General features: G+C 35.5%; 1 long non-coding RNA gene across 1 annotated transcript; it reads left to right on the top strand.

The window, feature by feature from the left end:
- The first annotated feature begins 39,468 nt into the window (after window positions 1-39,468).
- On the top strand, window positions 39,469-49,921 carry LOC117098886. The gene is made up of 2 exons (XR_004443635.1): window positions 39,469-39,538; window positions 49,848-49,921. It is a non-coding gene; the product is annotated as an uncharacterized LOC117098886 (long non-coding RNA).
- The last annotated feature ends 22,168 nt before the right edge of the window (window positions 49,922-72,089 follow it).

Genomic DNA, 72,089 nt, shown 5'->3' with positions numbered 1-72,089 from the left:
TAACCCCAGAGTTGCTTGGTTTCAACAAGAATCTCTGTCTGCAAATCAATGGAAACACAATATTAATTTGTAATCCTACCAAACGCCAGTAAATTATTGGGTTACAAATCACTACAGAGATCGCTCATTTCCCTTTATTTCTATTTTCCTCTGAGGACCACACAGAGGAGTTCATTACTAAGTCACTGTTATTTACAGTGATGTCAAGACATTTTATGGCATAATAAATATAGCCTAGAATTCCATTTAGAGGAACATTTTACTTCTAAATACATAAATGTTTTTTAATTATTTCATTATAATTCTAATTAACTAAACACTACCTAAAATTTAGGTAATTGGATATATGAAGTATAAACTTGGAGTTATAAAGCCCTTGGAGTTTACATAAAACCAATCTTATGAAAATTGATTAAAAGCTGACAAACTACTACCAGAAGAAATAAACTTAATTTACTCAACAAACTAGGAATAAAGATGAAAGAAAAATCAACAAAATTATATTTATGATATTGCTGTATAGAGTCATTTTAAGCCTATCACAGATGTGAAATGAACACATTGTGGCCCACAAAAATAATATGCTACTTACTTTTAGAGTCAAAGTCTTCACGTTTCTTCTGGTAGTAACCTCAAACCTAGAAAAAGCAGAGAAAATACATAATAGAGATAATTTGGTAGGCACCTTGCCATGTACGAATTCAATTCATACAATGAAAGAGATAATTGGATCTCTCTCCTTTTCTTTCTCTTTCTGTCTCTCTCCCCCTTTTTCTCTCTCTGTATCTCTCTTTCATCATGAGTTAATTTGTATGAATTTAATTTGTACATGGCAAGGTGCCTGTCAGCTTACCTCTTCTGTGTACTTTCTCTGCTTTTTCTACGTTTGAGAAGAAATGTGAAGACGTTGAATCTAAAAGTAAGAGCATATTATTTTTATGGGTCACAAAGCATTTAATTTATATCCAGTCATAGATTTAAAATGACTCAATATGGCAATGTAATAAAAGTATAATTTTGTTGATTTTTCTTTCATCTTTATGCCTAGTTTGTTGAGCAAATTAAGTTTATTTCTTCTGGTTGTAATTTGTCAGATTTAATCAATTTTCCTAAGATTGGTTTTATATAAACTCCAAGGGCTTTATAATTTTTTTGGAGGGGAAGGTTAAAAAGGGTATTTTCAACTGCACCCCCTCAAGACTTCAAAAATCCTACTAATAAAAATAAAAAGTAAGTTAAAATGTCATTATTTCTTTTTCAACAAATAGTCTCAATTTACAATGTGGTTATGTCCCAATAAATGCATAATAAGTCAAAAATATCATGTTAAAATGCATTTAATATCTCCATAAACTCATCATAAAGTAGAAAATGTAATGTCAAACCATCTTTTGCTTTCAACAGCTTTTCACAGCATCTTAACCAAGAATAGATTCTATCTCAAGAAACTACCTTTTTGCTCATCCAAAAGAAGCAACTCCTCATTCTTTAAAGTTTGATCATGAGATTGCAGCAATTTAGTCACATCTACAGGTTCCAGTTTCCATTCTAGCACTCTTCTTCTTCTGCCACGTGTGTAGTTATTTCTTCCATTAAGTACTGAACATCTCAAAACCTTACAAATTGTACTTTTTAAGTAATAAGACTTGAAAACAGTAATAACTCCTTGATCCTTGAGCTGCTGAATGGATATTGTGTTAGCAGAAATGAAAACAATATTAAGCTTCTTGTACATTTCCCTCAGACTTCTTGGGTGACCCACTACATTGCCCATGAGAAGTAATATTTTGAAAGGAATCTTTTTTTTTTTTTTTGTGAGAGCAGGTCTCAACAGAGACCTTAAAATATTTAGTAAATCATGCTGTAAAAGATGTGCTGTCATCAGGCTTTGTTGTTCCATTTATACAGCACAGGTGGAGCACATTTGGTATGATTCTCAAAGATCCTCGGATTTTCAGAATGGAAAATAAGCATTGGCTTCAACTGAAAGTCACCAACGGCATTAGCCCCTAACAAGACAGTCTCCCTGTCCTTTGAAACCTTAAATCAAGGCATTGACTTCTCCTCTCTATCAGTGAAAGTCCTAGATGGAGTTTTCATTAAATGGAAGGCTGTTTTGTTTCTATTGAAAATCTATTGTCTAGTGTAACTACTTTTCATAAATTGTCTTAGGCAGATCTGGCTAATTTCTGCAGCCTCTACATTAGCTCTTGCTGCTTGCTTCACCTTTTACTTCTATGTTATGGCAATGGCTTCTTTTCCTCAACCTTATGAACCAACCTCTGCTAGTCTTCACCTTTTCTTCTGCAGCTTCCTTACCTCTCTCAAGTTTCATAGAACTGAAGAGAGTTGGGGCCTTACTCTGGATTAGGCTTTGGTTTTAAGGAACCATTTTGACTGGTTTGATCTTCCATCCAAACCATGAAAACTTCCTTTGTTTCGGCATTAAGGGTATTCACACTCTTTTTTTTTATTTGAGATGGAGTCTCGCTCTGTCACCCAGGCTGGAGTGCGGTGGCACCATCTCGGCTCACTGCAAGCTCCGCCTCCCGGGTTCATGCCATTCTCCTGCCTCAGCCTCCCAAGTAGCTGGGACTACAGACGCCCGCCACCATGCCCGGCTAATTTTTGTATATTTAGTAGAGATGGGGTTTCACCATGTTAGCCAGGATGGTCTCGATCTCCTGACCTCGTGATCCGCCTGTCTCGGCCTCCTAGGGTATTCACACTCTTATTATTTGTTGACGAAAGTACCACTTTTAATTTTCTTCAAGAATGTTTTCTTTGCATTGAAAAACTGGCAAACTGTTTGGTGTGATAGGCATAGTTTTCAGCCTAAATTGGTCTTCCTTAATAGGCTTAATCATTTTTAGTGTTTTATTTAAAGTGAGAGATGTGCAACTCTTTCTTTCACTTAAAAACTAGATGAAATAAACAAATAATTGAACACATAGAGGTTATTGCAGGATTATTTATTGGCCTATTTTCAATATTGTTTTGTCTCATGTAAAAGGCCCTAGGAGAGGGAGAGAGATAGAGGAATGACTAGTGGATGGAGCAATCAGAACACAAACAACCTTTAGAGATTTTTTGATTTTTTTTATAAGGTCACAGTTCGAGGGCCCCAAAACAACTCCAACACTATGTATAATAATAATAATGAAAAAGTTCAAAATATTGCAAGAATTACCAAAATGTGACAGAGATACAATGTGAGCTCCTGCTGTTGGAAAAATGGTACTGATAGACTTGCTCACTGAGGGGTTGCCATGAACCTTCCACTTATAAAAGAGGCAATACCTGCAAAGCACGATAAAGCAATCCCCAAAAAACAAGGTGTGCCTGGACATCACTAGCAGAACTGATTTCAAGGAATGTGACGAGTCCTTAAAGAAGAAAAAAAATGACATTATATAAATATGTAGATCTACACAAAAGAATGAGAGCCAGGAATGATGAGAAATCATTTGTAAGGTCAACACACGAGAATTCAGTTAGCATTCAATATATTTAAGAAGTAATTGGTTGCTAAAATAAAGATGAAAACAATGTAATATAGGATTTATAACATATACAATAATAAAGTATATGATAACAATTGTATGAATGTCTGAAAGGAAAGAAAGGAGGTATACCATTTGAAAGCTTCTTTATCTTATATGATTTGTGAAATGGTATAGTACAAATTGATAGTAGACTGTAATGAGTCAGGTATGCACACTGTAAACCCTAAAGCAAACCCTAAAAGAAAAAAAATAGTTACACCTAGTTCACTTAAAAGATAAAATAGAATAATTAAAAATTGCTTAAGCCAAAGAAGTTAGAAAACAAAGAAAGATGAACCAAGAAAAGGTGCACATTGAATGGTACACTTTAAATGGATGAATTACATGGTATGTGAATTGCCTCCCACTCTATAAATTTGTTTCAGATAAAGAAAGACAAAAATTATTAATAAGACATATGATCTACCCTTCCTTTGTGAAAATGGCTTCTGTGCCAGTAGCTTTGACTGAACAGAAACATCCAACATTGTGTTACTTATCTTTCATGGATCTTTTCAATCATATTCACACACCTGGCTCCTGGCTATCATTGGATACACCATAGGATTATGAAAGATAAAAAATATAATAAAAATCAGAGAACTTGTTGTAGCTTAAATTGTGTCTGCTAAAAATTAACATGTTGAATACTGAGGGTTAGTACTCAACATATAAATTTGACTATATTTGAACACAGGGTCTTTAACATATAATTAAGTTAAAGTAAGGTCATTAGATTGGTTCCTAAATCAATATTACTGGTGTCTCTATAAGAAGAGGAGATTAGGACATAGATTCACACAGAGGGTATACCATATGAAAACACTGGGAGGAGGAAACAGCCATCTGTAAGCTAAGGAGAGAGGTCAGGAACAGATCCTTCCCTCCCAACCCTCAGGAGACAAAACCTTGTCAAGACCTTCATCTTACACTTCAAGCCTCCAGAACTGAGACAACAAATTTCATGTGTTTAAGCCACCCATCCTGTCATACTGTGTTAATGTAGCCCTAACAACTAACATCGAGTCCTTGAAGTTAAAAGAGAAAGCAGTGTTTGAAAAGCACCGGAGTTGCTTGCTGTCTATGCCAATGGCTTCTGTGTTGTATAGAAAAGAAGTGTGTCTGTTATTGTTGGTACAACCTGGAACGGAAGTAATAAATCTGGAATGAGTACCAAAAAACAAACAAAACAGTAACAACACAACTAGGAAAAATAGGAAACAAGCACAAAATGATTAAAAACATCTATATCAAGGATCACATTAAATATAAATGTTCTAAATGTATTATTAAAGTATTATTAATCGTAATGGTAAAACCTCAATTACTTTTGCACCAACCTAATAAAATGCAAAGCTGGCAGGGCGCAGTGGCTCACACCTGTAATCCCAGCACTTTGAGAGATTGAGGTAGGTGGATCACTTGAGGCCAGGAGTTTAAGACCAGTATGGCCAGTATGGTGAAACTCCGTCTCTACTAAAAAGTACCCACCCCTCCCAAACCGGACTTGGTGGCTCACGCCTGTAATCCCCACATTTTGGGAGGCTGAGACAGGCTGATTACCTGAGGTCAGGAGTTCAAGACCAGCCTGGCCAACATAGTGAAACTCTGTCTCTACTAAAAGTACAAAAATTAGTCGGGTGTGGTAGCGGGCATCTTTAATCCCAGCTACTCAGGAGGCTGAGGCAGGAGAATCACTTGACACAAGAGGCAGAGGGTGCAGTGAGCCGAGATCGCACCACTGCACTCCAGCCTGTTAACAAGAGCGAAACTCCATCTAAAACAAAACAAAAAACAGAAACAACAACAAAAATTTACCCCCGCCCCAAAAAAAAATTAGCCGGACGTGGTGCACTCTAGCCTGAGCGACAGAGTGAGACCATGTCTGCAAAACAAACACGAAAAACACTAAAGAACAACATCAAAAAGCTTGCCACATGAGAGAAGTTCAAGGCTTAACTGTATGCTATGAAATATGCATTCAAACATGAAGATGCACATAAGATAGAAGAACATGATGAAAAACAATATGAGATGCTACCACTAATTCAAAAACCTAGAGGGGCTATAGTAGCATCAATTAACAGAGCTAGCAGAGCAAATAATATTAGTATTAAAGAAAGTCATTCATAATGATAAAATGTCAATTCATCAGAGACCCGCCAATCTTATAAGCCTATGCATCAAATGGTAAAGCTTCAAAAATATATAAAGCAAAAACAGATACAGTTAAATGGAGAAAAGTACAATTTCACAATTTATAGTTGACGATTTCAATACCTATCTCTCAATAATTGATAGAATAAGAGAACAGAAAGTAAGTAAAATTATAGAAGATTTGAATATCATTGCCAAGCAGTGTGATCTTATTGACATTATAGAAACTATACCCGGCGATATGAAAATATACATTCTTTTCTGTGCAAACAGACCTTACACAATGATAGACAAATTCAGGGCCATAAAGCAGTCTCAATCCATTTGAAAGTATTTACTCCAGATATAGTATGCTCACTGCTGACAAGATAATTAAATTAGAAATCAATTACAAAAAGAACTGTGGGTAATCACCAAATATTTGGTAACAGATTAACACACTTCTAAATAACATTGTTTTAAGAAGAAAACAAAAAATAACTAGAAAGTTGTTTAAACTGACAGGAATTGAAATCAAAATCTCTTAAATATTGTGGGATGCTGATGAAACAGAGTTTTGTGGAGGGAGTTATAGCATTAAACAACTACATTAGAAAAGAAGAAAAGCCTCAGATCATTGACTTTGATTTCTGGCTAATGTAAGTAGGATAGAAATAGTAAAATAAACTCAAAATAAATTAAAAAATAAGAAAATAATAAAGACTAAAGTAAGTGAATTGAAGTAAAAAGCAATAGATATAAATCAGTGAAATCAAAAGCTTGTTCTTTGAGAACAATCAACAAAATTAATACACCTAAATTTTCTTCTCTTAGGAAAAAAGTAGGATGCAATTTACCTTATAAGAAATTACATAAATGATGTTTCTATAGATGCTACAAATATTAAAAGAATAAAGGAATTTATTAATGACTTTGTAAGTGACATGAAAAAGACAAATTTCTTGAAAAATATACCCTGCCCAGTTTGAACTAAGAATAAATAGACAACCCAATAGCCCCACATTTAATGGAATTACATACATAGTTATGAATTATCCCTCAACACAGTACCTTAATTATGAATTTTACCTCAAACTTACTAGAAAGTAGTAACACCAATTATACACAATCTCTTCCAGAAAAATTAAAAGGAATACTTTCAAACTCATTTTATTAGACCAGTATTACCAAAACAAGACAAAGACATTACAAGAAAATAAAACCACAAATATTCATCTTGACTGTAAATGCAAGTTTTCATAAAAGCCAATTAAAAATCATAAAATAGTTTCCTTTACAAATGGAACTGTTGTGAAAGCAAAAGGATAAGGCACACATGAAAAAAAAGATATTTGCAAATATTTATCTAAAGAAAGACTTGTGTCTAAAATATGTAAAGAGCTGTCCCTGTTCCACGATTAGAGGACATCCAACCTAAACTTTAAAAGTGCTCTTAAAAATGCTTATTATCATTAGGCATTAGAGAAATGCTAATTAAAATCACAATGAGATACCAATTCATACTCATTAGAGTGGCAATAATAAAAAGAAACAGAAAAAAATGTTGGCAAGAATGTAGATACATGAGAAACCTCATACGTCACTGATAGAAGTAAAAAAGGGTGTAGCCCCTTTGGAAATCAATTTTCTTTAAAAGTTGAACATATATTTGCCATACAACTCAGCAACTCTGCTACTAGGTATGTCCCTGAGAGAAATGAAGACATATGATTACACAAAGAGTTGTATGCATGAGTAGCCATAAGATCATTATTCATAGAACCAGATATCCCATCTGAAATGGAAATAACACAAATGTCCATCAACTGGCAAATGGATAAACTGAATATAATATATCCATGCAATGGAATCACACTCAGCAACAAAAGTGAATTATTGCTATATGCTAGAATATAAACAGACCTCAAAAACATTATGCTAATCAAGGCTAGAAAAACTTTGACGTCAAAGACCAGCTAACACATAGTTTAGGCTTTGCAAGTATTATACAATCTTTACCTATATTTTTTCTCTTCTTTTCTTCAATCTTTAAAAATGTGAAAATTATTCTTAGCTTATAAGCCATGGGCTGTATTTGGCCCATAGCCTGTAGTCTATTATTCCTGTGCTAAGTGAAAGAAGTCAGGTTTAAAGACACACAAAGTTCAAAGGAGTATCTATAGTGTATGCTGTCATCTGAATGTTCATATCCTCCCAAAAGTTTTATGTTGAAATTGAATCCCCAATATGATAGTATTAAGAAGTGGGGCCTTTACGAGCTAATCGTAAATGGAATTAGTGCCCTTATAAAAGAGGCCCAAGAAAGGCTCTTTACCCTTTCCACCATGTGAGGAACTCTAAGCAATATGTTTCTGATGCATATAAGCCACCTAATTTACAACATTTTTTGTTGTAAGCACGAGGAGACTAAGCGTGTTCTCTTTTTTGGTAAGAAAAAGCTGATAAAAGAAATACACAGGTAGATGCTCATTTGTACAAAAGGACACCGAGGAAGGGTGAGTCAGAACCCAATAAGATTAAGTTTCCAATAAGAAGTTTATGGAAACAGGTGAAAAAGGATAGAGGAGGGACACTTATTTAAGTAGACCTTTTTATAAATTTCAACTCTGTATAAATGGCAATACTTATTGCACACACACACACAAACAAGCACAAATAAAATCAACAGTGAAGATGAGGGAAAAAAAGAGTGGAAAACAAACACAAACAGATAAATCCTACTGTATTCAAAATGAATAATGAATAACATAAATAAACTGAGAAGAAGAAATAAGGCACCTACTTTCTGAAAACAGTGTGTTGACTGTACACTCTTAGGCGAAAGACAAAATAAACTATAAACAAATATGCAACATTCTGTAAATCTGAAGTGAGTTCCAAAAAGAAGTGTAAAATAATGGAGTACTTATAAATGTTTTAAATAGTATTTTAAAGTTAACTGCCATCATTTCTCTCAAAAATTAAAAACGAAGTGGAAATGTCATAATGGGGTAATCAGCAGATTAAATTATTTGTAACCCACACAATTTCTCTGGGGTACAAATAATGAGGTACAAGTAATGGCGTACAGACTGAGGACAGGCAGCGCTTGGTTTTCTGTGATAGTGTGAGAAAGGTATAATTATTGATATGTTAAATAATACAAAGTTCTCATTTAAAATTGTAATTTCTTTTATTTTCTTTCTACTAAACAGCTCTCTGTCAAGTATTTTGGAGTCAAACAAGGTTGCAGTTTGGTTACAAATTGCAGATTTGTGGTAAGTCAAACCTGGAAGTGAAACTTGCTGTTCTACTGATTAGGACTTGACCCCTAGATAATTTACATTAAATTTTAGATCCTCATCTTCCCTTCTGTAAATTAATATGAACAATCTTCTAGGAAGGAAGCTATAAACATTGAGTTACGTAATTAATTTTAAGCACCAAGAATAAATCACAGTACATGACAGGCCTTTGGGAAGTAAAACTATTTTCATTGCTTGTATTAGTAAGCAGGTGAGCAGACTACCTTGCTTCCTTGTGTAGCTACTAATCTATGTTAGTAAAATACAAAAACAGCAAGTGACAAAACTAAAACATTACATTAAATTAACTGTAAGGTTCAGAAGAAGGAATAAAGATTCTATCTCCCTGCCTTTTTATAAGTTCCCTCTTGTGTCTGCCTCAAGGGAAAATAAAAAACAACACATACACAGACACACACACACACACACACACACAAAAGAAAAAAACAAAACAAAACAAAACAAAAAAACAGCATTTAGAATTAAAAAAAAAAATCTGGGTAGTATGGATACTAAAATGTGAGATGACTAGTGTCTTTTAGTGAAAAATCTGTTCTACAACTTGCAAAGAAAGCAATGTCATGGGATGAAGTAATGAACTTCCTTTAAAGCCAACAAATGATAAATTGCCATACGAGCTTAATTTTAGTTACAGCATTGGGTTTAATCATGTTGGGAACCAAAGAATCCCAAATGCATAAAATTTTCCTTAACTAAAATGAAACTGCACCATCAAGTGTGAATGCTGTGCACACAAAAATGTGCAAACTGGAATATTTACGAGACTCCATTTGCAAATGACACTTACAATGTGATTGCTGGCAAAATGACTAAATATGGAATTAAAACAGAGGCCAAGTAGACATTTTACTGTAATGGGAACTTGGGAAGGTTTTGAGAAATGTGGGCTCTTTCCAGGCCAGGGAAATGAGAGGGAAATGCCATTTTGGAATAAGAGGGACATTGTAGTCAAGAATTTATCTGACTCATTTTTTCACCTTTGAAATTGTGAGTTTGTAATTGAGATCTCAATTCCTTCCTTTCTGATAGTCTATTCTATATAAAGATAAGAAAATAACTTCAAATTATATAACACAATGCATAAAATAAATCAAAATGCTTTAAATCATATTTAAACTAAAATTGCCAGAAATGGCAGATAACCAATGAGTGACAGTATAAATGCCACTGTCCACCAGATCATTCTCAATAGCACATAATGTGATCACATTGAAATACAGAAAAGGATGTTAAAAAGATGTATTCTTAGATGAGAGCAGTTGTCTCCATGAGGTAGAATTATTCGTGATACTTTATCTTTTTCTTATTTTGATTCTCTGTGTTTTCTTAATTTTATTGTACAACGAGATAAGTAGATTTATCCTTCACAAAAATCTATAACTTTTGGAATATATGACACTTATGACAATGACACTTGTAAGGTGTTTTAACAATCACTTAAGCAATCTATGTGGAAAAGCTACTGCAGTTCAGCATTAAGTATAGATATGTAATATAATCAGTTTCTTTTCTCCTCCTTGAGGCTAATTCTACTTTGACTTCCCTCAAGGCTTGCAATTTAGTGTTATAATACTATCAGTTTCCATAACGTTACCCTTACAAAATCCTGTCTGAGTTTCAAAATGTGCATTCTCTAGGATTCTCCAATCCAGCGTCTTGGTGTTCTTTGTAAGTTGGAATCTAGGTCTGTATTTGCCCTGATAAACGATGTTCTCGTGCATTATACCACTTTTAACAAGTACCGGGCCGGGTGAGGTGGCTCACGCCTGTAATCCCAGCACTTTTGGAGGCCGAGGCAGGGGGATCATGAGGTCAGGCGATTGAAACCATCGTGGCTAACATGGAGAAATCCGTGTCTACTAAAAATACAAAAAATTAGCCGGGCAAGGTGGCGGGTGCCTGTAGTCCCAGCTACTCGGGAGGCTGAGGCAGGAGAATGGCGGGACCCCGGGAGGCGGAGCTTACAGGGAGCCAAGATGGCGCCACTGCACTCCAGCCTGGGCGACAGAGCGAGACTCTGTCTCAAAAAATAAATAAACAATAAAAAAAAAAGTACTAGAGTCACAAGAAAATGACCTGTTTTAATTCTTCTTTATTGTTTCATAGTGTGCAGAATGTTAAACTAATAATTTAACCCCAGAAATAACTTACACACAAAGTAAACGCCTTAAGAAAAAAAGAAAAAAAGAGTCCAGGTACTATTTGTCAGTATGCACTTAATATCACCAAAGTACTAGCTTAAGGAGTTGATGCTTATTTCTGTAGGTACAGCAATATAAATATCCGAAATCCCTGCAGTGGCTCTGTGGTGACTCCTGACAAATGATAAATTGCTACAAGAGTCTAGAATTACTGGACAGTCTATTCCTGGGACCAAGGAAGGTAGAGAAGTGGTTTCCTATCTTTCATTTACCTGCCACCTTCACCACTCTCTAGTAATTTTTATAAAATTATAATAAGCTTATTTATAAAATAAACCTACCCTTTTGCAGTCTAAAAAATTACTTTAAAAATAATTGTTCTCTTCATTAACCTCACACCTTTAGGACCAAGTCACATCGTATGTTACCTATTTTCTATTTTGCTGTGTATTGTCTTTAATAGATCCCCATGAGTTGTCCAAAAATATCTGTATTTATATTAGTTAGCACCTTGCTGTCAGCATTCATGATTCCCTTGCAAAGACTGCCCATGTGACTGAGATCTGTGCAATGAAAGGGCAGAAGGGGTGGTGCCACTTGCAAGCCTGTCCTTCACCTCTTACTTAACTCTTCTGTGCAGTCTTCCCTAGTACATTTGTCACTGGAGGCCAAAGGATGCAGTGAAGGACTGGGAGCCCCAGGGAAGAAGCAGAGCCTAGGGAGTGGAGGACCTTCCCTGGTTGCTGTCCACCTGCATCCCACTGAGATGCATGTGAGAACCTCTGCTGTGTAATTCACTGAGATTTGAGAGTTTTTTGTTACAGCAGTTAGCCTATTCTACAAATACGTCTTTTGCCAGTTGCAGTATAAAAGCAAACAGGGCTGTTACTGCTTTAACTAATGTGCTTATGACATGCAGTACCATAAACTAGAAGCTCATGTGTCAACTTGCACTTTTAATGGTACTACGGGCAACAAGCTGCTATAATCAAATTTGAGCTATTACGTTTCTGACTCCATTTACATAATATGAACCACATGGGGTGGAGAGGTTATATCTGGAGCAGGGGAAGATGATTAGATTTTTTAAACAAATTGCACATAGAAAGTATAATCAGGATTGGATTGGTTCACAGAACAAGAAAGTCTTTTCTGTTATATTTTGTCCTTAGAGAGCTGAAGAAACCAGAAGTTCACTGCCTGTGTTTCTTTCAGTCCCCTGTGCCAGTGAATTCTTTTTGTTTCCTAATATGCTCATAAGATTTCATAATATATTATGATTTTTCATTTAAAATGCATGCCTATTTTAGAAAATACATTACTTATGGTAATTTTCACTGTACTCTAAAGAGCAATAGAAGAAATAAACTATTTTAAATGAATATGTAATCTGGAATGTATCTCATTTTTAAAGCTACCTGGTATTTGCTTGTCTTGTGTTTAGTGAGTGTTGCCTAAAGGGATTTTGTCCTATACACAAGGTGTGTTCACACATGTTCACATATGCATATGCATCAATAATCATCAAATAGCAATCCTGATTCTCATGTTGCTGACTTAGTACTGAGGAAGTGTTTCTCTGGAAACTTTTGTACCACTTTCTCTTATTTTAATGAAAACCAATAACATCAACAAGAGTAAAAAATCCAAAGGTAGCCCCTTGGAGCAAAGTAAACCTGTGAAATGTGTCGCCATTCCTCACAAATCCTCTGTGTATCACCTTTCACAAAAAGGAATAATTAAATTTTGTAGGATAAGTCTCCAGTTTGCCCTTTATATCTTTACTTTGCAACATTTCACTATTTATCATTCTCAACTATAGTCAATAAGGAAGCATTTTTATTAACCTCTGCCAGATTGATTCCCTTTGTCGTTTTCAGGATTCAAAATCTATCAAACTATATGTACCACACATTTTGGAGCAGTGACCATTTCGGAGAGAGGACCGTCCTGTGGGGGTGCCAATTGGGGCAAGCTGGCTCTGAATTGAGGATGAGGTATCAGAAATATTTCTGCCCGTATTCAAGCCCCAAGGTTTTTTAGTTCCACTTATACTTAGGAAGTAGAAACTATAAGAGAAGATCACTGCCACTCCAAAAGGGGGCAAAATTGTTGTTTTGGATAAAACGGAGAAGAGCTAAATTCACAAGGTGTACGATTACGAATGGTGATAAACCACTCCAAAGACAGACATGTTGTGTAAAATTGTTTCACTTTTGGCAGTTTGTTGGTGGGAGAGTTGGCAACCATAAAATCAAAAATTAGAAAAAAATTAAATGAAGTTTTAATTAATTCTTAAAGGCCAAGTGCAGGTCAGAATAAAATATTATGATCCCTGGGAGCTTGTGAGTACAGGAGAGGCTGCACTCTGCTCAGCACTGCTTTCCATGAGCTTCTACCAGGGGATCATCCGAAAGATGGGGGAAGGTCAAGGTCGGATATCCAAGAGACAAAAATGAGTAACAATATAACTTGAGCAACTGGATGATATTCTTGAGCAACTAGACCTGATCAAGATTTTTAGAGCACTCCGCACAACCGCTGCAGAATACACATGGTTTTCAAGTGCACAAGAAGTTTTCACCATGATTAATGACATTTAGGGGCAGAAAACAAATCTTAAATACATTTTAAATAGTTAAAATATTACAAAGGGTATTATCTGACCACAAAACATGAAACTATAAATTAAGGGTAGAATAATATTTTGAAGCTTCCCAAATATTAAAAAAGACATTTCTGAATCCATGATTCATGAAAAATGAACAAAAATTGAGAAAATAGTTTGCACTGAATATAGATGAAATCATAGTGTATTTAAATATGTTAACTATAGCTCGTGATGCTTAGATGTCTACAGATTTAAAGGCCTCTAGAAGCGAAATAAATTATCAATCAATTATGTAAACTTAAACATCAAGAAGTTAATAAAAATCAAATTAAATAGAAAGTGATCACAAGCATGGTAGATAGAATAATAAAACTAACCCTGATGGTATATGTCATTATATAACCCACTTCCCCTTGTGTGTAAACTGGACATTTAACTTGTTTCTAACTCATAGATTATAGCAAAGGTGATGGAATACAACTCCTGTGGTTATATTACCTTATATGGCAACAGTGAAATATTTTGCAGATATAATTAAGACCCAGGAGTCAGCTGGGCTGCTCTGATTGTCCTGAAACATAGAAACAGTGACAAAATAATAAACATACGTTGTTTTCTGCTGCTACATTTGTTAGAAAACGTCATAACAATGGAGGAAATAAATGAAACCAAATATTTAAAGATAATGATAATTCTATTAAAAATATCCAGAAAATTGAGGATAAAATGCTTCCAAACTTACTTTGCAGAGTTACCCTGATTACATAATATGACAAAGATCTTACAAGAAAAGAAAACACACACAGTTTATCCATGAAACTAAATACAAATATTTTTGAAATATATTTGTAGAGTGAATTCCTGTGTGTGTGTGTGTGTGTGTGTGTGTGTGTGTGTGTGTGACTTCATGAGCAATAGTAGTTTATCAGGGAAATATAAGGTATGTTTGAAAGGTAAAATTCATGTAATTTTTTCATATCAATAAGTCAAAAAATAAAAACTCCATTATCTTCTCAATACATGCAGAAAAGTCACCTGAAAAAAATTCAACACACTTTTATGACAATTCTCAGCAACTAAGAATAAAGGGCCCTGGCACTGGGGCTTTTCAGGAGGTTGGAGGGAGGGAGAACATGAGGACAAATAGCTAATGCATGTGAGGCTTAATACCTAGGGGATGGGTTGACAGATGCAGCAAGCCACCATGGCACATGTTTACCTGTGTAACAAACCTGCATGTCCTGCACATGTATCCTAGAACTTAAAATAAAATAAAAGTAAATTTTAAAAAATAGTAGAGGAAATATCAACTCCACATAATAAAGATCATATACAAACAGCACACAGTTAACATTGTACCCAGAGGTGAAAAAGTGAAAGCATTTTCACCAAGATCAGGGTCGAGGCAAGAGTGTCAACTTTTACTACTTTTACTCAACATAGTGTGGAAGTTCTAGTCAGAGCAAGAAGCCGATAAGGCAGATGAAATAAATAAAAGACATCCAAATCAAAAAAGAGGTAGTAAAATTGTTCCTGTTTACAAATGACCTGATATTTTATACAGAAAACCCTAAGGACACACACACACACACACACATATACACACACACACTTGTTAGAACTAATAAGCATATTTAGTAAAGTGCCAGAATATAATATCAACATACAAAATCAATTGAATTTCTGTACATTAGTAACAGAGTATCTGAAGAGAAAAGAAAAATAAATCTTACAGTAGAGTCAAAAACAGTAAAATACTTAGGAATAAACTTAACTAAAGACGTGAAAGATTTGTACACTGAAAACTACAAAAAATTAATAAATAAGGAAGACACAAACAAAGGCAAAGAAATTCTGCATTCAAAATGGGAAGACTTAATTTTGTTAAAATGCTCATGACACCCAAAACAGTCTACAGATTCAATACAATGCCTTTTAAAATCTTTTTGTCCTTTTTTTTTTTTTTACAAAATGGATTTTCTTTTACAAAAATGGAAATAAATTCTAAAATGTATACAGAACCACAACAGACTCTTGAATAGCTAAAACAATCTTCAAAATGAAGAACAAAGCTGGAGGCATCATATTCTCTGATCTTAAAATACATGTAAAAGCTACATTAATTAAACAGTGTGATACTGAATAAAGGTAGACCGATAGCCCAATGGAACCGAATAGAAAGCCTAGAAATAAATCCTCACATACATAGTCAAATTATCTTTGTCAGGCAAGATGAAAATATGCAATGGACAAAGGATATGTTTTTAACAAATGGTATCTGGAAAATCAGATTTCTACATGCAAAGGAATGAAACTGAACCCTATACCATACTGAAAAATCAACTCAAAATTGATTAGAGGCCTAAGTGTAAGACCTGCAACTCTAAAACTTCTAGAAGAAAACATAGGAAAATATCATGATATTGGTCTGGACAATGTCATGAAAATGATACCAAAAGTATAGGTGACAAAAGCAAAAACAGAAACACACTACCTGTGTCCTTAAAGGATATCAAAAGGCTTCTACACAGCAAAGAATATAAGCAACAGAGTAAGAAGTACCTTACAGAATAGAAAAAATACATACATTATTTGCAAAACATAGGCTGTAAGGGGTTAGCTTCCAAATTATATTAGGAATATCTACAACCAAAGAGCAAAAATCACCCTAATAACTCAACTTAGTAGTGGGCTAAAGACTTCAATAGATATTCCTCCAAGAAGTCATATAAATAAATAGCCTACAGGTATATTGAAAAATGCTCAATGACACTAATCATCAGGGAAGTGCAAATTAAACCACAATGAAATATCATCACCTCGCACCTGCCAAAATGGCTATTATCAAAAACAAAACAAAACAAAACAAAAGGTAATAAGTGTTTGCAAGGGTGTAGAGAGATTGGAATCCTTGCCTTTTGTTGGTGGGAATGCAATAGGTGCAGCTACTCTGCAAAACACCATGGCGTTTTCTTAAAATAAAAACAGAACTACCATATGATCTAGCAATCCCAAATCTGGATACTTATCTAAAAACAATTTAAATTTGGACTTTAAAGGATATAGTAGCATTCTTATATTCATCACAGCATCCTTCACAATAGCTAAGATGTGAAAATTATGTAAATTTTCATGGACAAATGAATGGATAAAGAAAATGTGATACACACACATGTATACACACATAAGCATACAATGCGATATTGTTCAGACTTAAAATAGAAGGAAGTTCTAGAATGTGTAGCAACATGGATGAGCCTGGAGAACATTATGCTAAGTAAAATAAGCCAGTCACAGAAGTTTAAATAGTGCATTATTCCACATATATGAGGTTTTTAAAATAGTCAAACTCATAGAAGAAAAGAATAAGGTGGTGGTTTCTAAAGGCTAGGGAAGGGACAAGGAGGGGTTGCCAATCATTGGGTATAAAATTTCAGTTATGCAAGTTATACAAGTCTAGACATCAACTGTATAGTACTGTGCCTACAGATAAAATATTGTAGTGTATTCTTAAGAAGATAGTTCTCACATTAATTATTCTTACTAAAATAAAATAAAATATCAATAAAGGAAGAAATACAAGCGCCATACAACTCTATAACCAAAGGAATAAATATATAAATGCTCTGCTGTGGAAAACAAATAAAATCCCAAAACATACACAAAGCACTAGTGAGTGTCATATTCCCATGGCAGATTGGAAAGGATGTAGAAATGGAGGAGGAGATATTTCCATTTTAGCAACATATGAAACTTCAAACTTCAGATTTGGTATCCCTGATGTGGCCCTCCTAAGCTCAGCTTCTTCCTCTTAAGTAGTACTGAGATATGTTCACCCTCAAAGTTCACTCATTCCCCAAGAGAAGTTTGGTGTCTGTGACTGAAATAATGTATCTTGGGCCAGGCGCAGTATCTCACACTTGTAATCCCAGCACTTTGGGAGGCCAAGAAGGGCAGATTACCTGAGGTCAGGAGTTTGTAACCAGCCTAGCCAACATGGTGAAACCCCATCTCTACTAAAAATACAAAAAATTAGCCAGGCATGGTGGTGGGCGCCTGTAGTCCAAGCTATTCAGGAGGCTGAGGCTGGAGAATCACTTGAAACCAGGAGGCGAAGGTTGCAATGAGCGGAGATTGTGCCATTGCGGGGTGACAAGAGTGAAACTCTGTCTAAAAAAAAAAAAAAGGAAATAAAATATATTGGGAGTCTCTTGGAGAGGGACTACTAGCAAAAAAATCATTAATGTTTTGGATTCTGACCAGGGCAAATATTGTCTTACATTTATTCACACTGATAGCATGCTGTGTCTTTGTGGGATCTCAGAAAAACTAGTTAACTTTGCTTTAGGGAATGTCTGAGTTGAGACAAATATATCAGGGATGGCTTCCAATGAAATGATTAACTAGGTCCATTTAGTATAATTTAAAAAGGCAAGAGAAAGGATTGAAAGGCATTTCTGCAGTAAAGAGCATAGTAAAAAGCTCTTGAAATGTGAACTCTCATGGCCTGTGAATGTTGGTGGAATATTGAATGTGTCTAAGAGGAACCTGGGTGGTAATGGGAGATGAGGATGAAAATTTTGAAGCAGATCACGGAGGGTCCAGATTTATGGGAAAACCCAGAGTATTGAGTCTTTCCCTGAAAATAACAGAGGACCATTTAAGATATTTTAGGTTGGTAGGTGATTTGGCCACTTCAGTTTTTCAAAGTAAAATCATTTCACAGTGCTAGTGCTAAATTCTGGTTTTAGATGGGAAATAGCCATAGCAGTGTTCAAATTCATTTGCAAGTGCTGTTCTCTTGGGCCACAAAGTTCATTTCTAACCTGATAATTCATGTTCATCTCCAGCTTTGCCAGTAGTGTGAGTTTTAAAACTGTGTTTTAACACATGCTGAAAAGACATAGGCAATGTACGTAATGACATGATTCCAAATAGTGTCCATGAAAGTATTGTGTGAATCTGTGGGGAAGTGTGCAGTTTAGTAGTGTTTTGTATATTCACATATTTATGAAACAGATTTCCAGAACTTTACCATCTTGCAAAACTGAGTCTATATCCCCTTAACAGCTCCCATGTTCCTCCTCTCTCCCTCTACCTCCTCCCTCTACCCCTAGTAATAACCATTCTACTTTGTGTTTCTATGAATTTGAGATCTTTAGATAACTCCTATAAGTGGAATTACATAGTGTTTATCCTTTTGTGACTAGCTTATTTCTCTAAATAATTTTTAATATTCTACTAATTTGTTCTACTAATTTTTAGTAATATCAGAAACCTTGTTCTACTTGATTTTAGGCATTCCAACAAAAGAGATTGGTTTGACTTCAGATTAAAAAAAGTTTTAACCTCAATATTTGATAATGATGTGTTTATTCAGAATAGTTTAGTTATAACTTTTTGAGTAACAAGCTTTAAAAATAAAGGTAATATGAAATATTTCAATGATATTTTTCTCATAGATTTAGTAGCTTAACAATTAATTCAACAAATATTTAATGAGTTCCTGCTATATTAAAAGCACTGCTCTATGCTCTGGGGATACAGCTCTGAACTTTAGAAATAAATGTTTACTTTTATTGAGTTTACATTACAGAGGAGTGAGATAATAAGACAAGAAAGAGTTGACAGATAAAAACAAATCTTCAGGCAATAATAGGTGCTATGAAGTACTATGAAGATATGATGGTAAATCTGAGCTATACATTAAATGCAGGAGCTACCCCAGAAAAAGAAAGGGAGGAGCTTCCCTTTTCCTGGGAGCGTGAAGCACTGACATAGAACCTATGTGGCCCAGAAGTACCAAACATGAATTTATCTGAGAACACCAGTAATAATATATTCATGTTAACTTTAAAAGTCACAAGATGCCAGACGCGGTGGCTCACGCCTGTAATCCCAGCACTTTGGGAGGCCGAGGCGGGCGGGTCAAAAGGTCTGGAGATGGAGACCATCCTGGCTAACACGGTGAAACCCTGTCTCTACTAAAAATACAAGAAACTAGCCGGGCATGGTGGCGGGCGCCTGTAGTCCCAGCTACTCGGGAGGCTGAGGCAGGAGAATGGCGGGAACCTGGGAGTGAGAGCATGTGGTAAGCTGAGATTGTGCCACTGCACTCCAGCCTGGGCGATAGAGACTCTGTCTAAAAAAAAAAAAAAAAAAAAAAAAAAAAGTCATAAAATCTATAAGTTTAGAAAACATACTTCATTTCTTATAAAGGGTTACAGCCTGCAAGACGGTCAGTCTGACAGACTGGGAAGCACAGCCTCCAGCAAAGACCAGAGACAGGCACTTTGAAGGAGGCGATTGCGGTAGAAGCTTTATGCTGAATGGCTTGGTTATACATATACATATTCACATTCATCAATATGCATATTCAGGAGGCTGCTGAAAGAGCTATGAATATTAATGAAGATAGGCCAGACACACGTGCATTGAACAAACGTGCATGTAACATGTCCATGTTCACTTTGGGGTGGAGCCTTAACATGTAAGTGTATCACAATTAGGCCCTTTAAAACACCTTTGATCATTCTTGTAATAGGAATACTATGCAGCCATAAAAAAGAATGAGTTCACGTCCTTTGCAGGGACATGGATGAAGCTGGAAACCATCATTCTCAGCAAACTAACACATAAACAGAAAACCAAACACCGTATGTTCTCACTCATAAGTGGGAGTCTTTTCAGCATGTGTTAAAACACAGTTTTAAAACTTATATCAATACACTTTGATAAGTGTATCACAATTAGGCCCTTTAAAACACCTTTGATCATTCTGGGAGAAGAATGGCCACCTTGCCTGCTGTAACCCATCATAAGATATAAAGTCTATTTTCTAAAGTTATAGGTCTTGTGACTTTAAAATGTAATACATGTAAATGAAGGCACTTAAGTCACTCAGCCAGAACCAGTCCATGACTGGTGGTTTTCTAATCAGGAGAAAGTTACTGAGATTAGTATTGTCCCATCAAAGATATAGTTACAGAATATGGAATTGGTGCTGGGGATCAGTTACTCAGTGTCTGGTGGAGCTGCAATTGCCTCATTGTGTCTTATCTCAAGGTCAGTGCTTGTTTAAAGAAAAAGAAAAATCTTGTGGCCATCAGAACACAGTGTATTCTTTAAATGTTAAGGGTGCATGATTAGACCCTTGCCTGGAATGGCCTTGGGTCTTGTTTATACTTTGGTATCTTATTGCCACAAAGAGTCCATTCTGTTAGTGCACAATCTTCATTTTAACATTAATGCTTGTCAATTGTTGTCTCCAAACTGCAAAAGGGTGAGGTATAATGAGGCATGTGTGACCCGCCATCCTGTCATGACTGGAAACTCAGATTTTAAGGTTTATCTGGGGTCCCCTTGACCAAGAGAGGGATCTGTTCACTCAGTAGGAAGCTTAGGATTTTATTTTTATTTTAAAACATCATTAAAAATATCTTTCTATATAGACCAAATGTTCTTTTCTTCATTCTCATGGTCAATCATTTTCCCTTGTACTGTTATTACAGAAATGTCTCCCAAATGCCCATCAATGATAGACTGGATAAAGAAAATGTGGCACATACACACCATGGAATACTATGCAGCCATAAAAAAGAATGAGTTCATGTCCTTTGCAGGGACATGGATGAAACTGGAAGCCATCATTCTCAGCAAACTAACACATAAACAGAAAACCAAACACCGTATGTTCTCATTCATAAGTGGGAGTTGAACAGTGAGAACACATGGACACAGGGAGGGGAACATCACACATGGGGGCCTGTTGCAGGGGTGGAGGCAAAGAGCATTGGGACCAATACTTAATGCATGAGGGGCTAACAACCCAGATGAGGGGATGATAGGTGCAGCAAGCCACCGTGGTACATGTATATCTGTGTAACTAACCTGCACGTTCTGCACATCTACCCAGAACTTAAAGTATTTTTTTTTTTAAAAAAGGAAACATCTTTTTATTGTTTTATGCAAGTGAAGTTCAAACGCATTTCATCACTTCATCCCATTTGGCCTTAGACTTACCAACCTATTAGCTTTGCTGAAATGTAGCACTGTTGGAAAAATAAAATGATTATATTGATGAAAGTAGTGTGTACAGACAAGGTTACATTATTATTATTTCTAGTTATCGTGGCAATAATAGCAGTAGTATTTATTCATTATTATTTATAGATTGAGGTCCAATTAAAAACACATTTCTGTCTAGCAGCACAGGCTTTCAAAGCTGAAAGAAATCCCTGATTTAATCTAATCACACTTCTTACAAATAAAACCAGATCAGGAAGATAAGTGAATGATTAAATTAACACAGATAAAATGTTACAGGTGATATTGTCTTCAGGAGATACACAATTCCTGTGAATGAAGGAGTGGCTGTCTATCTGTTTTTTTTTTATCTGGACAAGAAAACCATGATAAAAATTGAAATATAGTCTCCTGTTCTTCTTACCTTACATATATATCGCTGGGGAATATAATCTAATTCTCCACAGCCAAGCGTTTCCTGGGAATAGCTGGCAGATTTGCTATGCAATTTAGCATAGATACCAACCTCTGGGGAATGTGGCAAGCAGATGAACTTGGATGCTGCACTAATTAAATCCTTGGGGGATCCCAATTACCAGGAGGAGCCACTGCTCACTTCTTTTGGGCATTTGCATTTGTAGTCAGGATCAAAAGCATTTGTAGATGTAAATATCTATACAACACACATTATTTGTCTTGAGGTCTCATAATTTCCCAGAGAGTATCCCAAGAATGAAGCTGGGAAAAGTACATGCAATTATTATTTACGACTGGGATCTTGTCTCCCAGTTTATCTTGAATGTGATTCTGTGGCAATGAGGCCAAATATCAGTTCTATGGACACTGAGTTACTTGATGAGGTTAAACAGAAGACAAAGGGAGAAACAAGGATAGTGTCATTGAAAGGAGAAGTCTCTATTCCAGGCACTATTATTAACTAGCTATGCCAATTTCGGAAAGATACTTCTTTGAACCTCAATTGTTATTATTTAAAATTATTATTTGTAAAATGGAAAAAGTTATAGCAACTTTCAAAATCATAATTTGAAAATTTACTGCCTTCACATTGTGTTTCTAAATATAAATCAAGTTTCTTTTACCTTTTGGAATCAAGCTAGAATAATGTAAGGCTCTATGTAAATTGTTAGGCTCGTTTGTGCTCAGATTCATTCCTTGACCTTAGTCTGCTCTGCTCTCTAAGGCAGTAATGCAGACCAGTTGAAACACTAGAGACAAACTGCTGTGCCTGAGAGCTTCTGGATGGGTTAGGGCAACAGGTGGCATAGTTAGGAGAAGGGAGAAGGGAAGAATTTGGTCTTTATTTTCTGTCCCTTTCTGCTTTGTGCAGTGTTGCTGGCAACAGCTGGCGTCTCAGTCTCTCTAACACCTGCTATATAGGACCACTGATTTTCACGTCCATTAGTTGACTTTGACTCCTTGGCATCAGTAACACCATTCTCTCCCTTTCTTCTCCGAGCATTTGGGTAGAAGTGGCTTTTGGATATAGATAAACTTTGGTTACAAAAAACTATATACAATGATAGATAGATAGATAGATAGATAGATAGATAGATAGATAGATAGATAATAGAGAGAGATAGATAATAGATAGATAGATAGATAAGCTGTTGGGATCATTATAGATTTTGTTGAGGCCAGAATAATTCTATTTCAATACAAAGAAATAATAAATCACTGTTTGTTTTTGTTATTGGCATATCTGCTAATACCTGTATGTTAGAGCATGTTTTTTTTTGTTTTGTTTTGTTTTGTCTTTTTTTGTTTTTTTTTTGACGGGGACTTGCTCTGTTCCCAGGCTGGAGTGCAATTCTGCGATCTCAGCTCACTGCAACCTCTGCCTTCTGGTTTCAAGTGAGTCTCCTGCCTCAGCCTCCCGAGTAGCTGGGACTACAGGTGTGCGCCATCACAACCAGCTAATTTTTGTATTTTTAGTAGAGATGGGGTTTCACTGTGTTGGCCAGGATGATCTTGATCTCTTGATCTTGTGATCTGTCTGCCTCGGCCTCCCAAAGTGCTAGGATTATAGGTGTGAGCCACCAAAGCATGCATTTTAATGCACTTATTAAATTGGGTTCAGAAGCAAAGTCAGTGGCCTGAGCAGGTCCAGAGGTCAAAAACGATAGTCTACATTAAGCTAGGATCCCCAAAGAACAGCACCCCCATGTGTAAATTAGGAGTAACAAAAGAAGAAATGATGAGAATATGTCTCTCTTATCCTTGAATCTTGGTAACATGAAGAAAACAGAAAAAAAAAAATCTACTCTTAAATTCTAAACATTCAGATCCTGAATTCACATTACATATGTGGCCCAAACAAATGCCAAGATGAAAAAAAAAAAAAGAAAATCAACTTCAGAGAAGCGCTCTCCCATAAAATAAGATCAAGAACCACTGGTTCACAATAAACAGAAATCAGTAAGCACAGGTAAACCCTCCATGAGTAGGTGACAGCATACACAACTCTTGTGGCTTTAAACAGGCCAACTCGATTGAAACAAAATAGGGTCCCACAATTTCCTTCTCTAAACTTTCCATTACTGTTGGACACAGGCTTTATTTCCATGACATTTGGAAGTAGAGAAGAAGATCCATTCACTTGAGAGGTTAATGTAAATAGTCATATTCACATTTTGGAGGATGTTTGGACTCACTGTGTTGCATAGGCAGCAACTATTGGAAAAGGTCCTGCCTCCTACACCCCTGCTCTACCCCACCAAATTCTGGCAAAGTGTCAGTGTGACTCTATGGCAGAGTGACAGTTCCTCCTGACACAGGTCATCTGTGACATCAAGGTTAGAAACTAGGAGATGTGGAGAGCCAGTGACTATTTCAACTTTCCCCGTTCTCCCTCACTTCCTGTTCATATGTTTTTGCCTGACTGCCTGTTCCACAACATCAGGCTCAGTATCAGATGCAGAAGAAACAGCTGATCTATGTGTAATTGACCAGCTCCCACAATTTTAAAAGGTCGAATTGCTATCATCAAACTCTTTTTCTAAATAAGTTCGTAATTCTGCTCCTCAGAGTAAACTCTCACAGATGAGATAATAAACAATATAATTACATCTAAAAGATTTAAAATTGAATTATCAAAAGTCATAATATAATTGTAAATTTAATCAGTGAAAAGCAATAAAAGAAGGCATTGAAATTATGAAAAAGAATTGATAAATTGAATCAACTGATCCCTGGAAAAGCTAAATAAGATTTCTAGAAATAAAAGCTGTAAAACCTAAAATATTCACAGATGAAGAGAATGTATAAACAAAAAAAAAAATGCAATACAGCACTTAGAATAAAAGAAATAAATATTAATGTGAAAATTTATAGAAAAGAAATTAAAGTGGGAATATTAATTTCAATCACATAAAAATTATTTCAGAAAATAGAAAAATAGAGCATATACTCAAAGACCAGACATGTACTCCAGAAAAAGGAAAGATAGGTATATGTTATCATAATCATATATTTTTAGTATAAAGTGTATGCTAAATAATATAATATACACTAAATATATACTAAATAATGCAATAAATTTTTAGTATAAAGTATTTTAGTATAAAAATATTTTTAGCATAACGTTTATACCATTAAATATCTTCACTGGACATTCAACTTAAGAATCTGTGAAAAGAAAAATTAAGGAAATGAAAAGGAAGTATATGGAAGGAGTTAAGATAAATGAAAGTAGAAATTAATAACGTATAACAGAAAAAATCATAGGAATAATTTTTATATACAAATCGTATTTTCGGAAATAGCTACCAAAAATGTAATAAAAACAATAAGGGAGATTCAACTTTCAAAAAAAGAAATGTATGTATATTTGGGAGATACATACATACGTATAATTGGTAGACATCTTGGAGACTGGCTACCTTATTAACCTGGGAAGAATAATAAAATTAGCCTGAAAGTTAAAAAATCGCCTTGAAGGAATACAGACAATTTTATAAGCTGGGATAGGAAGGCTTAACATAGTCAAGCTGCTTATTCTTGTTTTTGTTTGTTTGTTTTGTTTTTTTGTTTGTTTTGAGACGGAGTCTCGCTCTTTCGCCAGGTTGGAGTGCAGTGGCACGATCTGGGCTCTGTGCAACCTCCACCTCCCAATTTCAAGCGAATCTCCTGCCTCAGTCTCCAGAGTAGCTGGGACTACAGGCGCCCGCCACCACGCCTGGATAATTTTTTTGTATTTTTAGTAGAGACAGGTTTCACCGTGTTAGCCAGGATTGTCTCGATCTCCCGACCTCATGATCTGCCCGCCTCGGCCTCCCAAAGTGCTGGGGTTACAGGCGTGAGCCGCCGCGCCCAGAGGCTTATTCTTCTGAAGTAATATTTTAATGAAACACAATCCCAAATAAGCCAGCATTACGTTATCTACTTGAGTTGGTCACGTTGATTTTAAAGTTTATTTTATAGAACTAACAAAATTGGCCAGGAAATTTAAGAAGGAGAAAAAAGGTGAACTAGCCCAATCAGTTATTAAAACACAGTATAAATCTTTTAAAACTAAAACTACTTCATATTGGTTTATGGATAAAAAGTCTGAACAATGAAATTGTGTAGGACAGTCAGAAATGTGTTGTGACATAGGTTCATTTATTACAATAAGGCACATTCTAAAATTAATTAGGGAAAGATGTCCTTTTTAATAAATGGTGTTGCAAACTATTAAAAATACCTACAATGGGGAATATAATATTAAGCTATCTTTTATGCTGCAAACTGAAATGAATTACTCTAGTATAAATTTCTAGAGGAAATTTCAGATGAATTTCTCTTAAGTGTAGGATTGTGGGAACCTTAAATATGTTTCAAATCCAAAAGAAACAGGGAAAGAGTAGACAAACTTGAATACACGCACACAAAATTGTAAATCTAATAACAACCTAGATGTTTGGGGTATAATTTATCCCCTCGCCCCAGTAGTGAGCTAGTACCCAATAGGTAGGTTTTCAACCTTTGCCCCACTCTCCCCCCTCTAATAGTCCCCAGTGTCCATTGTTACCATCTTCCTGTCCGTGAGTACTGATGTTCAGCTCCCACTTATAAGTGATAACATGCGGCTTTTGTTTTTCTGTTCCTGTGTTAATTTGTTTAGGATAGAAGCCTCCAGCTGCATCTATGTTGCTGCAAAAGATATGGTGTATATGCACCATATTTTCTTTATCCAATTCTTAGTTTATAGGCACCTAGGTTAATTAAATGTCTTTGCTATCGTGAATTTTGCTGAGATGAACATACAAGTGCGTGTGTCTTTTTGACAGAACAATTTATTTTCTTTTGGATACATACCCAGTAGATTCCTGGATAGAATGGTAGTTCCGTTTTAAGCTCTTTGAACAGCCTCCAAACTGTTTTCCATGGCGGCTGAACTAATTTACATTCCCACCAACAGTGAAATGGCTCTTAAATGTGTGAAAAATATTTTGAATCTTTCATCTACTCATAAAACTAAAAATAAAAACTACATCTTGGTTTAGTTTCTTTCTTACAGGGTAAGAATCAACAGTTTGACAGTAAACACTGTTGACAAAATTCTGATGAAACAGGACTCTCATCAGATAGTGTCAGGAACAAAAAATAATCCGGCCCCATTGAAAACTATAGAACATTGATGAAAGGAATTGCCAAAGACATAAAAGGAAAGATTTCCATTGTTCATGGATTAGAATAGTTAATATTGTTAAAACATCCATACTAATCAAAGATATCTACAGAGTCAGTGCAATCTGTATCAAAATTCCAATGACATTTTTCACAGATAAGGCACCAATACCTAAAGTGGTCTTGACCAAAAAGAACAAAGTCAGAGGCATTATGCTACCTGATTTCAAAATCTACTAAAAAGCTATAGTATTCAAAAGAACATTTCACTGGCATAAGAAAAGACACATAGACAATGAAATGAAATAGAGAACCCAAAAATAAATCCATGTATTTATATTCAATTAATCTTTGATATTAGTGCCAAGAACACACAATGGGGAAAGAACAGTGTATAAAATAATGATGCTGGAAAACTGGATATTCACATGCAAAAGAATGAAATTAGATCCTCACCTCACACCATATACAAAAATAAATTCAACAGGATTAAAGACAAATACATTACTTGAAATAGTAATTCTACTGTAAGAAAACATAGAGAAAAATCACCATGACATTACTCTGGGCAAAGATTTTTTGAATATGAACCCAAAGCACAGGCTTTAAATTTTTAATTTAACAAAAATTAATGTAGACAAATGAAATTCATCAAACTAAAAACCTTCTACCCAGCAAAGGAATAATCAAGAGTGAAGAAACAAGAATGAGAGAATATATTTACACACCATACATCTGATGAGATGCTAATATCCAAAATATATAAGGAATTCAACCAATTCAATCGTAAGAAAACAAACTAATTTAAAAATGGACAAAGAATCTGAATAGATTCTCTTAAAAGAACACACAAAAATGGCAACAGATATATAAAAAATATGCTTAATATCAAACATCAGGAAAATGCAAATGAAAACCAACATGAGAGGTCCCTCACATCTGTTAGAATGAATTTTGAATGTTCCTGAAAAACAATTAAGTGTTGGTGAGGATGTAGAGAAAAGCAAACCCGGCATACTCGGTGGGCATGTAATTAGTACAGCCATTATAAAAAATAGTATGGAGGTGCCCCCCACCATATAATCCAGCAATCTCACTACTGGGTATATATTAATAACCATAACGATACGAAATTAGTATGTCAAAGAGATATCTGCACTTCCCTATTTATTGTAATACTATTCACAATAACCAAAATATGGAATCAACCTAAGTGTCCATCAAGAGATAAATAAAGAATCTATATCATATACACACAAGGAAACACGACTTCACCTTAAAGGAAAAAAGAAAATTCTGCCATTTGGGAATATGTGAATGAACCCAGAGAACATTACGCTAAGTGAAATAATCCAGACACAGAAAGACCAATACCACATTACCTCACTTACATGTGATGTGAAAAATAAGTTGAATTTCATACAAATGGAAAGTAAAATAGTTACCAGAGGCTAGGTGTTGCGGGGGGGGAGGGGGGGAGTTGGGGAAATGTAAGCAAAAGAGCATCAAATTTCAGTTATATAGGAAGAATAAGTTCAAGAGATCCATTATTATGATGACTAGAGTTAATAAAAATATATTGATTATTGAAAATGGCTGAAAGTGGATTTTAAGATTTCTCCCCACACATAAAAAATAAGCATTTGAGGTAATGGATATTTTCAACAACTCAATTTAGCCATTCCACAATGCATACGTGTGTGAAATATCATGTTGTGCACCATAAATATACACAATTTTTACTTGTGAAGTTAAAAAAATAAAACAATACAAAGATGGTACAGCTCACATGGAAGATAATCTGTCAGTGTTGAATGAAATTATGTATGCATTTCCTTCTGACTCAGAAATCCCCCATTTAGGACTATATTCCAGAGATATACTGGAAGAAATGCATAACAAAATAGACAAAACATGACTATTCATTGCAGGGTTATTTTTAATAACAAAAAGCTCAAAAAATATAATTGCCCATTACAAAGCACTGCTGTATAAAACTAGGTATATTCACACTATGGAGTGTAACATAACTGTAAAATGAATGAAGACAGTCTCTTCATCATACTGTGGATTGTTCTCCAGGATAATCTTTAAAGTGAAATAAATTTTAAAAATTCTGTAATATAATATCAATTATCTAAGGAAAGGCATATGTATTTATAAGTACAAACGTGTGTGTGTAGATATATCAACATAAATATACACACAAACACAAATGCATACATATGGTATTTGCTTATACTATAAATGGAACAATAGAACATAAATCCAAAATTATTACCTATAGAGAAAGAGCGGAATAGTGAGAAAATGGATAGAGATGGAAACTAAACTTTGAAACACTGTGTTTTGTAGTTTGATTTGAAATCATTTAAATATGTTAAATGTTTTATAAAAAATAAAACAAATGTAAAGGTTTAAAAGTAATTCTATGCACTTAAAAGTAAAGTAAATTAATCTAGTGTTCCTGTGAACATGGATTCTCAGCATGTGTGGGAGAAAGGAATCTAGATACAAGCGAGAAACATAAATTTATTTGTCATCCCAAATTTAAAATGGAAGTTCTAATGATACATGAAGAGAAAATGTCTAAAGGTAAAAATCTACCTAACCACATAAAAATATATCTGTTGTATAAGGAAGTATATGAATATATCAAAAGGTATTGATAAATATGTAAATTATTACTATTTATATTTTAGACAAACAAGAATAAATTTTATATTTTAAAATATAAAATAGTGTATTTTACATCCTATATACATATGTTTATATAGTTATACTCACACATGTAAATATTCTAATTCTGATCTTTGAAATGAGTCAGAAACAATGAACTTCCCAAAAGCAATGAACTGTCCCTAGCACTTAGGTTATTTCAGGTTATGTCTCCAAATACGACTTACCACACTAGAGAAAAAAGACTCCTTGGAAAAATGTCTTATTCCAACACAGTAAATTCTTGTAAATTTCTTTCCAGATACTGATTGCTGTGTTCATTCTCATTTTGCAGGGTATCATATTCAAAAAAGTACTTAAGAAATGATTTAAGCCCCATAATAATTGTTATTTTTCTTCCAAGAGGAATTTTCACTTTTTACTCTGAATATCTATGTTCCATGGAAATCCCAGATCATCTAAATACCATTTCAGAATTTGTGGGCCATCAGGAAGGACTGAAACCAAACTGTAGGCCATGATAGAGCTGGTTAATATTTACATCCTCAATTCTGATGGAAATCTTTGAGGCCTCAAACCAAAATTCAGAGTTTTGATTCAGTCTGCTACTCTTCACGGCTCTGAAAACCACCTTTGTGTGCCTGTCCTCCTCTTCTCCCCAAGAAAAGCAAGGTTCCCCAAACAAAGAAGTCTCACAGTCTGAAAAAATACTTTCTTGAATCCTGACCTAGAAATTATTAATTGTCTTTTAGCAAGATGTTAAAAAATATATTGACTCTAGGTTTTGGAAAATGGTTTTGTTGTCATTGTTTTTTAGTTTTGTGTTTTGTTTTATTTTTTGGGTTTGTACTTTAAGAGTTGTTGCCAAAATGAAGCAAACTGGTTTTCTACAACATGTATCCCAAAATGAAATGACTATGGCAGGCACACAAGCAATTTAAACAAATCAGTGATACAAATCCCACAGCACAGATAAACGTGTGTGGTAGAGACTGAAGATAATTTGCGAGATCTAAGGTGTTGACTTCAAAGTGTTGCAGAGCACTGGAGCAAAACACACACACACAGGGCTAGGTTGGGTTATATTGGCCAATAGGTACTATGATTTCTGGATTTCTTATTTTTTTGTTTTGGGAAGACCTTTTGTTTTCATTTGCCTGTTTGTTTTTCATAAGGAAACACTAAGAAATATTCAATGCCCTGGTCTCAAAAACTAGCAAAGTCAATACTCATCTTAACTGAACCAAACAGATTTGACTGACTTTTTATCAGTCTATGAATCAGGGACAATTTGATTTACCAAATAAAACAAGAAGAAAGAAATGAAAGAGAGAAAAAAAGGATGACTCTATCGTAAAGAACTAAGAAAGAAGTTAAGGCAAACCATTTGTGGGTTTTGGAGGCACATATACAAAGGCACTATTCTTTTTTGAAACTTCCAAAAAATGTTTTTTGTTTGTTTTTTGTTTCATCAAATAGATTGGCACTATGTATTTTATATGAAAATGGATGAAGAAAAGACTGAGTTTCTACCATTTTTAAGATAGGTTAAAGATGGTGACTGTTAAAGGAGTTTCAAAAACACCAAGTGACAATTAGCTTGTAGAAAAATCTCTCTGTCTCCTGGTGGGTTGGATTGTAATGATTCAGTGAGGGACTTTCTTATCAGCTAAAGTCATGAGTTAATGGGTGCAGCACACCAACACGGCACATGTATACATATGTAACAAACCTGCAAGTTGTGCACATGTACCCTAGAACTTAAAGTATAATTTAAAATATTAAAAAAAAAAAAAAACACTGAAGTATTCTCACATGTTGCCAACCAGCAGAAAGAGCAAAGGAGTTACAAAGAGGATAAGATGTTAATAAAAACAACACCTCAGAAGATCTTTCTACACTTTGTCCAAATCAATATATGTATCTATTTTTATATAAACTAAGGCAACTACCCGATATATACTGGAAAGAGTCAGCAGAAAAGTCTCACATTTATCTCCTTGAAAACATAACACATGATTTCAAAGGAAGACATCCAAAAGCCAAATGTCACTTGCAGCTTAATTTCAGATTATCCAATGGGCATCATAAAATGACTTTGTGTTCATCATCAAACTGTTGTCTGCTATTTCTCTGCAGCTTAATATGCTAAGGTTGATACTATTAAATTATTGTTTAAACATTTGTAATGCTGTCCACATCCCTATCTAGGATTAATTTCTTTTGGCTGGCTATAGGTAGATGGTGGAGCATGGATTATTGTTGTTGACATAGGAATAAAATGTAATTTATAGAAAATTGAAGTTTTACTAATAATAGCTATGGAAGTAATTTAAATTACGCCATATTTAGCTAACTCCTCAATAATTTAAGACAGCATTTCTCAGGGGTCATTTCAGGAAAGAATTAAACTTCAATGTTCTAAATACCATTAATTATGTGAAATGAATGAAATTTTGCACCTGTGGAACCTCCCTTACTGCAGACCTTACTGGCAAATACATTCTTTTGCCAGAAACTTGGTGTTTATAGAAATAAATCCTTGATCCACTGGTTGAGAAGGAATGGATCCACATAGATTTGATTTGTATGTCTTTAAGTAACTCAGAAAATGAACCACAAAGAGACAGCGCCACTCATCTTTTTCTCAAACCATAGCTACTAGAGTGTAAGCAAGTAATCATTAATGATATATTTGGGAAATTAATAAGCTGTGAAAATATGTAGAAATCTATCTCAAAGCATATTAATTTTAAAAGTGATGTAAGTACAACATAAAAATGGTAAATTTAATTCATCCATTCTTTCCATAATATATATATATATATGCCTATTAATAATCAGGAATTCTGTTCTAATTTGAGAATTTGAGATTAATAAGTCTTATGTTTTCATCCAGGATTGTTTCAAACACAGTAATGTAAGGAAATAATTATATCATATTTGAGAGCACTGTAAGGTGTTATGGGATTTTGCAAAATACCCTAAATAATATTTCCATTAGCAGTATTAAATTGAAACACAGGAAATTGCAAACATTTGATGATTTTTTGACTTATGGAATAAGCAATTGTATATGGCTCAATCCAATATTATTAATTCTCATAGTGTTGAAATTGAGCTTGATGTTGAAAAATGATACGTTGTTAGGATTAGGTTCTGCACCCATTGACCTGAATGCTACCAGAACATTTTTTGTTGTTGTTGCTAGATTATTTTTGAAAGTAAGTGATCAGGGCTGGTCTGTGGCTCTGTACTACAAATACCTGATGACCTTGGTCCTTTCTGAATCCATAGTCTGAAGTCTGATCCTGGTGCGACACTTAGTTTCCCTGTCCCGGAAAGCAGGATGGAGACAATCATGGACAGAAACTACATGCTACTCCCACTTCAGGAGAGGTTCAGAAGGATGCTACAAGAAAACTTCATATAGTCTGTTGACTAGAATTTAACCAGAAGACCACACTTACCTTCAGGGTATGTGGGGAAATGCAGTATTTTGTAGGGAGCCATGTGCCAGCGACTAATTTTAGGGCTATGGCAGAAAAGGTATATGGGCATTGAGAATCACTCAGCTTATCTAACACTAAGCAAATAGTTTGCTAGTTGTATGCAAAATGGGGAAGGTTTAACAGAAAAAGGAAAAACATTTGCCATGGCACAAAACATTAAAAATATATGAAGGCCGGGCGCGGTGGCTCAAGCCTGTAATCCCAGCACTTTGGGAGGCCGAGACGGGCGGATCATGAGGTCAGGAGATCGAGACCATCCTGGCTAACACGGTGAAACCCCGTCTCTACTAAAAAAATACAAAAAACTAGCCGGGCGAGGTGGCGGGCGCCTGTACTACCAGCTACTCCGGAGGCTGAGGCAGGAGAATGGCGGGAACCCGGGAGGCGGAGCTTGCAGTGAGCTGAGATCCGGCACTGCACTCCAGCCTGGGTGGCAGAGCAAGACTCCGTCTCAAAAAAAAAAAAAATATATATATATATATATATATATATATGAAACATTCAGGCGATTGTATTTTATCGCAGAAGGGCCAAAAATTACATCACGGTAAATGGGAAAAGGTGCATTTGAAACAACGGAGCTAGGTCAAACGGTGGAGGCCTTATGCAATAGGTGAAGAATATTGGAATTTATGTCATCTGCAATAAGTAGCTATTGAACAATTTCCTACAACAATTTTGAGCTGTTAACTGAATGGACTTACCATTCAGTTTTATGGGGAAGAAAAGATAAGCCTGATTATTTTCTTATGGGATAATAGGCTAATTTTGCAAACCCATTGTATTTAGCATATGTGTATAAATAACAAAGTAATACAAATATGAAAGATGCAATAATTCTAGTATGCTTAGTTTGTTTTTTTAACTGAACTTCAGGAGGCATTATTTCACCTTTAAGCAACCTTAACACAGAGACAGTAAATAAAGTGTGGTCCCCATGGATATAGTGTTGCTGTCAAATGTATATTCTAACAGTGATAAATACAAATAATTGATAGAGAAAAAGATTTTATATGTTACACAATCAAATTTACAAAAATATCCCCAAACTGTAAATATATCAAATATGCTCTTGCTAAAAATGAAATCATGGTGTTTTTAAATTGCACTTATTCTTTAAACACAGGAGTTTTGTAAATATGATCCAAATCGTATTGTGCAAAGTAAATAATTTTTTGGTAGACAAAATTTTGAGTAGTATGCAATTTAAATGCTTTATAGTTTGAGAATTAAAAACAAATCCAACTCTGTAATTTTTAAATCCCCCTTTCTAACTAGCTGAGGCAAGAAAGAAGAATGCATTTGAGGGAAAATGAAGAAAAATCTGAAGTTACATTGCTGATAGCTGTTTGGACATTTGGCTTTGTTGTTGTATCTAAAAGCCAATAGAGTGGTCCATAAAACTGATTGCAGAGCACATTTCAGAACTAATAAAACAAATTGACTATTGATGATGTGCTAGGGCAAATCCAATTACATCTCACAAAGCTTTATATTGCTCTATTTCTCCCTTAATGTTTTCTATTTATTTATTTTAATTTAAAGTTTGAGTAACAGGCCCACAGATGCAATGTAGTTAGACAAAGAGTGTCTTGGACTTCAGAACCTGAAGATGTTAGTGAATTTCTGGGTCTACTCTTTGTAGCTCTCAGTCTCTAGACATGTCTTTTAAACTTCATGAGTTTCAATCTCATAGAATTAAACTTACAGCCTTTTTAAGATTAAATAAAATGACATAGGTGCAAATACTTTGCAAAGAATATAATTTATTTAAAGTAAGTCATTTTTATTAATTTAAATAGTGAATAAAATGTATAAAATATCAAGGACCGATAAAAAGCACAGATTACAGTGCACACATATACCAACATACACAAACACACACACACATTTGGAGACTGCTTCCCTCGTTAGACTTTTTTGTCTGACTCATTTTGCTTTTTTCTAATGACACTTTGAAAGAAAATGATAGATTTTCTTATCATTCTTTTCCCCAGAATTCCAGCAGAACTCCATGCGATCATGAAGACAATATTTTATTCTTCATTGTACCCATGCTACCTGCCTCAAGGATGACAAATGCTACAAGAATGACAATGCTGCTGCTTGGAACAGAGAAATATAATTAGCAGATACATACAAAATACTTTAATGCCAGGCCCCTTCTGAATACCTATACCTGCCAGACACTGTAATAATGATGCTTGTCTGCCACTTGAACATTGATAAATGTCCCACTGGGGCTTGAAAAAATACGCTTCAGTTATCACAGACCTGGCACAACCCCACAACTGGAATCAGTAATACTGTGAAATATTCAACATCTGCTGCTTCACCAAGCAACATTTTGCTTAATTTAATTCCATAGGCTTATTTGCATCCTCTTAATTTTCTTTTGCTAGGGATTAATCATTCATGAAAATAATAATTGCAATACTTATTTAAAAGTGGAAAAAAGAATTCTTCATTTGATCGGCATGACTCCTGAAAGAGAAGAAAACAAAATAAACTCATGCTTCAAAAAACTTCAAAGCTAGGTATTTTAAAATTTGTATGGCCTCATTTTTTTTCTCCAATCATATTAGGCATGCTGCTTATCACATATACAATGGGAAGTGAAGATGGGAAACTCTAAGTAGCTATCTAGTAGTTACCAGCTTGTACTTTTTTATATGGATGTATATTTTTTAATTTGTAGAATTTTGTGTGTACATAGTAGGCATTATATTTACGGGGTACATGAGATGTTTTCATATGGGCATGCAGTGTGAAATCATCATCTCATGGAAAATGGGGCACCCATCCCCTCAAGCATTTAACCTGTGTGTTACACACAATCCAATTATACTTTTAGTTATTTTTAAATACACATTAAATTATTTTGACTATAGTCATCCCATTGTGCTATCAAATACTATGTTTTACTTATTCTTTCAAACTATGTTTTGTACCCATTAACAATCCCACCCTCCCCGCCACCTCCCACTATCCTTCCCAGCCTCTGGTAACCATCCGTCTATTCTCTATCTCCATGTGTTTAATTATTTTGATTTTTAAATCTCATAAATAAGTGAGAACATGCAATGTTTTTCTCTCGTTGGCTGGCTTATTATACTCGATGTAATGACCTTTGGTTCCATCCATGTTGTTGCAAATGACAGGATCTCATTCTTTTTTATGGCCAAATAGTACTCCACTGTGTATAAGTACATTTTCTTTATTCATTCATCTATCAATGGGCACTTAGGTGGCTTCCAAATCTTGACTTTTGTGAACAGTGCTGCAACTAACATGGGAGTGCAGATATCTCTTCAATATACTGATTTCCTTTCTTTTGGGAACATGCCCAGCAGTGGGATTGCTGGATCATATGGTAGCTCTATTTTTATTTTTTTGAGGAACCTCCACACTTCTTCTCCATAATGGTTGTGTTATTGTACATTCCCACCAACAGTTTAAGAGGCTTTCCTTTTCTCCACATATAGCCCAGCATTTGTTATTGCCTGTCTTTTGGATAAAAGCCATTTTAACTATGGTGAGACAATATCTCCTTGTAGTTTTGATTTGAATTTCTCTGATAATCAATGACGTTTAACACCTTTTCATATGCTTGTTTACCATTTGTATGTCTTCTTTTGAGAAGTGTCTATTCAAATCTTTTGCCCATTTTTTAATCAGATTATTAGATTTTTTTCTATTGAGTTGTCTGAGCTCCTTATATATACTGGTTGTTAATCCTTTGTCAGAGGGGTAAGTTTGCAAATATTTTCTCCCATTATGTGAATTGAGCAGGTGCTTTTAATCTCTCAGCTCCATATGAAGAAATGGATTTCTTTTGTGCATACATCTAATTGTTAGAAAATACTTCATTATGTTGAACTAAAATGGGCTTTCCTACAATTTAATTCTGTAGTTCTAAACTTTCATTTGGAGAGTCATCAACAAATTCAATATCTCTTCTACTTATATCTCATTTCAATATGTGGGGAAAGCTATCATGTACACTACAAGGCATTGAGTGTCTTATACCTAAATCCTCTTAAACAAGCATTTATATCTCTAATTTTGTCTCTGACTTCTTTTCCAGTCCTTCATTCTGACTCCTTAAAGTAAGTCAACTTCCCTGGATATTCCAATTCAATAGCCTTCTGAACTTTGTGACATCATTAAATTTATGACTATCATCTTATTAATCACATTTTCATTTACATATTTCATCTCATTTATTTCATTTAGAAATAACGTTTGTTTCGATGATTATTTTGAAATACTTTTCTCATTTAATTCTTACAAAAATTTTCTGAAGTTAGCGTTGTTACCCTTAATTTACAAATAAGAAAATAAACTCTCAGACTAGGTGGGTGATTTTCTCAAAAAACAATCATTTGTAGCATTTTGCTCCCACTGCTTGGCCTCTCTTCACTCCAGCACTCATTCCAATTTCAAAGCAAAGTTGTGGCTCAGCCCCGACACTTTCACTACCTGGCCGGGTATGTGCGTGCTCAGGGCAGCACTGACACGCCAGCACCCTACAGCCTCAGACCCCTTCAGACTTTGGCCACCAACCAGCAGTAGAGGGATGTCAAGGGGGATACTGAAGGTGGTTTGGCACGGGCTTGCAGGCGCCCCTCAGCACAAACAGCTTGAGTGCCATGGGCACCATGGAAAGCAGGTTAATGGAGGTTGGAGGCAGACAGGCTCCTGGTGGGAAAGGCGTGGGTCCCCAGTGAAGCCCCACCTTCAAGCCAGCGAGGCCTGAAACCCTGGTTCGGGGATGTCAGTTCCGCAGACCAGCGTGAGAACTTGTGCTTTTTCCGGTGACCGTGACCACCATGGACCAATCGGCACACACTTCCTCCCCTCTGAAGCCCATAAAAAACCCCGGACTCAGCCAGACTCGGGTAGATACGTGGACTACCTGCCTGTGGAGAGGAGGTAAGCGTTGCGGGTCTCCGCTGAGCTGTTCTGTCACTGAATAAAGCACCCTTCGCCTTGTTAACCCTCCACTTTTCTGTATACCTCGTGCTTCCTAGATGCAGGAGGAGAACTTGAGAGAATGGTGGGGCTGAAAGAGATGTAACACAAACAGGGCTGGAACACACCCTTTGCTTGCCACGATGCAGGCAATGAGGACAAAAGAGAGGAGAGGCATTACTGCCTTTTGGGGAGCCCAGTCCCAGGACACCACCCCAGACCCCGAGCCAGGGCTGTGACACCCTCTTTGGGGCCCTGCAGTTCCTAGTGTCTCCAGTATTCTAGGCTCCACCGTGTTCCCTAGTGCCCGTCATGGAAGTTGCCTGTGGTAAACCTGGTCCAGCCCTGTCTCGCAGGGAGCCAGCGCCCATGCTGGCACCTGGAGCTGCCTTCTGTGCCACAGCCAGTATGTTTGGCTGTGCGAAATGGCAAGACCCCACATTCACTTGCTCACACACCCCTTGTCTCTCTGCACCTGGCTTGCCCTTGGCAGGCATATGATCTAGGCCAGTAGCACGAACCTCGAGTGCAGCCTGCTGGGCTGAGTGAGTGGAACCAGTTCAGTGGGCGCGAGCAAAACTCAGGCAAAGGCATTACTGACCATAGAGGTTTTGAGGCAGAAAAGCGACACCCCAAGGGTCCTGTGACACATGTCAGTCACTAAGCACTGTCTTTTAAAATCATTAGGAACTCTAAAGATTCAGTACTATTAATGCCCTCATGATATAGTTTGACGGAGTGAGTCACAGAGTGGTTAAGAAACTTCTTCAATGTCACAGACTTAGTAATCAGTAGAGTAACAGTCACCCAAATAAAAGTTGTGGAAATCTCATAAAGCGTCTCACAAGTGCTCCCCTTTATCTATGTCAAGTACTATCTTAGATGCTATAGGAAAAAAGTTTAAAAAAAAGGCCGGGCGCGGTGGCTCACGCTTGTAATCCCAGCACTTTGGGAGGCCGAGGTGGGCAGATCACGAGGTCAGGAGATCGAGGCCATCCTGGTTATCACGGTGAAACCCCATCTCTACTAAAAATACAAAAAAAAAAGAAAAAACAAAAAACCAACAAAAACAAAACAAAAAAACTAGCCAGGCGCAGTGGCGGGCACCTGTAGTCCCAGCTACTCGGGAGACTGAGATAGGAGAATGGCGAGAACCCGGGAGGCGGAGCTTGCAGTGAGCCGAGATCGCGCCACTGCACTCCAGCCTGGGCGACAGGGCAAGACTCCGCCTCAAAAAAAAAAAAAAAAAAAAAAAAAAAAAGACATGGCTTCTGTAATCAAGGTACTTAAAGAGGTATACACATGCATAAGTGCAATAAGATTTTGCAAGGGCCATAATAAACTATTGCAAATGTTAGGGATGTGAGGCTTATGGGTTTATTGAAGATGAGACAAAGTTTTACAAAAATTTGAGTCCCTGGCTTTGAAGAATAGGTTGGTATTATCCTCATAGGCAAGCAATTTAGAAGGTAGTGTGGCATTTTCTGCACAAAACAGAGGAAATGTGAAACAGGATATGATGGTGAAAATACAAATACTATGTACCTTTTTTACTTAAACCAATGTAGAAGAACCAAGAGAGCTGTACTACACTCAGGAAGAAGGCAAGAGGTAGGAACACATCACAAAGTGTCTTCTCTGCTAGGGCCAGGGCTTAGAGATTAGCTAGGAATAATTTGAAAGATTTGAGCAGCAACACCACCAGCAATCAAACCAAAATGATTCATTCCATTTCATGTATTCGAATTTTTTTGCCCAATTTATTGAGTACATGCTTTATACCAAGTGGTATGGAATCCATAAAGACAAAAGAAAAAAACAGATAAAACTGTACAGTCATGTAGGTTATTTCTGGTCAGTGATTTACTAAGGTAGCTTTGAAAATAACGTGAAAAAGATATGGTAAGAGAGAAGACTAGAGGCAGAGATGTTCATTTGGAGCTATTGAAATTGTTCAAATAATAAATATGTGCCTGAATTTAAGCATAATTAGTGAGTATGAAGAAAGGTGATGTGAAATTAGACTTCGCAGGATTGATGACTGAAGGACTTGAGGCTATGAGAGAGTGGAATATCTGTAAGTTAGGTCTGAGTCTAAATATGGGCTTATCTGTACTCTTTTTGTATTTCTAATTTGATTTACAAAATATATTGAACTGGATGAGTAGAGACACAAAATGTCTTGACAATTATTAGAAATATTTCTCCACATAGATGTTGATACGTTAATCTACAACATATGACATACTTGTTTCAACAGCTACAAAAAAAAAACATATTTCAAGAAAAGAGTAGGCCCTCCTACTGAGTTAAACCGGGATTCTAATCCCGATTCAGCATTCATTTATTTTGCAAACCTGGGAATTCTCCTAAAGTTGTGAGAGCCTTAGTTATCATTTTTATAATTGGAGTAACCATAAGAAATTTATAGACTCACTGACTTAAGGGGGCGTCTAAGGAGCCTCATGGGGGTTCTGAAATTACCATATATGACTAGGGTCAATGAATAGAGAAAGGGGAGGTGAAAGTATCTACAAAATGCATTGTCTTTTAAAAATCTGGAGGTTCTTTGATTTTGTTACCAAAACATCAGGGGTTTGGTCTAGACCCCGCTGCTTGTTGCACAGAAAGCCAATCACTGAGATGATGAGTACTGCCAGGGAAGAAGGCTTTAATCAGAGGCTACAGCTGAGGAGATGGGAGATCAGTCTCAACTCCATCTCTCATACTAACTAAAATTAGGAGTTTGTAAGCAGGAAGAAATATAACTGTGTGGGAAAAAAGGAACTAGGTAGGCATAAGGAATAGGAGTTGATCAAAAAGAAGGAGGTGTTTGGTTAGGGAAACAGAAATTAGAAAGGAGTCAGGAAGCAATTATGATGAATGAGAGGTCTGGTATCTCATTGTCTGCATGTGGTAATCTGGTGAGTTTCAGTTCTTTGATGATTTCTTTGAGAGGCCTGTGGGTTCCTTTACTGAGAATGGAATGGAGATAAAACAAATGTTAAGTTTCAAGCTTTGAGACCAGAAGGTCAATTTCTCTGTATATCAACACAAACAAACAAACAAACACAATTATCTATGGGACTATTGAGTAGGTTTCAATTTGAGCCTCCTCTTTTACTTATTTATCAAACTGTTCTTTCTGCTGTTTGTCTCAGAGGGTAAAAAACCAGTCTTGTCTTCTCTTCTTTAGAAGTTTAACTGTCCTTTTTCTTTGTGATTTTTGATCTCTTAATTTTTTACCTACTCTGAAATATTTCTTTCCTTTTCATTCTCAGTGTCTCATTTTCTTCAGAAATATGTTCCCTCAGACTACAAAAATTAATGTGAGATCAGCATTCCAATTTTTTAAAGAATCTTTAATTTTTTATTTCAACTTTGGCGACTTTATCTCCTACCATTCATTACTATATATGTCTAAAATATGAAGCACACCCATTTTTTCTTTTGTACCACTCAGTGGCTTGTACTCACTTTTTCTCTGTACATGTTTTCTCTTTTTCTACATCCAAAACAGAGCCCTTCCCCTTATTAGTTTCTGCATTTTTATTGTATAAGACTAATATTTTAAAATTATTTTTAAGCTATATTTGTGATATTATGACTTTAAACAATTTAACAAGGACATAGTTTAAAGTATCATCCCTTTAAAAACCATCCTCTTGGCTAGTCATTAGTTATGTATTTTTTGCAGTAGTTTATCTACAATTTATTTATATCATTATTCTTATCTGTCTATATATTATCTACATATGTACCTATATCTATCTAAATGTATCCATATATACATATATACATATCTAGCTATCAATATATACTAATGAAAAATAATTATACTATATATTTTGGTCTACAGTCTACATTTACTCTCTACTATTTATTTATTCATTTTACTCTTTATCTATCGTGGACACTTTTGCAGGTACACAGACAACATTTATTCTGTTTTTCTTCCATGAACAATTCAAAAGCAAACTCCAAAGATCATGTGATTATGACCATACAAATTTCAAAGTGCATCACTAAAAACGGAGAGTATTTCTATGTAATCATTGCCATTATTGCTTCAAAAAACCAATACTCTTCCATAGATATCACCTAATATCCAACCCATAAACAAACATGCAGAGAAGTCTCAAAAATTGTAACATGACAGTGAGGATTCAAACAAGATCCACACTTTGAATTCAGTTATTGTATCTTAACTCCATGTTAACTTAGATAAAGCTCATTCTCTGTCTCTCTCCCTCTCTTTCTATGCAATTAACATTTTTTAAAAACCAAGTCAATTATCTATAGAATATTCTACATTCAAACTCAGTCTTCCAAGCTCACGTAGTTGCCAGCAGAACTCAGTTTGTTACATTGCAAGACTCACGACCCCGTTTCTTCGCTGGTTGTTGTCTGGAGGTTGTCCTCGGATTCTAGAAGCAGCCTTCAGTCCCTTGTCACCTGGGATTCTCCAACATGGCCACATGTTGCAATACCAGCAAACTCACACTGCAATCTTAGGATAACCACGTAGACGTCATCACATGCATCCTGACACCTTTGCTGTATGCTGTTGATCAAAAGGAAGTCACAAGTCCTGCTCACACTAAGAGGAGACATCACACAAGGGCATGGACATGAGTGAGTGTCATGGATCCACCATGAAAATATCTTTCACAGTTAAATTTCACATCAGGGAGGGCACAGTGGAGGTCATAAGACAACTCTGAATATATAATTTACTTTTATACTTCCATAGACTGGCTTTCTTCTTATTTATTGCTATTTTTTAAGACAGAGTCTCACTCTGTCACCCAGGCTAGCACGCCACTATGCTCGGCTATTTTTTTTTTTTTTTTTTTTTGAAATGGGGTTTCGTCATGTTGTCCAGGCTGGTCTTGAACTCTTGGACCTAGGTGATCCCTATGCTTAGCCTCCCAAAGTGCTGGGATTACAGGTTTGTGCCACTGTGCTGGGCCCATACACTTACTTTTATTAATTTAATCCCCTTGTGTAAATTCAACTATTGCTTTCTCCAAATTATTTAATATATTCCAACCCCAAATCTCTCCTAAAATTCAGGCTAGCTTTTAACATTGCGCTATTCATCACAATTTGAATGTTTTACCAGGGCCTTAATTGTAACACGCCAAATTACTTTGGACTATTCTTCTATATCTGCTTCTGCTTCTCTTGAAATTTCCACTCTGTTGATTCTGCCATCATGCTTAATGGTCTAGGATAATTATTCCTTCTTCCTTACTGTATAGTGACACTTCGATTTTAGGTTCTGCACATTCTTCTACCACAATTTCTCTCTTTTCCCCTCTTTGTACCTTCAACTTCTTTGCTGGGTCACACCCTCATTCTGTCTAAAACCAAATGGAAGTATTTGTACTAGATCTTCTTACCTCTTCTTTATTATTGCCTTCTTTAAATTCATTTTACCCAGCAGTCTGGCTTAATATTCCTAAAGCACTGATAAAGTTGTATTATGCCACTCAGCACTAGTTAATAGATTCCTATTGCCTGCAGGGTATTGTGCATATCTTTAGTCTCACAAAATAGGCCTTTTATAATCTATTCCCATCCTGCCTTTTCAGGTTTATCTCTTGCTATTTCTTTCACACACTCAGAGTAAAGTTACATAATGGAGTATTTCTTATTCTGCAAAGGTATCACATGTTCTCCCATTTTCAGGCCTTTGCTCCCACAACGTTATATTCAGATATCCTCAGCCAGAAGGAACCTTTCTAGTTTCTGAAATTTGATTTTATTTGTACTGCTCTTACATAGAACTACTTTCCTTTGATTATATTTTGTGTGTTTTTTTAAATTCTCTTTCCTGAGAAGAAGTGATGTTCATATATTGTGTTTGGCATCACCCATAACTCCTCGTTCAATGCCTGGCACATCATATCCTCTGTATATCTATGTATTGAATTGATAATATGTTAATTAAATTAATGAGTTTCTCATAATAAGGCCAGGAACACACTTGTTACAAATGTATTAAATATTTGTTACATTAAACAATTATGAAAAGCAACTCTAAATACTACATTATATTTATTATGTGCCTTTATTCATGCATATTCACATATTCTGAATGTACTAACAAACCACAAACAGTCTAAGCTTTGATCACAGCAGTGTCTTCAGAGTTTCTTCTTTGGTTTTCATTGGAATGGCTTTCAGAACACAAGAAAAATTACTCTTCTCAGACCCTAAAGAACAGTGGAGGTCAAGTTGGCATACAAATGTAAACTGAGATTACGAGCTATTTTGTAAGACAGTATTTTGGTCACCTGCCCTTCTAACATCTGTTTCAGAATATCAGTTCTTAATAATACAATGAAACATTAAAATTTACTTTATCCAACGGTTAGCAGTTCAAACTGTGTCACGAGGAAGGACAAACAAAAACAAAGAAAACAAACAAAAATGTTCCCTCATTGCCCCAGAGCTCTGAGATGGAACACCAAGCAGGTACACCTTTAATAATGTAACATGCAGTGAAATACCCACATATGGAAACTTTATGTCATTTACTGCCTCATAAAACTGTAAGTACCCTCTTAAAGTCAGTATATTCTGACACTTTGCTACCCACAGATATCATGCTGAAATCCACAGGAGTTAGGCATTAAAAATTGAAAGCAGAATGCAGTTCCCTGAAACTGGGTAATTGGAAGCTAGTGAAATATCTCAAATATGGGTGTAATAACAAGTCGACTGCTGGCAAAACATGAGTAATCTGGGTGTTGTATTTAAATTTTTAACTGACCCTTTGGCATACTGAGTCACGGAATGTAACCTTCAAAGAAATAAGAGCTTTGTTTTGGCAATTTTGTGCAGGTGCCAGACTACCAACAACCTACTCTATGAACATTATTTAAAAAAAAATAAAAATAAAAAATTTTAAAAAGGCTTTGTGTGTACTCTATAGAAAGTGGTCTTTTTAGTGTGCTTACACAGAGACATCAAGCATCATTTTCGTTTTCTTTTTTGAACTTATTAATGAGAAATATTTAGGTCTTCTATAAATGTCTATATTACTTTTGACCAAGATTTACTCTGTTTCTTGTTCATATTGTTCCTTTGGATGAACAGCTTTCTGTAGCATTTGTAAATGGATTAAAAAAAAAAAACTAACACAGGAACAGAAAACCAAATGCAGCATGTTCTCACGTATAGGTGGGAGCTAAATGATGAGAATACATGGACACATAGAGGGGAACAACAAACTGGGGTCTTTCAGAGGGTTGATGGAGGGAGAAGGGAGGGGATCAGGAAAAATAACTATCAGGTTCTAAGCTTAATACTCGAGTGAGGAAATAATCTGTACAACAAATTGTACAAGACACAAGTTTACCTATGTAGCAAGCCTGCACTTGTACCCCTGAACTTAAAAAGAATCGTGTCATTTTGAAAACTTTCTGTAAGTGACAGTAAAACAGCATGACCATGGTCTGCATACATCACTGGAACTTGTGATGCTTCTACAAATTACACAGTCCCATTAAGGGTCTAATTATAGAACTCACTTTCGAAACAAAGGAAGTCTATAGACAGCTGTGTTTCAAAATCAGAGACAGCTCTACTATGCTATCTGCATAGCTCTCTTGTTTCACAGCTGATGCCTAAGTGTTCTCTATTAGAGCATTATTTCCTTAGTTATTTATGTGTGTATGTCAACAGCCCTGGGAGGACTGTGCTTAGCCAGTAGGGAAGGATGCTTGGCGTAGAACACAAGGATACCAGAGAAGCTCAATGACAGAACAAGGAGGATGCTCATATGTTTATTTCAATACATACTTTTACTAAGGTATATGCTGAACAATATAAAGTGAATCAAAAGTGATTTCTTTTGGTTAAGTCTCCAAAAGTCTATATAATGATTTGATTTGAGCAAGCATGGTTACAGAAAAATAAATCATTGTAGATATGTGTGAATGCTTAAACTTAAGACCACATGACTGCATCATACAATGTTAAAATAATTGCATTATGTGACAATGAGGGAGAAACTACAATAATCAAAGCAAATATACTAGTAAGCCTTCGGTTTGTGTGCAAATAGGTTTTTATGAATTTGGGATTTCCTTTTGAATGTTTTTAAAAACAGAAAAGCTTTACATCCAGAAGTTTTTAATTATGTTTCTATCCAGAATCATATTCATAGGTTCCTTCCAGTGAGAAGACTATTTGTTCATTTAAGAAAATTGTAGATTCAGAAATGTAGTTTTGAAATATCAGTAGATAATAAATTAGTACATGTAGCTATATAAATAAAAATAAAATAGCATGTGTAGACTTAAGAAACACTAAAATGTAGTAGACTCTGGGAAAAATGGAATATGGTGACACTTTCAATAGATATTTACAGATTGTTTAATGTTTATTTTTGGTTTACTATTTTTTAATGCTTCCAAAAACAGAATGGCATTACATATTTTCAATAAATAATTAACATTTCTTACTCAGTGTATTGAGAAATTAGAAATATTTGTGAAAGACCTAGAAACTCTAAAACTCTGAAATTTTGTTTCATGTATATGACCCAAGGGTTAACTGAAATATCTGTGGACAACTTTTATTATCAACTCTCTGGGGAACAAAATCCCCTCCAGCCTCCACTCTGTTCCAGGTACCATCATGTTGTCTTTTCTTTTGTAGTGATACTTTCCCAGAAAAAAAAATGACCTAATTTACTAAACTCACCTTCTCCCTACAACTCACTCCCCTTGGACACCATCCGTGGGGCCCTAGTGAAGCTATTCTAATGTGGTTTCCCAGTTGCTTCTCATGGCAAAAATCTGGGGTTACTGTTTTGTCTTTGCCACAGCTGAACCTTCAGCAGCAATATGTAGTTAGCTCCCTCTTATTGCCTCTTTGAAGCAATGTCCTGTTTCATTCCGTGATGCTATTATCTGGGAGCGTTTCTCCTCTTCATTGCCTCTACCTTTCAGTCTCTTTTGATGATTTCTTGTGTTTTATTTGACAACCAATGATATTCATATGACTTTTGTGATATCTGTTTCTCAGACACCTACCTAAGCATGACTTCCCTAAACAACTGACATCACTTTCAGCTGTCTATTAGGCTTTTAACATCTCCAATGTGCACATCAGAATGCTTGAGTTTACCCTGAACTCTGAAAGTTTTAATTATTGTATTCTTGCTCACTTTACTCCAAAACTTTAATTCTTCTCTTCTTGCTCACTTTCCTCCAAACCTTTCTCTGCTCACCAGCTAGAGTGAACATTTCAAAAGGTAATTCAAATATTTTGCAACCTACTTGTTACCCACTTGAATTGGTTACTTGCTTCCCATCACATCAAAATCAAGCCTAAACTCATTGACCTACTCTGCACAGCACTTTGTGATTTAACCCTGTATCTTCACTTCTGTCTTCTGGAGATCCCTTGTATCTTCCCAGTATGTCTGATCCAGTCCCCCTTCTTTCTTTCTTGATCATATCAAGATTATTCAAACCTCAGTGCCCACACACTAACTATATCTTCTGCGTAACACATACTTCCTCCACATTTTTTGAAAGTGGCTTCTTTATTAAATCATTAAAATAACACCTAAAGTAGCAGCTCTTCAAAAAAGACTCTTCTTTTCACCAATTTTGTTAGATCCTTACCATAATTATTTTCAATCACATTTTCAGACTTTTAAAGACATTATTTGAAATTATCTTTCTGTTTATTTTGCCTTTAAAAAATTCCTGTCTCCCACACTATGATATAAGCATCATGAAAGTAAAGGCCTTGTTCAGTCTAGCTTACCATATAAACTACAGTTCCATTAGCAGTATCTTTTAATAGCAGATATTCAAATAAATATTTTCTGAATGAATAAATGGATGAATGCTGTTGAAACAGCAAATTCTGCTTTTAACCTGGTTATATTTTAATTAAGAGAAGTTATGAGAATACTGAAGCCAAATTGCACTTCTTGAGACATTTATGTTCTTTTTATCTTCATTAAACTCTAAAATTTGGCATAAGCAAAAAGAGCAGCAGAGCCCAAATTGGCCAGGAGATAGTTTCTGTTCTTGATTTTCTGCCTTATTTTACCTGCATCACATTACACAGAATAAAAGTTATTTTACTAGTGGACTTATTTCATATATCCTCATTTATTCTGCCATTATCCAATTATGTGATTCAATAAGCTAGTTTAAAATTAATGTTTTCATATTTGTCCTCTCAGAAATGTGCTCAGCCTATGCACATTAGCTGTGATATTCATCATCTCCTAGCTGAAATTTTTATGTGTATATATTTATTAGAACTACTGCATTGATCTACTCTAAGCAGTAGTGATAAAAATGTATCATTTTACAGTCGATGTGCAGAAAGTACTTCTTATAAATAACAAGGGTTTGTTTTGAATAGGCATAAACAATTCTTATCCTTTCCCAAAGAAGAAAATAGACTACATAGGATAATGGGGAATTGACTCTTCTCGTTTGACGTTTGATTTTTGTAAAGCTTTGACATCAGTACATTTTATACAGTTGCTGGAAAAGAAAGTGCTATTCATAAACTTGCTGTTATCCTCAATTTCCTCTACAGAGTCAAAGTCTCTTTCATTGCTGTATTCCACAGCTTATATTTACATGCACTGCAATTTCTTTCCTTCTTATCTCACTAACCTGGCAATGCACCCACAGCACTTTATTTACTGGTATTTTTAACTTGAAATTTGTCTTGTTCTTCAACATATATGACTGAGCTTCCAAAAGTTTCCTCAGAATCTACTCTCCAAACCTCTAGAGTGATCAATGACCTTCTTACTTAAGATCAATGGCATCAGCAGCATTCTGTTAATTTGGACAGCACAGGAGGGGGAGGTTCAAAAACGCAGAGTCCCAGATCTATCTCTGGAGCTCCTGAATCATAACGTAGATTTTAATAAACTCCTCCAGTGATTTGTGTGTGCACGGAAGGTTGAGAAGTACTGCTCTATGATACTCCTGTGCACAGCTCCACCAGTGGCTCCTCCTGAATTAAAATATTAGATGAGCTAGCTCATGTTTTCTCCTTCAACTTCTTTACATTTCCTTAGCCAACTTCTCTACCAACGGTGAACTCTTTGTAATTCCCCACCCCTTAAAAGCAGTTCTATGTTTTCACATTTTAGCTCATAGACAACTTAGAGCTATATAATGGTTAAGAGTGTAGGTGTTGACATTAAACAGAACTGAGTTGGCCCTGTGCAGTGGCTCAAGACTGTAACCCCAGCACTTTGGGAGGCTGAGGCGGGCGGTTCACAAGGTCAATAGATCGAGACTGGAATGGCCAACATGGTGAAACCCCGTCTCTACTAAAAATATAAAAATCAGCTGGGTGCTGTGGTGCCTGCCTGTGGTCCCAGCTACTCGGGAGGCTGAGGCAGGAGAATCGCTTGAACCCAGGAGGTGGAGGTTGTAGTGAGCCAAGATTGCACCACTGTACTCCAGCCTGGTGACAGAGCGAGACTCCGTCTAAAAATAAATAAAAAAAAAATGAAAATAACTGAGTTGAAAGTTCAGCAAAACATATTAATAGCTGAAGCTGCTTAAAAAAATTACTTGACTCCTCTGAATAGCTCTTTCTTCATCTTAAAATAAAAATTATTGTAGTAATTTGTAACGTTATGAGGGCTAAATAAGGAAGTGTAAAGAAGGCATTCAGTTGCAATGACTGGCACATATAAACACACCACAAATACAGGCAACATTACAATGGCCTTCAGGAGACTTAATCTCTTTATTCCTGGTGACCAGAACCCACCTGAGTGAAATATCCTCTAATTAACTCTCTCCCACATCCACCTTAAGTATAATTCCTCCACACACCTGCCATACTTTCATACCTAAATTATTCTCCTGTTATTATCAATTTATGAAATTACTTCATTAAGTTTTTCAAGTCAATAAGGGGAGTAACTAATCCAGGGGAGACAAAGCACATTCTAAAGCAGGTACCTGAAAAGTGACTTCATAAAATGATAGAACAAAGTATTAATCATTATGGAAACTGCTAATTGCCTTGGATATCCATTCTTACTTTCATCTTCATTGGCTGAATCATACTCTTGTTTGGGACAGCGATGCACTGCCTAACAATAATATATTCCCTAGCCTTGGGTTCATCCTAATGACACTGTTCTGACCACTGAATTTGTTTTTCATAGAAGCAGATCACCTCATTTTCCTCACGCCCTTCTTCCTGCTTTCAGTGCAGAACAAAGACTGCCCTATGTCATTACAAGCATGAAGATGTGAGTCTCCTGTCCAAGATTATTAAGCAGAAAGAAAGATTTGAGACACTGTTGACATTTTAGAGCCCCTTGACCACTTCCAGACTGCCGACATGTGGACTTCCTGGTAGATGAGGAAGAAAAAAATATTTTCATTAAACTAATATATTTTGGATCTTGTTACATGCACTCAAAAACATGGTAACAGAGTAGGATTAATTAATGGACTCTTCAGAGTGTATTTCAATTACTTAAGCTATTCTACAGCAAATAATAAGATTATATTAAGGACAACATTTACATGACAACATACATATATTATCAAATTTGTATACCTATACATAGGCAATGTTCTAAACACTTTAAAGTTGATATAAATTGTTTGCTAAATTTTTCTGTACTTATACCTAATGGAATGAAAATTTGAATATACAACAAGCAGTTAATGAGGCACAAGGAAAAAGTCGTATTCTCTAAGAATGTTTTCTTGACTAGAATAAGCTGACAAGATAGCGTTTCAATCATATTTACCCTTAGATTTTTTAAGTAAATCTTACTTTTTGTTTACTTTATGTTTTTAGGTTTGGAAAGATATTTAACTGAAACCAAATATTAAATAGATCTAGAGAATCCATAAAGCCTTAAAATTCTGTGCGACATTTTCAGTGCATGTTAATTTTTCTGGGGAGAATTTCTGCAGTGTTCATTTGTTTCCCATAGTCGTGTAAGAATAGGTCTACTATCCTTACATTCCACTATTCCAAAAGAAGAGATTATTACTTTAGTATCACTTCTGTTTCCCAATATCACTTTTACTTCTCACACGTAAAATGGCTATATAAACTATATCAGGGGAACAAAACATAATTTATATATTTTTATAACTTATTCTTTAAACTCCATCTTCTAGAATGTTCATATTAAGCAAGAAAAAAGGCAGAAAACTGGCAAACAGATTCTGATGCAAACTCTTAATTTACACATATATAACATCAAAAACTGATTTTGCTGATTCTGCTCTCATTCATCTAAATTTAGACAGCAGTAATGAAAGCTGCAATTTTCCTTTGAAAATTACAAATCTGCAGCAATAATTGTATCTGCACCTACTCTCTGCCTATTTTTGCCATGTTCAAAAATACTCGTATGGCTAGAGAGCAGGTGTTTGCTATGGCATGTGCTTCATGACTGCCTTCCTGTGCAAAACAAGAACTCAGCAGCATATTAAACCTACACCCAGGTGCACGTGGAGAAGAGCGTCTCCAAATGCCCAGCCTGTGAATTCTTAGCTCTGCCAGGAGAGGCTCTAACTCTGTGATTTTGATGGACAGGAAAGGCTATAGTTTCTCTTGTGCCTTTGCAGAACATAAAATGCACAATAAATATACTTTGGTATTTTAAAGTTTTTTTTTTTCATTTTGGTTATGAAAGAGTTTTGTTTCTGTGATGTTCTGGGGGAAAAGTAAATGGCATATCATCCAACAATGCCATAAAGACATGCAAAAGTTATAGCAACATCTTCTGCTAGACTGCAAGCTCTGGGAAGGCAAGGTTTGTAACTCATTGAGATTGTCTATACATTCATGTTGTCAATTTATGAAATTACTTCATATACTGTGATGAGAAAAATATTGTGACATTAAATATTAAATCAATGGAATGTGATAAATCTAGAGATGATCAACTCTAGGATGCTCTCTGCAGAGAAAAATAACATGGCTGAAAAGCTGTTGGTTCCTTGGCATGATCTGTAACAGGAGGAAAACACATGCTCAGATAAACTTCATCATGGACTGTGGAGGGGAAAAAGCAAACTGGATTCTTTAAAATACAAAGTCTTGTAGTTGAAATAATAAGTATGATATTGTATCTATTTAATTGTCAAACGTTTAATGAATACTGAAATATAAGATAAATATGAGCATGTATGAATCAGATAATATGCTCTTGGAGCAAGTAAAAGACTCAGATTCAAGCCCAGCTTTAAGAATAAGAAAATTAATTAATTTGAATAACAGAATATATAGCATTAATTAGGACTTTAGGTTTCATTGATTAGGTGGCTTAATGAAGCTATCAAAGATTCAGATTGGTTGTGTCATTTTGCTTTGCATCTACATTGTTGCTTGCATCTTATCCTATTCCCCGTCATTCTTGCTGGATGGCAAACAGAAGCTGCCAGGAAGGCAAGCACTCTTGTTTATGAACACAAGGAGAGGAAAAAAGGTCCCCTTATGCAAATGAAGAAAACCTTTTCCAAAATATCCAGGAAATTTCCAGATGACCAAACTGGGTCACAGGTCTTGTCTTAACACAATCTAAATAAGGGAAATTAGGTTTTTGTTTGTTTTTTTGTTCTGGGTTTGGGTTTTTTCCCCAGTGACACCCACTACTGGAATAAATTGCAGAGGTTATGGTCATTTCCTTGAAGTACATGAGCTGCTGTTGAGGTGAGGAGGCAGGGTAGGTCAGTGATACATGAATACAAACATGATTTTGGGAGAAGAGTATTCAAAACAGTAGAGAAAATAAAGGAAATGCAGAGTGAAAAGAAAATTTCTTCCAAAGAAGTATTTAATTAAAGAATGAACAAACAATCTGGGTATGAAAGAGAAAAATCTCACAAGTAGCAGAGGACCAAGCCAAAGCAAAACTGTAAAGTTTTATAATTATCTTGGCCTGATGAGATACTTTACAAATTACAAAAAATATTTTAAAAATCAATAAAAACATATTTCTAAATGTATATGCCCCACGGGGAAAAAAAGCTGTTGCTGAATGACCTATGAGGCTGCAGTTACCCTAGCCACATAGAGGAGATAAAACCACATTAACTCACCAAGACAATCCTACCTTCATTTTGTCTTGCGCCCCAATAACACAGAGACAATATCTCAAGGCAATGCAAATGGCGATGTAAATTCTAGCCAGAATCAGAATGCTAGGAAGGGATCCTAGTAGATCACGATCCAGCTGAAAACCTGGGATTTGAGACATAACATTGGCCAAGCAGAGCTAATTCTGCCTAATCTATCATATGGCGAGTTTGCAGATGCTCTTGAGTCATTCCATTTCTGTTTATGCCAATCCAGTCGAATATTTGGTAAACTCATTTTTTCCATTCTTTTGTTTTTGTGTTTTCATTTAATCACAGCTCTCACTCTCCCACATCATCCATAGAGCATACTGTATTTTGTAATTTCAACTCATTATGTTTTGATGATAAAATGTAATTTTTAGAGCTCCATCTTAAGGAAACAGGACTTTTACACATCAGGTCTTTAACATTCATTTGTTCCACAAAACATGCCCCAATCTTCCCTCCCCCAAAGCGTGCACTTGTTTATAACCTAGCTATATTTAAGCAACACTTTCTTGCGTTCTCACCCACTATCAAATAGATAGGTATTATAAATTTTATAGTAGTGCTCCTAAACCTGACATTGCAATATGTGAGGCACCCTCATAGTTCTCTACTTTATATATTATTTTTATGGTGGGAATTAAAGCTTTTATGAGGCTGTAATTTTTGACATTACCATTGCTTCCTGGGAACTCAATGTTATCCTATTCTACAAAGAGCTACACAGGAGAAAGAACACATTTCCAAGGTCAAGTGAATGTTCCGAATCTGAAAGTGAGAGTCTCTAAGCAAAAAACATCAATGTATTTGGCTGAAAATGTGTATACTACAATGAAATGTATGTCTAAGTTTTGATAACACAAGTTAATATTATTTACATTTTTTGAAAATTAAAATACTAATGTTTTAAATTCTTAACATATTTGATTACTGTAAATAAAACCAAAATGTTTTTAAATCATATTAATTATATAAAACCTATACAAGCAAATTATTTAAGAGAACTATTAAATCCTTAAAATAATATATCAATAAAAAGTTACATTATTTCATATAAGAAATATGTAGTGTGGCTTGAGTATGCATTTTGCAAAATTTAAAGGGCCTATATTAGATGCCTCTCTGATAGGAACTTGAAATAGAATAATACAAAATATGTTGAAACACAACATGGAGAAAAATCTTTGATGATCGCGAATCAATTTGGATTATAAAAATATTGATAAAAAGTATAGTAAGAAAATATTGAAAAGTACTTATTTTGTAATATTGGTCCTAACCCAGTTTACCAGGAAATTGCTTAATATTCATTTCATAAAGTACTGTGGTAAAAACAGAGCAAAATGGTTTGGAACTAGCTTTTCCGTTTCTTGGCATAAGTATTCAAGAACAAACTACTTAATTTATCTGATGTTAGATTTTTTGTTGTTGTTGGTTTTAAAGTAGTTATGGCTAAAATGCATTACAATAGATATTGAATTAGATAATTTTTTTTTTTTTTCGAAATGGAGTCTTGCTCTATTGCCCAGGCTAGCATGCAGTGGCACGATCTCGACTCATTGCAACATCTGCCTCCCAGGTTCAAGCAATTTTCCTGCTTCAGCCCCTGAGTAGCTGGGATTACAGGCACGAGCTACCATGCCTATCTAATTTTTCTATTTTTAGTAGAGATGGGGTTTCGCCATGTTGGTCAGGCTGGTCTCCAACTTCTGACCTCAGGTGGTCTGCCCGCCTCAGACTCCCAAAGTCCTGGAATTACAGGCATGAGCCACTGTCCCTGGCCTCTGGTACTATTTTCTTGAGATAAAATTCACAAAACCTAAAGTTACCATCTCAACCATTTTTAAATTATACAATTCAGTCTGTTTTAGTATACTCACAATTTTGTGTAATCATCACTACTTTTTAAAATCAGAACATTTCTATTACTCCAAAAACAAACAAACAAACAAACAAAAAACAGCAAACATACTTTCCAGTTTTTCCATCCTCCCATCACTAGTCAATCTACTTTATGTTTCTATAGATTTGCCTATTTTGGATATTTTAAATGAATAAAATCACACAGTATGTGGTGTTTGGTCAAAGGTCCTTCATGTTTTTGTATATATTCAAACTATTTTCCTTTTCGTAGATGAATAATACCTCATTGTATGGATAATGTGTTTTGTTCATTTGTCCATAGATGGACATTTGTCTTTTTCATACTGTTTAGTTATTATGAATAATGCTAATATGAACATTCATGGGCACATTTTCATGTGAACATATGTGGATTGGATAATATTTTAAAATGTATAAAGCCTAACAGTACCTAATAAAACCTAATAGTACTAAAGAAATCACCTAAGGAGGCAGTTGTCAGAATGTAGCCCTGCCATTACGTGCCACATAACTACTTGTATTTACCATATTCATCACCTCGTGTATTTATCATTTCTTTGTGGTGGGAAGCATTGTATTATTTATCATTGCATTACTGTCATCTAGCACTTTGCATCTAAGAATGAATGAGAGTATTTTTTTAAAAATAATATATTGCTAGGTCAAAATGGATTCTTGTCAGTATATTTGAGGTTGTGACCTAAGTATCTTAGGAGGCCAAAGTTCCAATACTTATATAATGACATTCCCATTTTAATCACCTTGGACTATATTCATCCTGCAGTAGTCAGATAATAGCAGCATTGTCATCATATCTTCTTCACAGTTACTATAAGTAATTTTTAAAAACTTTTAACTATTCCTTCCTCAAATTTGAGGAAACATATTTTTTTTTTGGATCTACCATTACTCAAGTTGTAGCTTGGCATCTCTTTACTGAAAATTCTTTGCAAAACTATTCTACTCTCACTAAAAATATACCTTGCTCTCACTAAAAATATACTTTCCTTTGTTTGCTTCATTTTACATAAATGCTATAATAATTTACCAAAGATATAAACAATCTCATAATTTCATTTTATAACATGATATTGATGACATATGTCATTTTACATTTACAGAAATACAAACAAAATCACAATACAATGGTAAAGTTAAAACGTTGCACTTGTTTTTACTCCTGAATCGCAGAAAAAATAATAGTTTTAAAATAATTTTCAATGGTAACTATTAATTGATTAACATGGTAAAGCGGTATATGTGTTATTGAGTGTAGTTTTAGAATGTGCTTTTCTTGAGATCTTAAAAAAATACAATTTCATTTGTTCAAGTATGTTTATGTATCTGTATTAAAAAACAGCAAAATGGATAAAATTAAATGAATGTTAAAGAGTTCTTCTATTTACTCTCTGTGCCAGGGTGAAGTTTTCCACTTTATTGAAGTAAAATGAAGATGAATTTTGCTGCTCATGGAAGCTAGGGTTTCATTAACTATGGCCACAGTTTGTGAGGTCCATCTATGGATAATCTACACTTGTAAGTATAATATTAATCCAACATAATGTATATTGTAAGTTTGTGGCTTATTGTTTTTATTATTAAAAACCCTTCACATATTGATTTAATTATTTATTATGGTAAGATTTTATCTAGATCCTTTGCTAGTTATTTTGTTTTGCATAGAACTAGGGAGGTAATATTGGGTACATATTTTATAAAGCATCATATACTTTTAATGTTAAAACATTGTAAAAAGAAAAAGCCCATTGCTTTTTCATCTTTATTTACTTCTTGGATAATTTTGCATTGCCTCTTGACTCTTATATAAACATACGCAGAATTTATCCAAAGCATTTTAGTTCATCTGTTCATAAATTCTGTAACAATACATTTGAAGGAAATAATGTGACAGATAATGTAGTTTAATGGAAACAACACAAGAATATAAAACAAAGGCTGTTTGTGACAAATATGACAGCTCTCACTTTCAAAGAAAAACAAAAGTAGAAACTTTGTCCTTGAACACTGACATTACAGTCTTTTACTTTATAACCATTTAGTTCATGTTTAATGAAAATATGGCATATTTTCTTCTCAGGTTAGTGGGAAATAATAGCTTTAGACATTATCTTTGACCCTCAAACTATAGAGGGGATATGAATAATGATGAGATAAGGGGTAGAGAGCATTTTAAAATAGCCCACTATGTATCAAATACGGGCAGTTGACTATTGCGCTAAGAATATCTTCTTATAACTTTGAAACATCTAACATAGGTCATTTTAAAAAATGGACTATTTTATACTCTCAGAAGACTTTTTAAATTTCATCTAAAATCTTAGAGCTAAAAGGCACATTTGCAAAATGTTAGTCTAAGTCTAGATTTTGCTAAAAATATGAAGGGATTTCTCCCGGCTGCATTAACACAAAGTGTGATCTTATATCTTAGTTGCCTGTCTTATTGTGTCACCCACCTTTCCGCTTTACCGAGTTGCCTGTACATCTCTCGCTTGAAGAATCCAACTGGATAGGATACTTAGCCAGAGATCTGCTCATTTGTCTACACAGTGGCATAAATAGGACAACATCTTACAACTAAAGAGCTGTAGCCCTCAAATCATTTTGATAAAGGTCATCCAATCAATAAGGAGTCAGATTCTCAGCAGGTTGAATGAAAGCTACCCCACTAAATTACAGCCGTGGATCTATCACCCATGGCAAATGTTTGGCCTTGAAAGCATCCTCAGCTTTAGGTGAATAAACCAATCCTTTAAGAGAATCTTAGGTTAAACTAAAGACTTCGAAGTTTCTAGTGACATTACTTCTGAACCTCAGCCTTTTCTATAAATTAAATTTGTGATAGCAAGTTATCTAATATTTTCAAGCAATATGGATATAAATTATTATCAACTATTTTAAAGGCAAAATAATTTTCCAAGACTCAGAGAAATTATGAGCACACATACAATTTTATGTTTTTAATAAAGTGCAAAAAGAGCACCTAAAATACATATATTAAAAATTAAGTCTTATGTTTGACACTGTTATGAATATAACTGTGAATTATCATGTTGATTAATTTTATTTGTTCAATCAGTTAATCTTGGTTCTTCAGCAACACTACTTTGGATACCAAATGGTAATTTTATAAAATTCAGTTACAGATTTCTGCATGTGCGTGCACACACAAACACACACACACACACACATTTTTATTGTATAAGAAAAGCTCATATTCATTATTCCAATTCTAATGGCATCTTTGTGGAATCAGTCAAGTAGTTATTACTTCCATCTGGTATACGAAGCGTCCAACACATGTAAAGTAAATCACTCTCCTACAAATTTCACAAGGAAATTTTTAGACCAGAGTCTTTCCTTGCACTCTCTTTTGAACGAAAGCTCCTTCCTTGGCTAAAATTCTAAGAACAAGTTGTCTAATGATTTGTTTTAAGTAAGCGTTCCAAGTTGAAATGTAATTCCATTATGATATATATATGCACTTTCATTTGTAATAACACCTCGGGATAGATTAAGTGCCATATTATAATTCTACCAAAAATAAGTGCGAGCCAGTAAGAATCAAAAACTTATGTACAAACATAGAGTCTGAAAAATTAAAGAAAATAAATCACAATTTTTTTATATTGCCATACTCAAGACTTAATATTCGAATACTCTACTTTATTTAAAATTATCTTTATTTCTTTCAAGTTTTCGCCATTTACATGATGAAGAAAGCTAAATGTAAATACAAATTGAATAACAAAATATTTACATTAGTAGTAGACAGTACAATACAATTTTTAAAACTGTGACAAAAATTATTTTCATAAATAAATTCTAACAGGAATTAATGTTGAACCCTCACTTTGAACCTTTTATTAATACAAAGTCATTGAGAGTTTAGTCTTGTTGTATTATCATCTCTTTTATTTCCATGATTCAATTTTAAAAATTATTTAAAGATGAAAACTTTATCTGCTTTGGAAGTCAAGTTTCTATTCATATGTGGGCTGAATTTTGCATATATTGTTAGAGTATTTAATAACCTATTCACCTGTACTTACAATGTAGACAATAAAAATATACAGGCAAGCAAAATGCAAAGTGTGTTTTTTCATTATTTTTTATTCTATTAGCTTTCTCTCTTCATGCTTCCCCAGGTTAGGAAACTGAGAATATACTTAGCTTTTTAAAATGAAAATACTTTTATTCCAAATGAATGGTTACTGATAGAATTTCTAAGAAAATGAAAGATTATGATTAATCTTACTGATAATGGTTGATAACTAACATACTATTAGATTATAAAGTTTATAGGAAAAGTGGGTCTTCCAAATCATTAACTCTTAAAAATGCAAATGGCACAGTCATTGTGTCTTTCATGAGACTGATAATTCACAAAACGAATTCATATTACATTACCATATCTATATATATTTCTAGGCAATAAAAGACAACTTTATACCACTAATAAAATTAGCAATAATGACAATGAAATCTGTGTTGTAACACATGGAACACACATAAATTAAGGAGAATAAATGGTTTCCATGTTAAGTGTGAAGTTCAGAGAACCACTTAATTCACCCTTCCAAAAGAGACAATCTATACTGTTCCTTTTATTGAATGACTTTAAGGAAAAATTGTATACTGGAAAAGCATTCTGAGCCATTATGTGGTTTTCATATGGCTAGAGAGGGAAGGAATAGAAATACGTATACATGTTGCCAATCTGCTAAAAATGTTTTATTAAGTATTTAGCTCTGATTGGTTTATGTGTGGGTGTGTGTGTATTCATACACATGTAAACATAAATAAGATAAAGACACATCTATATTTTCATTTTCTCATGTTTACTACATTTGATTTCGTTTCAGTAAATAACCAAATTCTATTCCAAACTCACCATTTTGTTTAAATCTTCTGAAGCTATGCAATACTATTTCTTCCAAAATGTTCCTGATAAATAACTTTCACAAATTGATAGATGCTTTTGGTTGTGTTTTCACTGTAGTTTTGAAAATAATCATCTAAGTTATCTAATGAAAGTTAAGAAGTAAAAAGTTTAAAAAAGATAATACTTTGCCTTGTAAATTTAAATACCCAATTTCTTTTAAGTTTGACTAATTGACCCATAATTGACCAGTTATAAGTATAGTTATATGCAGTTGCTACTTTGTGTTCACAAATAATTATAGACAATATACACACTAAAGGCTTAATAATTTTTTACAGATAAAACCCTTTATATTTTATGTCTCCCAATGGCATGTGGATATATGAAATTCTAATGGGCAGGCACAAAGTATTTTACACATTTTGAAGAAATTTAATCACCTGAGAAAATAGTTTCTATATCACACCATGGAAACAATAAGAAGAAGCGATTGCAATAAAAAAATTATGTATCTAAATATCATATGAAAACCAATGTCACTGAAAAGTGGCTGTCACCTTTGACATCATGTCAGTTTCTTCTTTGATTGATGTTCTACCTAGTTGAACTCTTGACTGCTTTGCTATCTTGGGATATTAACAGAAAACACTGACACAGTGAGAAAAGCTACCACCAGAACAGGTCAGTATATGACCTAGAGCCATCACAGAGCAAACCTAAAATGATCTCTACAGAAAAAGGAAAAGGGAAATACAGAATATTATTTAAGCTTTTTATATTTTCTAAGCAATGGCCTTCAGGACATCAGAGAAACATTCTAGAATTAGCATTTCTTTGGCTTAACATAAATCAACCCAAAGTAGCAGTAACCTTTGTTATCACACAGTTTACTAAAATATAAATACCTCAATACCACACTGATTAGCAGACAAATACCTTCTGTTTCCACAGATGCTAAGTACTTATTGATTTAGCTTTACCTGCTAGTGATCATTAAGACCTGAAGAAAAAAAATGACCACAACACCATAAATCATTCTCATTCTGAAGCATTGATTAAGCACCTGTATGTACATGAAGGCGTTTGGTGAAACAGACAAGGTGAATAATGTAAAAATCTGAACATTCAGAGGATGTCAAGATGAAAGAGATAATGTGATGCAGATGTAGATTATCGCCTCCTGTGCGGCTGTACAAACTCTATGTAGAATCATTTAAGTCTAATGAGAGAAGTGCAAGCACACCCAGTATCTCAAATGTGCTACTCCATGGCATAACATTTATCCAGGCATATTGTCAAATATGATGTTACATCAAAACTAGGTCTTTCTTCAATATTCTGTGCATCTGCATAGAAAATATTAGAAGTATATTTCCATTGCATTTTTGGTCTTTTTTTGTGTTTGGGGGTATTTTTATTCAGAAAATTGACTAGAAGGCTTAAAATCTGAATGTGGTGTATGTGTTGGTTTTGTTTCAGCTTCATTTCATCTTTTAATCCTTAAGAAAACATGAGTTTCTCTAGAATGCTTTGGCTTCCATGTAATCACAGGCAGGGATGGGGGGCTTAGGAAAACAACAATAATTGATCAGTAAGAATGAAAACACAAATTCATCCCAGTGTTGAGAATGTTAACCTAACTTTCAAAACCATGAAAATTTGCAAAGTATCCTGCCTTTGCTGTCACCTGCATGATATTTTACCCTAGCAACTTGGGCACTAAAGAGGAGCTATCTGATTTCAAGAAACGACAGCTTTGTCCTGTTCTTCAAAACACCAGAGAACCCTTACAAGGGCAATTACTTTTTCTTTCCACTCTGCACCCTCACTGGCAAGCATAAGGCCACACACTTTTGAGCTGATTGAAATATAACAAAGCTAACTACTTGCTCCAAGAATCAGACTCTGACTTTAAGCTACAGCTCAGAACAGAAGGGATCTTTGCTGAACAGAAAGAAAGCTAAACAGATGCAATTCTCAGTGACAAGCAAGAGAGACAACACTGATGCAAGGGAAAAAAAAAATCTAAGGGCAAGCCGACATTCAAGTAACTGCACAGACACTGAACCCATAAACTAAATGAAGCATTAACAGGTTATATGATTTCAATTTGAGTTTGTGTACAAGAGAAACATTTTGTACTGAGACAAGAAAATATGCAGACCAGACTGAAAATGAAAATAACCCTTTGCAAGCCGTTGTGCTCACTCTGTTCAGAAATGATTAAGAATTTGACCTTCAGTGCTCTAACAGTTATATCACTGAAATAAAATAGTAAGGTTAAAGGCTTTACATATTTCAAAAATGAATGTCCTGAATCATAATTAAAGCAAATTAGTGGCCCAGATTGGAGTGAAGTGGTGTGATTGTAGCTCACTGAAGCCTTGAACTTCTGGGCTCAGGTGATCCTCTCATTTTCAGACCTTTTGAACATAATTTTGGTTCAAAAACTGTCTTCAATACTTCTTCAGTTTATATATTAATTCATTAACACACCTATAAATGCCCATAATATGTCAGGTATTGATGTAGGCACGTGGTACACAAAGGCGATAAGGACCCTGTATCTGTAGTAAACAGGTATAGTAGAGAAGTATTTAAAAGAAGAGAATATCACCAAACAATAATTGAGGTGATGAGCAAGTTTTACTTATAATTTTTACTTTATCTACCAAGAGGTTTTAATAATTGCTATATCTGTGTACTATGCCATAGGCAAAACATGAGTAATTTTTAAGCTCTTTCATTTAAAGTTCTACGGATTTTAAACACAAAAAGAAATAGCCTAGCATACTAACATTCTAGGGATTCCCAAACAATTTCTCTAATAGCAGAGATTTCTGATGTGCAAGTGCCCAGGGTGTTCCCAAAATATAAACACTTCTAATCTTAGCAAACCTGTCCTTGAGATGCCAATGTTGACTGGTGACTATCCATAGGCACGGCTAGAAAAGGGAGTGGAACATTTTACTTGGGCAGGAAGCACTGAAGAGAATAATCTTTTTTCCATAGATATTTGTGGGAAATAAAAATTTGTTTAGAAGAATTTAGGCCAAGAGATAAAATGGTCTTCTTTTGACTGAGGAGAGATAAGATAGATTTTAAACAAACATCTAAAGTTAAAGGTAAGAGAATTTTATTTATAATTATGTCACATACCTAATATAAGTGTATAAGTAAACTTATCTATAAGTTTACTTATCTAAACATATCCAAAACATATATAAAACTTATCTGAAACATATATTCTAATGGGAGGCTCAGACTACTAAACATCTTATTCTGTAAGAGTGCATGTCAAAATGTAAAGGAAATTATAGGACTCCTTGAGGAAACAAGCAGGCAGGCAGTCAAGAGTATGTGACACCAAATGCTATGGTTAAAAAATTAAAAAATAAGTCATAAAATTATAAAATATTTTTTCTGTCTTCAATGATAAATTAATCTTATCTTACTATAACATTTTTACTTTATAAACTTAAGTATAAGTTTACTTATACAAGTTATATAACTTATAGATATGTTTACTTATACAAGTTATTGTACAAGTTGTATAATTCATACAACTTTATACATGTTGGAACATAAAAAGTACACCAAAATTATCAGCAGACTAATAGTATCTACAAAAATTGATGATTTTTTCACCATAAAAAATAACCACATACAAAATCAACTTAATTAAAATTAATTATCAATGAACCTAGATATTCAAACTGAATAAAACTTCTTTTGGCATTCTTTGTTATTCCTATAATATATTAGCTCTCCATAAATTCCCTTGGTAAACATCTAGTGCAGAATGTCCTCTCCAGGCAAGTGTGATATCAACACTCATTTTGTCAACTTCAAAATGGAAAACTATAACATTGAGCAGAACCTTGGAGGAAGAGAGATTCTGAATTATTTTGCTATATTTTTATTATCTTTTTTATGTCAACGGATATTACTCCAGTGTCTCCTTTATGCTTTTATAACCTCAATTCCCAGACAACTCAAACCAAAATGACTATCGAGTCATGCATCTCTTAACAACAGGGATAAGTTCTGAGAAATGCGTGGTTAAGCAATTTCAGTGGTGAGAACAACATACACAATTTATACAAACCTTTGTGGCATAGCCGGCCTCACATTTAGGCTATATGGTTAACCTATTGCTCTCAGGCTGCAAACCCATACAGCATACTACTGTATTTAATACTATAGGCAATTTTAACACAATGGTATTCGTTTAAACATATCTAAGCATAAAAAGGTTGATATGGTTTGACTGTGTCCCCAATGAAAATCTCATCTTGAATTGTAGTTCCCATAATCCCCATGCGTCAAGGGAGAGACGAGGTGGAAGTAATTGAATCATGGGGGCAGTCTCCCCCATGCTGCTCTCCTGATAGTGCATGAGTTCTCATGAGATCTGATGGTTTTATAAGGGTCATGCATTTCCCCTGCTTGCCCTCACTCCTTCCTGCCATCCTGTGAAGAAGATGCGTACTTCCCCTTTGCCTCCCACTATGATTCTAAGTTTCCTGAGGCCTCCCTAGCAATGTGGAACTGTGAGTCAATTCAACCTCTTTCTTTAATAAATTACCCAGTCTCGGGTATTTCTTTATAGTGATATGAAAACACACTAATACGAAGATACAGTAAAAATATGGCATAAACAAAAAAATAACGGTGCACCTGTATAGGGAACTTACAATGAGTGGAACTTGCAGGACTGGAAGCTGCAACTTGGTGAGTCACTGAGTGAGTGGTGCATGAACGTGAAGCCTAGGGTATTGCTGTGCACTAATGTAGACTTCATAACAGTGCATGAGGTTACACTAAAATTATAAAATATTTTTTCTGTCTTCATTAATAAGTTAGCCTTATCTTACTGTAACATTTTTACTTTATAAGCATTTAAGTTTTTAATCTTTTGACTCTGTTGTAATAACATTTAACTGAAAATAAAAACACATTGTACAGGTTACAGACAGTGAGCTGTGAACACTCATCTGTACTCCAGCCTGGGTGACAGAGACACTGTCTCTAAAAAACTTTTAAAAACACATTGTACAGCTATACAAAAATATTATTTTTCTTTATAACCTTATTTTGCAGCTTATTTCATATTTTTAAATGTTGGATATTAGCTTTTTTAACTTTTAAATGTTTTATTTAAAACTAAGACACAAACACACCCATTAGCCTAGGCCTTCACAAGATTAGCATCATTAAAATTGCTGTCCTCTGCCACTATGTCTTGTCCCACTGGAAGGTCTTCAGGGGCAATAATATGCATGGAGCTGTCATCACCTATGACAATAATGCTTTCTTCCAGAATGCCCCCTGAAGTACCTCCTCGAGGCTGCTTTACAGTCACATTTTTTTATATAAGTAGAAGGAGTTCACTCCAAAATAATGATAAAAATTTAGTATAGTAAATACATTAACCAGGAGCATAGTAATTCCATTATCATTTTAAAGTAGTATGTACTGTACATAATTGTACATGCTATATTTTTATGTGACTGGCAGCACAGTAGGTCTTTTTTTTTTTGAGACGGAGTCTCGCTCACTACAAGCTCCGCCTCCCGGGTTCACGCCATTCTCCTGCCTCAGCCTCCCGAGTAGCTGGGACTACAGGCGCCGCCACCTCGCCCAGCTAGTTTTTTTGTATTTTTTAGTAGAGACGGGGTTTCGCCGTGTTAGCCAGGATGGTCTCGAACTCCTGACCTCGCGATCCGCCCGTCTTGGCCTCCCAAAGTGCTGGGATTACAAGCTTGAGCCACCGCGCCCGGCCTAGGTTTGTTTACACTAGTATCACCACAAACATGTAATGCATTGCACTATGACATTAGGACAACTATGACATCCTTAGACTACAGGAACTTTTCAGCCCCAGTAGAATCTTAGGGGACCATCGTCATAGATGTCGTCCAACATTGACTAAAATGTTATTATTTGATGCATGTCTGAATCCTGATTTCATTTTCACAGAATATGTACGTGTATCAAAGCACCATTCCATACTCCACAAATAAGTATAATAATTGTGTTAATTTAAAAATACAAAAATTAAAGAAATTTAAAAAATATTTATTCTAAAGGGAGGTTCAGACTATTAAACATTCTTATTCTGTAAGAGTGCATGTCAAAGTGTAGAGGGAACTATAGGACTCCTTGAGGAAACTAACAGGCAGGCAGTCAAGAGTAGGTGACACCAAATGCTGTGGTTAAAAAAATAAAAAAGAGTTAATAAGGGGATACCAATACTTTCATAAAAGACAGCTAGAAAATTTGAACAAAAATAGAAGTCATGTCCAAAGAAGTGCTGAAACCAGGATAATTAAAGACAGCAAGATTCCAGAAAGAGGAGAATCTCTGATATTTGTAGAAGGTTTTTACCTGAGGAAATTTGCTGTCTCTGCCTTTGTGGAGGAGGCTGAGAAGGTTGGCGATGGCCCAGAAGAAGCCTGCTATTAGGCAGAGAAAAATTAGCAGACGTTTGTTGGTCTCCTGGGGCTAGAAATAGAAAACAGAGATGTGATGGTCTCTAAATACATGACTGTTTTCCCCTCTATGGTTACATGAAGGATGAGGAGATAAAAAAGGCTAAACAGGAAGTCTCTAAGAAGCAAACCAGAGCAAGCGTAGCCTTCCTGAGGAGACAATGGCTAACATTCGCTCACCTGTCCAGGGTCAGAGTCATGAAAACACACCAAGCTCTCAGAGAGTGCAGATATTAAGTTAGCAGATCAGAACACTATGATAACTACGATTATTCAACTGTAAAACAACACAAAGGAAAATATTTAAAAAGGTAAAGCAATAGTGATTATACGAAAAAATTGAAAGACTTAAAAGAATATAATGAATACCTAGAATTGAAGAAATGCAACTTTTGAAAGTAAGAGCTTAATCGTTGAATTTAACGACGATGAGAAACAGAAAAACACAGGACTATTCACCTGAAATACATGCCAATAAATATAAACCAAAAAAGAGAGAGAGAGAGAAAAGAAAATACAGAAAAGAGTGTCAGAGAATTTGAACACAGAAAAACCTGTTATTTCTGTTCCAGAGGAAATAAACAAGAGAAAAGGGAAAACACTGAATTTTAATACATAATGGCAGAAAAAGTACTAAAACCAAAGAAAGGATTTATGACAGCTGGTTGCAAATTTGCCCCCACCCCCAAAAAAACTATGGATTAATATTCCTGCATGGTGTAATGTCCTCTGTTATTGAATGTGGGGCAGCACTGTGCCTTGCTTTATGCAACAGGCTGTGACGGGGGACACTGTAGCATTTTAGGCCTAAGCCTGAAAATTGACTGGAATCCTCTTCTGAGTTTTCTGGAGCCTGGAGTCACTATGTAAAATTACAGCCACCCTTCTGGAGAGAGGCCCCTGAAGACAAGATACAATAGGCAAAGAATGATTTCATAAAGAAGAAAGAAGCAGCCAGGCTCGGGGGCTCACACCTGTACTCCCAGCACTTTGGGAGGCTGAGGCGGTTAGATTACTTGAGATCAGAAGTTTGCAACCGGCCTGGCCAACATGGCGAAACCCCAGCTCTACAAAAAAAATAAAAAAAATTAGCTGGGCATGGTGGAGCACACCTGTAATCCCAGCTACTTGGGGGTCTGAGGTGGGAGAATTGCTTGAGTCCTGGAGGCGGAGGTTGCAGTGAGCCGAGATGGCCCCACTGAACTTCAGCCAGGGTGACAGAGGCTTGTCGAAAAGAAGAAGGAGAAGGAGAAGGAGAAGGAAAAGGAGAGGAGGAGGAGGAGGAGGAGAAGAAGAAGAAGAAGAAGAGGAGGAGGAGGAGGAGGAGGAGGAGGCGGCGGCGGCGGCGGAGGAGGAGGAGGAGGCGAGAGGAGAAAGAAACAAACGTCTTATATGTGATAGATGAGCTATCAAAGTTTCCACCTGGAATAAAATATTCTAGCATCCAAATGATTGCATATCCAACTATGAAATAAATGGAGAACCCCAGGTGAGGTTGGCTAAATAAATCTTGAACTACACTCAGTCAACCCATTGAAACATGAGCTCCTAGAATGGTTATTTTAAGACAATGAATGTTAAAGTGCTTGTAATGCAGGAACAGACAGAACAAGTATCAACCTATTGATCAAAACACTCACTGAACACAAAGCAGTTGAAGTAAGAGCAATGCACACTTATGAAGGTCTTAATAAAATGCTTAGGAACAGAGAAAGGAGTTTGAATCATCCTGGGTTGTAGTGGTAGGTGGCAGGGGCAGGGCGCGGGCAGTTGAAGTTCAAATTATGTTCAAAGTTGCAACAATAGTATTTGTCAAAACAAATAACGAAACAAAGCCTGAATGAATGTCAGAAGATAATGGAATGGCATTTTTAAGGAGCTGAAGAAAGTCATTCTCAACCAAAAATTATACACTCAGCAAATATGTCCTTCAAAAATAAACAGATTTTAGACAAATTCAAAGAGAATTTGTTGTCAGCAGATCTACATTACAATAGAAATAATATCGTTTGTACAAAGCAACAATAATGCTACCTTATGGGAACTGAAATACATGTAGATAAAAAAATGCCTAAAACAGCACAAATGGAGACAATAAATATATTTCAAATGTTCTATGTTTTTTTTTAAAATAAGGAAATGATAAAAGTAACATTGTTCAAGGGTAATAATTCAAGTATTGATAAAGAAACTTTTAATCTGCCACTTAAAAATTAGTGAAATATATGTAAATAATAGAGAGAGAAATTATAGAATATAAAATAACTAATACAGAAGAAACAAGAACAATCAGAAAAAGTGAAGTAAAATAGATGGCCAAAGAGAAGATGAATAAGAATGAGAAAATGAACAATATATATCTGAATACACCAATAATTATATTAAGTAATACTGTATTTCATATAATGGGTTAAAAACACTTGTTTCAAGACTAAAATTTTCAAATTAATTTAAATAGCCACAAAAACAAAATCCTTATAATGCTCAGAAGAAGCACAGAAAAGTTGAAAATAAACAGCATGATGGGCTGGGCATGGTCAGGCCTATAATCCCAGTGCTTTGGGAGGCCAAGGCTGGATGAACATAAATTCAAACATAAATTCATAATTGGAATTATGCTAGGACCCAAAGAGACACAATTCTCTCGATAATAATGTAAATAAATAAATAAACAAATAAACAAATACAGCTAAGACTTCTCCCAAAATGGATGACAGTGATACAGTTTAATAGTAAGGTCAGACCTGAAGGGTCCATAATAGAAAGAGTGGGGGTCCTCCCACTGCATCAGTGAAACTCTCACTGTTAGGCTGGCTCTCCTTTTTCTGAGAACCACAATAGGATTTCAGCAATAGACTTTTAAGTTGGGTTTAATATCATATCAGTAAAACTGTGCTTATTATCATACAGATTCCCTAGTACTTATGGGAAAAGAATAGAGCAAATGTGGCAATGTCATGCCTTTGGGTCAAATTAAGATCAAATGATCTCACAGCATATTATGTAGAAGCACCAAAAAAAAAAAAAGGCAGTGGCAGAAGAGTCATATACAGTTAGCATAGGCAGCCAGATTTAGAAAAATCATTGTCTTGCCATGCTCTTCGCTCTCTGAAACATATTGTAAACGACAGTTGGATTGCAGTGTTAAAAAAAAACTGTCAGATTGTTACAGGATCTTTGGAGTGCTGCTTTTTCTGGCCGGAAGACCTTTGTGGCTGGTGGCACCTTTGCCCAAGTTCTTGTCCTGTGTCCAAGAAGAATGAGGTATGCAGACAAGTGAAGGGTGAGGAAGACACAGGATTTTACTGAGTGTTAGAAGAGCTCAGAGGAGACCCTCAGTGGGTAGCTCCTGTCTGTAAGCAGGTTGTCCCATAGAGTATTCAGCTCTCAGCAGCAAGGAGGCCATGGAGTGGGTGGCTCCTCCCTGGAGGCAGGTCATTTCTACATCTGAAACGCTCAGCAGAGAAGATGTACCAGGGTGGGTAACTCCTCTCTGCAGCTGGTTGTCCTATCACCTGTCCATCTGCTGCCCTGCTCTAGATGAGTGCAGAACATTTTTATGGATCTCAGAGAGGAGGAAGTGTCTGGTGACTGGTCCATGGGCAGCTATAGGTGGGCCAGAAAAGGCACCACAAGTCCCCACTCTGGTCCAAGGGACTGGCATCCTGGCCCGCAGCCTTCAGACCCTCCCTGAGCTGAAGGTGGGGCCTTATAGGGACCTATCTCCTCAGCTCAAGAGCCTGCCTGCCTCCAGCAGCCATACATCGTCCCTGGGATCACCAGACTTGCTCCCAGATCAGAGGCCCCGCTGACAGCAGGGAGAAGTCAGACAGTGGGGCAGGCCCTTCCAAGCCTGTGAGGGGACAGGGTCTACCTGGGCCCTCACCTCGCAGGGATGCCTGCGTCTGCAGCTATGGTTTGGGCAGCTGCAGCTGCACCCAGGAGGGCAGGGCTCCTGCCTGCTCCTAGGCCCCCAAGGGCACAGGGAGGCTTGGATCCACAGCTGCAGTTGGGGTGGCTGCCTGAGTGGGGCTCCTGACTGCTCTGTGGATCAGGAGCAGAATCCGGGGTGTGCACCTGAGGTTTGGGAGGCTGCAGCGACACCCTGGAGCTCCCTCCCCAACTTGGAAGAGGTAGGACTCCCACCAGCTTCATGGAGGGTGCAGTCCCCGCTGCGCCTCCCTGCTGCTGCCAGCTCCATGGCAGCAGCAATCCTTCTGGAGCAGCAGCGCCCATCAACATCACATTGATATTGCAAACATTAATTTGATTGTATTGTATTTGTATTCTTCTTATACCTAATATACATATTGTTTGGATTTTAAAGTTTCATATACACTATAAGCATAGAAACTTCATAATAGTTTTATGTATGAACATATTTAGAATTTTACTTTGAACTTCACTTTATTTAAAGCAAAATCTTCCTTAAACCTTTCAATGGATAACCATTTTTTAGTGAAGTTAGAACACTAACATTCTTTTCCTAAATTGTGTGTTTGTTTTTATGTTCCATGTCCAAGCAAAAAAAAAAAAAAAAAATCCCTGTATAATGTTAAACAGCTAAGAAAGATTTTAGTCAATGCTATCTCAACAGAACAGATAAGTCAGAACTCATTCTGAGCTGAATTAAATGGAACAAAGTCTGGGGAGCTTGTAAGACCTAGAGTTGGGGAATCTTAGGCTACCTATGTTTGCCAATTGGCCTTAACCAAAGGAAACAAACTTGCTTATACTTTCCTAATAAGAAGTAGTTTTACAACTTAGAGCCCAGGTGCCTGCTGGAGTTAGGCTGCTGGCCTCAGAGCCAACTCTGGGAGATAAGAGCCCTATCTTGCTGGATAACGGTTACACTTTAAAGGTGCTGCTCCCAGGGTTTTGAGAATGATGTTTCTGGCTTGTAAATGTTGTAAGAAGCTTTAACAAGATTTATATCTCAAAAAGGCAGAGAAAGAATTTACATGTGTAAGTTTTCTACAGTGAATGCTCTAAGAGAAGGGAGATGAAAGGTCCGAAGTCAGGAAGAAGCCTGTCTAAAGTTTATTCCTGCTGAGGCCGGAGTGAAGGCTGTCTTGTTCAGTGACACTGTGTTAACACACATTGGCCAGTTCTTCC

The sequence above is a fragment of the Trachypithecus francoisi genome, unplaced genomic scaffold (assembly GCF_009764315.1).
Source record: "Trachypithecus francoisi isolate TF-2019V2 unplaced genomic scaffold, Tfra_2.0 Contig01474, whole genome shotgun sequence".
In the NCBI taxonomy this organism is placed as follows: Eukaryota; Metazoa; Chordata; class Mammalia; order Primates; family Cercopithecidae; genus Trachypithecus; species Trachypithecus francoisi.
The sequence above is the reverse complement of the archived record's forward strand: the minus strand, read 5'-3'. Positions and strand labels throughout refer to the sequence as shown.